General features: G+C 38.4%; 1 protein-coding gene across 1 annotated transcript; it reads right to left on the reverse strand.

Annotated features, from left to right (window-relative positions):
* Positions 1–249: 249 nt before the first annotated feature.
* SLC22A9 (solute carrier family 22 member 9) lies at positions 250–34,536 on the reverse strand. Its single transcript, XM_067748657.1, has 10 exons — positions 33,949–34,536; positions 33,189–33,292; positions 17,967–18,121; positions 17,696–17,864; positions 16,579–16,702; positions 5,591–5,706; positions 4,714–4,928; positions 2,976–3,084; positions 2,305–2,508; positions 250–1,405 (listed from the first exon to the last, which is right to left on the reverse strand). The coding sequence occupies exons 1-10, from the start codon at positions 34,348–34,350 to the stop codon at positions 1,345–1,347; spliced, it is 1,659 nt and encodes a 552-aa protein (XP_067604758.1). The 5' UTR covers positions 34,351–34,536; the 3' UTR covers positions 250–1,344.
* Between the last annotated feature and the right edge of the window lie 17,941 nt (positions 34,537–52,477).

Raw genomic sequence — 52,477 nt, forward strand, 5'->3', positions numbered from 1 at the left:
AAAATTATATGCTCTTGCTTTTGACCATCTAATATTGAATTATGTATTCTTTTCATGAATATTTATTAGAATCCTACATATTAATATATAATAATTTTGAAAATTGTTAATTTGTCTTTTGCAGTTTATTTTTGATAGTATCTTGTAATATTTTAGAATGTTGCATTATCCTTTTAAAACTTAGAGTACAGAAACTTACAAAGAAGCAAGTAAAATCTCATAAAGGTACACCACTGGCTTCCCTGGTGGCGTAGTGGTTGAGAGTCCGCCTGCCGATGCAGGGGACGCGGGTTCGTGCCCCGGTCCGGGAAGATCCCACATGCCGCGGAGCGGCTGGGCCCGTGAGCCATGGCCGCTGAGCCTGCGCGTCCGGAGCCTGTGCTACGCAACGGGAGAGGCCACAACAGTGAGAGGCCCGCGTACCACAAAAAAAAAAAAAAAAAAAAGGTACACCACTAAAAGTTAACAGCTTTTATCATTTTGGTGAATATTTTTTCTAGACTTCTCCCATAAGTTTTTCGAGTTTTGTCCAACAGAGGTTTTAAATGAGTATTTAGTCAAACCTACCTATATTTAAATCGTTGGCATTTGCTTTACTTATCAGAACATTTTCTTAATCCCAAGACTTTGTATCCATGTTTTCTATTGAATAACATGGCTTAATTGTTCCATTTGTCATTTTAACCATATGGAATATATATTTTTTTGGTTTAGAGAATGAAATCAAATTATTAGTCATTTATTTCTAAAGTTAGTTAATGATATTTATTACATAATCATTTTTTCTACCAGTGATTTATGATGCCCAAATTATCAAATTTTAAGTGTTCTCCACACCACCGTCTCATTCTGGACTTCTTTTGATTTGTAAATACATCTGCATTTCATTTCAGCGTATGCGGCCCCAAATACTTGCACCACTTTCCCTCCATAAACTTCATTTTTCTGGATCCTGTCTATAATTAATTTGTAGATATATTTGGAACTTTTTCAAATTGTCCCCTAAGTAATTATTACATCAATTACTCTGTCATTAATTAGAGCAGAATCAATGTTTTAAATACTATTCTATCTTTCTTTCCAGAAACATGCTAGGGTGCTACAATTATACACATATTTTATTATGGTCCCTTTAAAAGTATTATGACTTTCCTCAAACTTCTTCTTATGATTAGTCATAGGCATTTTATATATAGTTATTTAGAACTGCAATTGTAAATGGGGTCCATTTTTCCTTTATATCTTTTTATTTATTTGTTTTCCAAATTTTGCCAATATCTGGGAATGATCCTAATTTTTCTTGTTTATCTTGCTCTTTGATTAGCAGTTAGTTCCTGGAATCCTTTAAAACTGGGTCACTTTCATGGAAGTATCTTCCTGCTTTGCTTTTCTTGAGCCTTTTCTCCTAGAACAAATACAATGAAAACAACAAACGAACAAAATTTTAAAAACATGGAAAAACATCTATGTCCTGCATTCTTTAGAGCAAGCTGATTCTTGGTCCACGAGTTTTGATAAAAACCATGACACCTGCCCTGAGAATTTGAGTAAATTTTGTGAAGAAAAAAGCCAAGCTCTCGGGGCAGAACCTGGAGAGGCAGCTTTGATAGTTTCAGCGCTCACCCTTGGACACCATGGTATTGGCTAACGGGGTCTTTGGAAGAGGCAAGGGAAGTATATTAAAGTTTTTAAACCCTTTCAAATTCTTGATCACTTAAAAATACCAATAACTACCACCCTTTTCCTCTCTTTTCTTAACACTTTCATTCCCAGTGAAAACCAGATGGTCTGAATCTTACGGGCAGCACAGTAGGACTCCTTCCCCTGAGATATATTGTCATCTGTGGAAGGGGATCTTGTCCTCTCCCTGATCTCCCTCAGATCTTCAGCGACCAGGGCAGGTCACAGACCTACAGACACCAGCAATCTCAGGGAGGTTACTGCCCTCACTGGGCTGAGGGCTGCCAGGATCTGAGGGATGAGAATCTGGTGTCTGGATCTGTGCATGTTTGTGAAACACTTTCAAGGGTATGTATGTCACACTAGGGCATTAATTTTGGCTTCTTCATCACTAAACCTACTGGTGCCTACTGGTGTTGGTCTGTGTGATCTAGGGAGGCTCGGGGGAGTCTGAGGTCACTGTGAGGAGGGATGAGGCTGTAGCTATACCAAACGCACTGACCACCTGGGGTAGTCTAGGTGTAAGCCTTCTCCTGGGGACAATGACCCTGCATGGTGCCTTGCCCTCCTAGCGCGAACCTGTATCACACAGCAACCCGAAGGGAGAGCCAGCGGTTTACTCACTGCTTTTCCACATCCTGGATGGAGTCAGGCAGAGGCTTATTCCTGGTTTCAGGAAGGAGTGGAACAACAAGGCCAGCGAGGATGGAGCAGACTCCATAGATGATCCAGGGTAGGTGGGGAGAATATACTGTTAGGATCATCAAGAGGGGAGCCAGGGCTGCCCCAATATTAGAAGCAATTCCCATGAATCCTGAGGCTGTTACCCTTGGAGTGCAAACAACAATACAAAAATAATCTGGTATAAATCCATACAAGTAATTTGTGATTTATTATTTTGCTTTGATTATGGGAGACACCTCAGCAATATTTAGACACATGAAGGCTGATGACCTACTCTTAACGTTTAAAATATGCTCTTATTTGCTCACAAATTTTTCAAGTGCACAAGTGCATTAAGATATGTTTTCATTATTGAAAAAATACTCTTACCAACAGCACCTACCCTTTAACGGTTCAGCAGATTATGGGAGATGATACATTAAAGGGCTTAACTCATGCCTGACAAAAGTGAGATTTTAACAAAAATTTTGGCTATAATTTTTGTTATTATTAATACTATTATAATCAATGCTTTTGATAATGAATCAGATTAGTTTTCTTTCCACTATAAGTCTTGATTAGCTGGGAAAGGTCTGTTTTGACCCTGATAGAGCTTCCATGAGATTGTGTACCTGACAATGGTGGGGACTAGTTCATTTCCATGGGCAAAAGAACACATGAGAGCCATAGAAGAAACTGCTATTCCCAAAGTTGACAAAGCCACACGCAAGGTCTGTATTTCTGGAGAAGAAGACAAGTGAGACTCAGGAAATCTGAGCTGAAGAAATCACCATCCACCAAATTATAAATGAAAAAGACACAGTTGGGGGACATCCCTGGTGGTCCAGTGGCTAAGATTCCACGATCCCAAGGCAGGGGTCCTGGGTTCGACCCCTGGTCAGGGAACTAGATCCCACATGCCGCAACTGAAGATCCTGCACATGGCAATGAAGGTCCCGCGTGCTGCAACTAAGACGCGGTGCAGCCAAATAATTAAGTAAATAAATAAATATTTAAAAGGAAAAAAGAGACAGTTGGAGACACTTGCATGTGTTAAATACCTGGTAGAGAAAGCACAGGGGCAGAGAACGTGCACAGCCTAATAGCTGAGCAATATTACAACTTAAACAAGAAATTAAAAACCTGAGTTATGGCATCAACTCTTCCTACATATCAGAGATTTCAGAAATTTGCCAAAGATGGAGAGGGGAACAAAAACCCAGCGAGAGTTTGCTTTCATTTACTCTGTCCAGTGTCTCTTCTGCCTTTCATGTATAACATAGGACTATGACATGAGCAATTACTGATGGATGTAAGGCTCACCGATATCCTCCAGGAGTTCAAAACCTGGGTGTTTACACAATGTTGACATGGGGCTAGTAATGCAGTAGAGAGTAATAGAAGAATGGGGCTCGGGCTTCCCTGGTGGCGCAGTGGTTGAGAGTCCGCCTGCCGATGCAGGGGACACGGGTTCGTGCCCCGGTCCGGGAAGATCCCACATGCCGCGGAGCGGCTGAGCCCGTGAGCCATGGCCGCTGAGCCTGTGCTCCGCAACGGGAGAGGCCACAGCAGTGAGAGGCCCGCGTACCGCAAAACAAACAAAAAATCAAGAAAGCGTGACAACGTGGGAGTGAGCTCTGTTGTAAGGCAGCAAATTTGCGTTGATGCTGATATTCAAGATGGGATCCTGTCAAGTGCATCACTGCGCTGGGAGCTAGCTGAAGCATGGTGACCACCTGGGTTCCCCCGTGAATTACATATGGTCATTTAATTTAGTAAAATTGATTTTAATAGAGGCTGTTAACAGCTTAACGCCTTTTTCCTACTCTCTGTACCTTCTATGCTTGAAGACAAAGGATTAAAAATACCTTAGAGTCAAGATGACACCCTGGGACCAGGGTTGCAGTTATGGCGACCTAATTCCAGACACAAGAGTGGATACATAGAATCAGGGAGTAAAGTTTCACTGAAACTGTAGTAATAAGAAAGAGACCAGATCAAGGAAGTGACAGTTGTGTCCTCACATGAGATATAATTATATATAGTGACATAGTACTGTCATTTACAGTTACAAGTGTGATTGGCCAAAGAGAAAGTGATCAATTGCTCTCCCAGGGAAACTGTCAGCAATAAATGGCACAAATTACCAAACACATCTCTGATATGATGAAGACAACCACATGTCTGAACTGACTTTTACTGACCTTTGCCTATTTCTCAGCCACTTGATGACAGAATCTATCCTAAATCCTCAGATTGGTTTTGGAAAATCCTTAGAACCCTAGTCTTCACTTCCTTCTGCCTTCAGATCCTGTCTTCAAATCTCTGAGGTAAGACATTTTCTTATTTCAACCTGTGCTCTCTTCTCACCTTGAGGCACAAATGTGACGGCCAGAATGGAGACTCCAAGGAGAAACATGAAGAGCGTCTGGCTTACTTGACGGCCCAGGTGATTCAGTGCCAAAAATGCAACATAATTGGCTGGGAGGTTGACTGCACCGAAAAGAACCTGGAACAGGAAAACATTGCTCCCTATGTCCTGGAGGTGGAGAATCAGGCCAAAAAAGGACATGAAGTTTGCAAATCTGTGGTGAACAAAAATGAAAGACACTTATCATAAGGTGTAGAGCCTTTGTCTTACAAATGATGATAATAAATATTAGCCAGGCAGCCAATGGTTGGTTTTAAGGTATAAAAACATGGTATATTTTATGGAATAATTCCTCGCAAGGTGATGAGTTTAAAATTCTAAAATTGGAGCTCCTAATTATTGTTAAGTTTTGGGGGAGGGTTTGGAGTGTTTTTTGCGGAGGATGCATGATGGAGCCTTCTAGAGTTTTAGAGCTTTTTTCTATATCTTCATCTGGGTGATGGTTGCATATGGAAATATTCATTGAGCTGTATATTTTTGTGCACTTTACTGCTTGTAATTTTACCTCCATTAAAATGGAAACAAACAAGTGAAGAAAGTTAAAGCCAGTGTCTGTACCATGACTGAAGTTCTCAGTCTCGGTTTCCAGTGATGAGATTGGTAGGGTGATATGATAAACAAAACTCGCCGTTGTATAAATAGCTCTGGGTCAGTATTTTTCATAACCCTTTGACTACTCTAAACACAGCAATTATCATTATGGCTTCCTCTGTATTTTATCTCAAATCTGTTCCCACAACATGTTGTATCCTTTGATATGGGATAGATTCATGTCTCCACTATTTTAGCGTCCCTCATGCACTCTGAGAAGCCCACCTCACAAAGGACAGGAGACAGACGTTCTTACGCAGGTTGGGTGTGCGGAACAAGTCAAACACAGAAGGTTTGGTCTGTGCGGCCTCCAGCTCTTCCTGCAGGATGGATCTCACGACCTTCAACAACAATAACAACAGACTGTTCAGTTGTCACACAACGGGAGGCACTGTGAGGCCCTCAACAGATGACAAGATAGATGATGTCCCTGTCCGTCTACTGGAAAATATAGCCACTGAGGATGTAATGACAGGAGTAAAAGTGGTATGAGTAGAGAATTACAGAGTTAAAGGGGACTGAAGGAAATGATGTAGCAACAAAAATATTCAAACACAAGATTCGAGAGGACTACAGGGCATCAGAAAGGGAGTGTACCTTAGATACTCAGATTAGAAAGGGAATCAAATGCAGAGTTGCTTGGATTTTGTTCCAAAGCTCCATGTGTGCCAGATGGGCATGAAAGACCTGAGAACTAAGCTTGGTTATCAGCTGGCTGTCCTGTGCAGAGAAACTGTTTATCTCAGGAAAAAGAACATTTCCTGAGAATCTTTATTTTGGTTCTTTTCTCAGTCACTTTGGGGGAAATCCTGGCATGTTGTGCCTCCGTGAATGAGATGCCTAGAATTAAAACTGAGGATGAAATTAGGAGAGCTCTTGGTATAGAATGATTTAAACCCAGAGTTGGTTATAATCTGGAGTTACTTAATAGCCCTGCAACATGCTAGGTATATACCTTGAGGAAGGTAATTAAATATTTCTAAAACTCAATTTACTTGTCATTAAAAAGAAGAATAGGTAGAAGAATCAGAGTAGGAGCAGAAGAGGTGGAGAAAAATAATGGCATTTCCCTCACAAGGATTTCCTGGTCCATACATGAGGCTAAAAATATGCATAAGGAATTATATCCAGCATACCTCAGATACTTACTTATTAGTTATTCAAACAATATAGTCTTCATTCTTATCCCACCTCTACAAATGAAAACGTACCATGAAGTCCATTGGAATAATTCCATGAGGAATTCAGAGAAATGAAAGGCCACCCTAACTGAGGACCTACACATGCAAGAATGTCCTTTCATTTAAAGAACAAGCCCAAATAGTGAAATCTTGGACTTAACACTTTTAGAAGAGAGGAGTCAGGATCGCATCTAACACCAGAATCCCATGACCACAGGCCATTGTCATGGACGATAATGTAAGAATGTGCTCAAATAATACTTTAAACTTGGGCCAGATGAGGGATGCAACGCCTGCAAGACTAGCCTTAAATTACATCCAATATCAAAGTTAAAGTTTGGGATATGGTGTGGTTATTTTACACTGGCCGTTCATTTTTGGTGAGCAAGCAGAGACGTGAATAGTGTTGGCAGATGTATTTGGGGGGCGATGCCAGATCACTTACAGGAGCTCAAGGAGCTCCTCCTACCTGGTAAAATCCTTATTCAGGGGAAAAGAGGCCCGTATTCAAATGGGAACCTGCTGTATCTTCACTTTTTAAAAGGTACTTTTCTCTCTGATCTTCACTATTTTCTTGCTTAAAAAATGCTTTGTACCACTCATAACACTATCCTGGGGTAAAAAGCATGAAACAGCCCTCGTCTGAACCCTTGCCCAGTGGCGTTCTGGAATCAGTGTGTACAAATTCACAAAAGCCCTTTGTTCAATTTTTAGATGGTTTGTAAAGCAGTTGCCGTCTTGTTGGTGGCATGAAACTCACTGAGGTGGTGATAGTCGCACCACGGAAAGTGATAATTGCCACAAATCTGAGATCTATGCTTCTCTTCCTCTTGTAATGTTAAGTGTTAAACATTTACCAGCACACCCTGGTTTGACCCCTCTGTAAGTCATTTGGACTGCTCTCAACTGCAAATTTAATCATCTCTCTGCCTGGTTTAAACCTGGATAGTTCTACCTTAACCTGTAAGATCCATGTCATATATAGCTACTTCCAAGATGCATTCATTGCCCACATATCTGCAGTTCAGATTTTATGTCCCTCCTTGACAGTCACATTCCACCCTTGCTTTAATTCAAAGAGACTTTATCAAGCCCATTTTACTTGTTGAGTGTGATCTTTCTGAAGATAGAAAGTGTAGACTTTTCCCCTCTGCGACTGTCACAGGATCTGTCATCAAGTAGTCCTGAAATAAATTTGGAAGGGAAAGAGGAAGACAAAAAGAAAGAGGGAAGACAGGGAGGGTGGAAGAAACTGGCTGAAGGTGGAATGCATTTAGAAGCTGAAAGACTTGAAATTCAAGAACCAATATAGGTATAAAACATGGATTGGGAGAGCTTTGAGAAGATGTTTGTCAATGAGATCAGAAATGGAGAAAATGGACATTTATTTCTTCAAAATTACAATTTATGATATTTAGAAAGAAACATCTCTTAATGTAGAATAGTTGGGAAAACTCTGAAGTTTTATGGATGTAAGAGAAACCTGCGGAGGATTCAGGGGAGAAGTTTGTGTTGGTCTCTCATAGTTGCCATGTCACTTACCATCACATAAGTGTGCCATCATTGAGTTTGTGAGAATCGAGTTTCAAGTGAATACTTTTTAATGGTTTCATTGGACAGTGCGCCTTGGGATCCTTTAAGAAAGTGTATTTCTTATACAGCCTGAAGTGTATTTCAGGCTGGGCTACTGTGGAGCATGAGTTCTTGTGTTTCTACTGGGTCTGAAACAATTAGGACAATAGAAAAGGAGACTGAAAAAGACGGTAGATGTCACACAGGAATAGGAGGAGGAAATTGGACAGAGCAGAGGTGAGAGGAGAGTATCAGAATTTGGAGTGTACAGAGTTTAGAGCAGGAAGGAAGGTAGATAAGACCACAATTGCATTGAAATACCAGAACCAGTAGAATGAAATGAGCAGGGGAGGAGGACAATTTATTAAAAGATAAAGAAGGAAAAGATGGAAAAATGAATCTGCCAAAGGATGACTGAAATAAGAACTGACCAAAAAGAAGTTGCCTGAGAAACACTGGTGGCTTAGGGTAGGGGCACTTTCTTCATAATCTTCATGTTTCCAAGAAGAAAGACTTTGAAAGAATAATACTACAGACCACTTTATACCTACCCTCACTGCCCCTTGGAGGACTGAGGTATTTGACTGGTAAATTAGGAAAATGCAATGGATATGCTTCAGTGACCCAGAATGCCTTTAGAATGAAAATTCATTCAGATTTGCTGCCTGGGTCACACCTTATATTTAGCAATGCAAGCTCTGCATCTGTGGAAAAACCTGGCACTTGTGAATAAGTTCAGTTATGGGCTGAAGTGTTAGCAAACTTATTGTTGCTTGAAATTTAGACACTTCCTCTATTTCAGTTTTCACTGTAGTGAAAAACATCAGTTTTTATTGTCATCTTTCTGAGCACATTATCCCTCAGTTGGGTGTGATTTAGGCAGAGGAAACGTTTAGCATTTACTGGACTCCAAGACAGCCCAAACTGGATTAATCAATGGATTGTTATTGATATGAAGGGGAACAGCTTTAAGTAAGAAGGATTGTCTGGAGTGAATGTGTTTGGCAATCTGTCAGATGGAGGTTAAACATGACTAAGACCACAAATTTCTGAATAATCTTTACAAAATTAAAAAAAATGGAATTAAGGCGATCTTGGGTACTCATTCATGCATAGAATCCAGTTCCTAAACCGAATTTCATTTGTTCCCCTTGTACAATGTTGTCTTTCTTCTTCTTGCCACTGAGGTGGTTGTCATTTGCCATTTACCCTGATAATGCATTGTTCCTTTCTTTCTTCCAGATCGTAACACTTATTTTTGTTATTTACCTGGTAAATAATTTTCCTGTAAGATTTAAGCTTTAATTCTTTGGATTGGGCCAACCTGGTAGACAAAATACTAGGTGCGGGCTTGGAACTAAAGATACTTCCAAGATGTTAGTTGGCACAAAATAATTTCCTATAAGTCAGGTATATATTGACACAGTCTCAGAGTGCCATAGAGCTCCACCTAAATTTCAAAATTTCTTTAAAAAAAGGACTATACTGGGGCTTCCCTGGTGGCGCAGTGGTTGAGAATCCACCTGCCAATGCAGGGGACACGGGTTCGAGCCCTGGTCTGGGAGGATCCCACATGCCGCGGAGCAACTGGGCCCGTGAGCCACAACTACTGAGCCTGCGCCTCTGGAGCCTGTGCTCTGCAACAAGAGAGGCCGCGATAGTGAGAGGCCCGTGCACCACAATGAAGAGTGGCCCCCGCTTGCCGCAACTAGAGAAAGCCCTCCCACAGAAATGAAGACCCAACACAGCCAAAAATAAATAAATATTTACCAAAAAAAAAAAAAAAAAGGACTATGCCAATGGCACTTTATCATCTCAGCGCCTCTCAGGGCCACTGCATCTGTGTAATAACCCCAGGCACCACGCCAACATGTCTGCCTGTGGATCCCATCACCAGACCTGCCTTTGGCCCATGACCAGCAGCAGGTCCATCCAGGGACCCTGAAATGAAACTACCAACAACAGGACCTGTGGACTCTGGCATCTAGCCTGTCCACAGACAATGGCACCAGGCCTGTCCACAGACCCCAGAACAAGTTCTGCCTCTCCATGGACGCTAGCAGTGGGCCCTCCCACCTGCAGACCCTGGCTGAAGGCACAGCTGTATGTGGACCGAGGCAGTAGGACCACTATTGAACCCTGCTAACTGGCCCACCTGTAGTCTCTGCCAAGTGGCCTGCCCAGAATTTCCAGGGACTGGTGAAGAGCTTCCCTGCCAAAGCCAGACTGTAAAGACTGGAAGAAATAACTGCTTCTTCATATGCACAAACACCAATACAAGGCTGCAAGGATCACAAAGAATCAGGAAAACATGACATCACCAAAAGAACAAAATAAAGCACTGGTAACCAGTTCTTAAGAGGTGTAGATCTACAGACTGCCTACAAATATTTGACAATAATCATAAAGAAGCTAGTGAGCTGCAAGAGAACCCAGAAAGACAACAAAATGAAACAAGGAAAACAACACATAAAGAATATAAGGAGTTCAACAAAGAGGCAGAAACCATAAAAAAGAACCAAACAGAAATTCTGGAGCTGAAGCATATAATAAATGAACTAAAAAATTCAATTAAGAGCTTCAACAGCATATCTGATCAAACAAAATAAAGGACCTATGAACTCAAAGACAAGCCATTTGAAATTACATAGTCAGAAGAACAGAAAGAAAACAGAATGGAAAAGAGTGAAGACAGCCTAAGGAACTTATGGCACAATATAAAAAAAAATCAATATACACATAATAGGAATCACATAAGGAGAAGAGAGAGAGAAAGGACCAGAAAACTCATTTAAAGAAATGATGGATGAAAACTTCCCTTCTCTGGGGAGAGTGGTGGATATTCAGATTCATGAAGCACAAAGGACTCCCAGTAGGTAGACCCTAAAGAGGTCTACATGGAAACATATTATAACTAAATACTCAAAAGTGAAATATAAAGAGAGAATTTTGAAAGCAGCAAGAGAAAAGTGACTCACCACACTCAACAAAACTCCTATAAGACCATCAGTGGATTTCTCAGCAGAAATTCTGTAGGAAAGGAAAGAGTGGAATAATATATTCAAAGTACTGAGAGAAAAACCTGCCAACCAAGAATGGAGCACCCAGCAAAAATGTCCTTTAAAAATGAGGAAGATAAAAACTTTCCCAGAGAAAAACTGAGGGAATTTGTCACTAAGAGACGTGCGTTACAGGAAGGGCTAAAGGAAGTTGAAATGAAAAAGATACTAAACAGCAACACGAAAGCATATGAAAGTAAAAATCTCTATGGTTAAAGTAAATATAAGACAAATACAGAATAATCTAATACCGTAATGGTGGCATGTAAATTTCTTTAACACTAGTATAAAAGTTAAAAGACAAAACTGTTAAGAATAACTAGAACCACAAAAATTATTAATAGATACATGATTTGAGAGAAGTGAATTCTGGCATTAATAACATCAAACGTGTTTAGGGAAAGTAAAAGTATAGTTTTTGCTCATAATAGAATTTAAGTTGTTATCAGCTTAAAATAGACTGTTATAACTATAAGAAGTTTTATGCAAGTCTCATGGAAACAACAAAGAGAAAACCTACAGTAGATATACAAAATAAAAACAGAAAAGAATCAAAGTATTGTACATCACTATAAAAAATCAAATCACAAGGGAAGATAGCAATAGAAGAGAGGAAAAAAGAACAATAAAACAGAGAGGAAACAGTTTATCAATTGTAAGTACTTACCTATCAATAATTACTTTAAATGTAAATGGATTAACTCATCCATCAGAAGATATAGGGTGCCTGAATGAATTTTAAAAAAAAGATCCAATTTTATGCTATCTGTAAGACAGTCACTTTAGATTTAAAAACACAGTAGACATAAAGTGAACAGATAAAAAAAGACATTCCATGCAAATAATAACCAAAACAGAGCAGGGATAGTCAACTTGTATACATAAAATAGACTTTAATCAAATACTGTCACAAGAGACAAAGAAGGTAATTTATAATGATAAAAGGATCACTGCAACACAAAGATATGACATATAACCCACAAAGATTGAATCAAGAAGAAACAGAAAGCCTCAATAGGCCAATAACTAATAAAGAGTATGTGGCAGTAATTTAAAAAATTCCAGAAACAAAAACCTAACACCATAGGTGAATTCTACCAAACATTTGAAGATTAATTAGTTAGATATTAATTAATTAATACCAATCCTCTCAAACTCTTCCAAAAAATAGAAGACAGGGACAGTTCTAAACTCATTTTGTCAGACCAATATGATCCTGATACCAAAGTGAGACAAAGATACCATAAGAAAAGAAAAGAAAAGAAAAATGCAGGCCAATATTCCAGAAGAACATAGTTGAAAAAATCATCAAGATATTAGCAAACCAAATTCAACAGCATATTGAAAGGATCGTGCACCATTACCCAGTGGGCTTTATTCCTGGGATGTAAGGATAGTTCAGTATAAGCAAATCAATGCGATACACCAAATTAACAGAATGAAGGCTAAAGATCGTGTGATTACCTCAATAAATGCAGAAAACACATTTGACAAAATTCAATGCACTTCTATGGTAAAAATTCTCAACAAATTAGGTATTGAAGGAACTTACATGAAAGGCCATGCATGTAAAGCCCACAGCTAACATCATACTCTATGGTGAAAAACTGAAAGCTTTTCCCTTAAGATCTGGAACAAGACAAGGATCACACTTCAATGTAGGACTGGAAGTCCTGGCCAGAGCAATTCGGTAAGAAAAAAAATAATAAAAGGCATTCAAATCAGAAAGGAAGAAGTAAAATTGTCTGTTTGAACGCAACGTGATCTAATTTGTAGAAAACCCTAATACATATCCAAAAAATTGTTAGAACTAATAAATGAATTCAGTAAAGTTACAGGATACAAAATTAACATATAAAATCAGTTATATTTCTATACACCAGCCACAAACTCTCTAAAAATAAAATTAAGAAAACAATCCTGTTTGCAGTAGCATCAAAATAATAAAGTATTTAGGGATAAACTTAACCAAGGAGGTGAAAGACTTGTATACTGAAAACTATAATCCCTGAAGAAAGAAATTAAGGCAGATACTAGAAAATTGAGAGACATCATGTTCATGGATTAAACAAATAAATTAATACTGTTAAGATGTCCATACAACGCAGAGCAATATGCAGATTCAATAAATCCCTGTCAAAATCCCAATGGCATTCTTTACAGAAATAGAAAAAACAATCCTAAAATTCATATGGAAACATAGACGGTCCCCACAGTCAAAGCATTTTTGAACAGAAACAAAGCTGGAAGCATCACATATTCTGATTTCAAAATATATTACGAAGCCACAGTAACCAAGAGTGTGATACTGGCAAAAAAAACAGACATATAGACCAATGGAACAGAATAGAGAGCCCAGCCATAAACTCATGCACATACAGACAATTGATTTCTGACAGCTGTGCCAAGAATTCACAATGGGGACAGGATATTGTCAATAAATGGTGCTGGGAAAACTGGATATCCACATGCAAAGGAATGAAACTGGAAACTTACACTATACACAAAATCAACACAAATGGATTACAGACTAAAATGTAAGATCTAAACTGTAAAATTCCTAAAGAAAACATAGGAGAAAAGTTTGTTGATATTGGTCTTAGCAATAATTTTTTGGATGTGACACCAAAAGCACAGGCCATGAGCAGAAATAGACAAATCGTACTAAATACATCAAACTGAAAAGCTTCTACACAGCTAGGAAATAACTGACGAAATGAAAAAGCACCTACAGAATGGGAGAAAATATTTGCAAGCCATATGTCTTATCGAGGGTTAATATCCAAAATACATAGGAAACTCGTACAACTCAATAGTAAAAAAGCCAAATAACTTAATTTAAAAATTGGCATACGAACTGAATACACATTTCTGCAAAGACAGCATACAAGTGGCCAAGAGGTACATGAAAAAGTGCTTAACACCACTAGTTGTTAGGGAAAGGCAAATCAAAATTACGAGTTATCACTTCACACCAGTTAGGATGGCAATTATAAAAAAAAGTAATTAGTGTTGGTGAAGATGTGGAGAAAAGGGTACCCTTGTACACTGCTGTTAGGAATGTGAAATGGTGTAGCCACTATGAAGACAGTATGGAGTTTCCTCAAAAAATTAAAAATAGAACTAGTATATTATCCTGTAATCCCTCTTCTGGGTATATATCCAAAGGAATTAAAATCAAGATCTTGAAGAGATAGCTGCACTCACATGTCCACTGGATCATTATTCACAATAGCTAAGATATGGAAACAACCTAAATGTCCATCCATGGATGAATAGAAAATATATATATATGTGTGTGTGTATACATATATATATGTAAAATGGCATATTATTCAGCAATAAAAAGGAAATTCCACCCTTTTCCACAGCATAATTAACCTAGAGGTCATTATGCTGAGTAAAATAATCCATGTGCAAAAGAACAAATACTACATGATACCACTTATACGAGGAATCTGAAAGAGTCAAACTCGAAGAAGCAGAGAGTAGAATGGTGTTTGCCAGGTGCTGGGGGATGTGAGAAATGGGGAAATATTTGTCATAGAGTACAAAGTTTCAGTTGTGCAAGATAAATCAATCCTAGGGATCTACTTTACAGTCTAGTGTCTAGGGTTATAATACTGTACCGTATACTTAAAAGTTGCTGTGAGGGTAGATCTTATGTTGAGTGTTATCACAAAAAAATAATGAATAAAGGGCAGAGAGAGTTTTAGGAGGTAATGGATATGTTTATTGTGTAAACTGTGGTGATGATATTTAGATGTATACTCATCTGCAAATACATCAAGTTGTGTACATTAAATATGTACAGCTCTTTGTATGTTAATCATACCTCAGTAAAGTGTTTTTTTAAAAATCTATGACACATGTAATTGAACTTATTTGCAGAAATGTTTTATTGCTTCTCTTTGGCTGTCTAGCTCCTAGCACTCTCTTTTTCCTGTTAAATGAGGGCAGATGATTTCTCCTTGTCTCTATTGGCATTCTTTTCATTCTCTTATCGTTGCAAACAAAAAAGTTAACAGCAGAAATACCATATGATCTGGCAATATCGATTATGGTTATATAGCCAAGAGAATTGTACACAGGATATTGAAGAGATATTTTCATACTCATATTCATTGCCACACTATTCACATATGGAAACAACCTAAGTGCCCATCAACGGATGAATGGATAAAGAAAATGTAGTATGTTCATACCATAGGATATTATTCAACCATAAAGATGGGGAAATCCTGCCATATGCTATATCATAGATGAATCCAGAAAATTTTGCTAAGTGAAGTAAGTCAGTCACAAAAGGATAAATAGTTCTCATAGAAGGACAAATACTGCAGGATTCCACTTATAGGAGGTATCTAAAATATTAAAATAATAGAACAATAAGTAGAATGGTGGTCATCAGGGACTGGGGACAAGGGAATTGAGAAATTGTTGTTTAATGGGTACAGAGTTTTAGTCATGCAAGATGAAGAAGTCCTAGAGCTCATTGTACTTATAGTTAACAATACTGTATTGTACAGTTAAAAATTGTAGATTTCATTCTCTGCATTTTGACCACAATAAAAGTTATTTTAAAATATATGTTAAAATTTCTCTTTTTAATATTAAAACGCTGTGAAAAATGGAATTCTGACTCATACAGCTATTCATGAGCAAGCACCGTGCCTACTACATGATAATTTTTCAATAAATAATTTATGCATTCATGACATGATGAATGGTCTACTTTATGACACACAGTAGCGTCTGCCTTCCATACCTGGGGAGGAAAATAAAAAAAGAGAAAGATCTCTCTGAAGCATTTCCACTCAGTCATGTTCTTGGAACTTGTAATAAGTACAATGTAAACTCCACGAAACAGGGGTTTGGACTATTGTGGTTATTACCATATTTCCTATATAGAACAGAATGCCCTTTCAGTAAATATACCATGAATGGAAGCATATATGATTGACTTGACAAATAAGCCTCCTTATGCTCTGTTCTGCATGGTCACTAAGCTGCCCTTCAACTTGCCTTACTATCCTGAAAAAAAAAAACATTGAAGTGTTAATTGGAAAGAAATGGATTAGTTTCGGTTACTTTCTCTAACACAAAGTGAGAACAATAACAACCTTTACAATCATAAATACTGTACCATTTTTCCTAGCTTCCACATATATGCGCTATCTGCCTCTGTTGAGTAAAATATCTCCATCCAGTCCTTTCGGCATGAGCATCCTAATGTTCACTCAAACCCTGTTGACAGCTATTGAAGACCAGGGCAATGAGGTAAGAAGATCCCAAATCACACCAGTGTTCCCACCCTTTATTCACTTTATGGACGCCGACTAGTGTATATGTCAGGTCATGTGTTTCCTATATTCCATAACCAACTCCCTCTCCTGTTCACCTCCATGGTTAGAGCGTCTCCAGCATTCTTCCTTCCATTCTTGTGAGCAGCTTTTCTGAGTTCCTTTAAGCCCTCCTCGGGTTTGTTGGTGATCATCAACCACCGAGCAGACTCTGCCAGCCACCTGATCAAAGAAGAGGACAGAGGTGCCATCAACTCTCATTTGCCCAATTTTTTTTTCACAGAGGCTTTTTCCTGAAATGCCTCTCCCCTCCCATCTAATACCTATCTCTTGTTTTGTTATACCAGGAAATATAAACTTAGGTTCTTTTGTACTATAACTAGGAAGCTGTGAAGATGACCTCTCCATGCAGTACACCTTCACTGACTGCCAGGAATATAGAGTTGGAGTCATAGTGCCCTCCCCCCATTATTCAGGGGGATATTATCAGTTTTAGCAAATAAAACACTGTGTTTGGGCTTCCCTGGTGGCGCAGTGGTTGGGAATCCGCCTGCCAATGCAGGGGACACACGTCCGAACCCTGGTCCGGGAGGATTCCACATGCCGCGGAGCAACTAAGCCCGTGCGCCACAGCTACTGAGCCTGCGCTCTAGAGCCCGCGAGCCACAGCTGCTGAGCCTGTGTGCCACAACTACTGAAGCCCGTGCTCCTTGGAACCCGTGCTCTGCAACAACAGGGGCCACTGTGATGAGAGGCCCGCGCACCGCAGCGAGAGGTAGCCCCCACTTGCCACAACTGGAGAGAGCCCGCGCGCAGCAAGAAGACCCAAGGCGGCCAAAAATAAATAAATAAATAAATAAATAAAACCCCAAACAACAAGAAAACCCACTGTGTTTAGTTAAATTTGAATTCAGATGAACAGTGAATATGGGTAATTCTTGGTGTATGGGTAATTTTTAGTGTAACTATGCTCCGTACAATATTTGGCGTACTGTACAAAAAGTTTGTTGGTTTATCTAAAATTCAAGTTTAACTGAATGCCCTGGGTATTATCTGGCAGCCCTACCCGTTCTGCTTCTTTAATTGTACATAGGGCACAGATTAGTAGAGCATGTGCTCAAGTGTTGACTAAGACCACCCAGAATTCTTGCATCCTAATTTCAGGTACCTTGCATCTAGGATCCTCTAAGACAAAGGATGTAAGAAAGCTTATACCTTGAGGAAAGAAAGAAGACAAATAATGGTACAGAAAACACCAGCTGAAGGGTGTGCCAGTCTCGAATGGCAAAAGCTATTCCTCCTAGGGCGATCTGTCCCATGCAAGCAGCACAGATTGACATGGTCATTCCCATGACTTGGAATTGGGGCCCTGTCCATTCTACAACTGAAAGAAAACACAAACAGGATTTTGACTTCAAACAAAGTTAGAGTTTCAAAGTCAAAGTTAAGGCTTGGAAAATGTCAAAGACCCAAAGTATTGACTTACTAAGCACAGAAATATTTGTCAGGATGCTCATGGTAGAAAACCCAGCCAAGAAGCGTAGGGAGCAGTAAATGAGGAAGGTGGGAGCAAAGGCTGCACAGGTGTCAGTAATGGCGAGCTGGAGCAAACACCATCTGAGCATTAACCTCCTCCCAAACCTGAGAAATGGAAACAGGTTAGATATAGTAATAGTAACAACCTGTTGTAGAAATGAACAAAAAGAAGACACACTTTGAAATTTAAGGGATGTTTTGTTATTTTTATTTTATTTTAAAATTTTTTCTGTTTTCCTTTTTCCCCCCCGTTTTATTGAGATATAATTGACATACAGCACTGGACAAGTTTAAGGTGTACAGCATAATGATTTGTCTTACATACATCATGAAATGATTATCACAGTGTTTAGTGAACATTCATCATCTCATATAGATACAAAATTAAAGAAATAGAAAAAAATTTTCCTTGTGATGAGAACTCTTAGGATTTACCATACTAACAGCTTTCATATATAACACACAGCAGTGTTAATTATATTTATCATGTTATACATTACATCACTAGTACTTATTATCTTATAACTGGAAATTTCTACCTTTTGACTGCCTTCATCCAGTTGCCCTTCCCCTCATGCCCGACTCTGGTAACCACAAAACTGATCTCTTTTTCTATGAATTTGTTTTTGGAGTATAATTGACCTACAACACTGTGTTAGTTCCTGTTACACAACATAGTAATTCCATATTTCTATACATTTCAAAATGATCACCACGATAAATCGTCTGTCACCATACAAAGATATTACATTGTTATTGACTCTATTCCCCACACTGTACATTTCATACCCTTGACTCATTTATTTTGCACCTGGAAGTTTATACCTCTTAATCTCCCTCACCTATTTCTTTCCCCACACACCTGTCCCCTCTGGTAACTACCTGTTTGTTTGTTCTCTGTATCTATAACTGCTTCTGTTTTGTTATGTTTGTTCACTGTTTTCTTTTTTAGATTCCACATTTAAGTGAAATCAGTATTTGTCTTTCTCTGCCTGAATTATTTCACTTAGCATAATACCCACTAGGTCCATCCATGTTGTTGAAAATGGCAAGATTTCATTCTTTCATATGTTTCATATATATATATATATATATATATATATATATATATATATATATATATATATATATATATATATACATATCTTCTTTATCCATTAATCTATTGATGGACACTTAGGTTGCTTCTATATCTTGGCTATTGTAAGTAATGCTGCAATGAACTTAGGGGTGCATATATTTTTTTGAATCATTGCTTTTTTTTTCTTCAGATAAATACCTAGGAGTGGAATTTGTGGGTCATACGGTAGTTCTATTTTTAATTTTTGAGGAATCTCCATACTGTTTTCCATAGTGGCTGTACCAATTTACATTCCCACCAACAGTACATAAGTGTTCCCTTGTCTCCACATCCTCATCAATTTATTATCTTTTTGATAATAGCCATTCTGACAGATGTGAGGCGGTTTCTCATTGTGGTTTTGACTTGCATTTCTCTGATGATTACTGATGCTGAGCATCTTTTCATGTGTCTGTTGGCCATCTGTATGTCTTCCTTGGAAAAATGTTTATTCAGATCCTCTGCCCACTTTTTAATTAGGTTGTTTGCTTTTTTGATGTTGAATTCTATGAATTCCAGTATATTTTGGATATTATACCCTTATTGTATGTATCTTCTCCCATTAAGTAGTAGCCTTTCATTTTGTTGATAGATTCCTTCCCTGTGTAAAAGCTTTTTAGTTTGATGTAGTCCCATTTGTTTATTTTTACTTTTGTTTCCCTTGCCTGAGGAGACATACACCCCGCCCCTCAAAATTACTAAGACCCATGTCAAAGAGTGTGCTGCTTATGTTTTCTTCTAGAAGTTTGATGGTTTCAGGTCTTACATATAAGTCTTCAATTCATTTTAAATTTATTTTTGTGCTTGGTGTGAGAGAGTGGTCTAGTTTGATTCTTTTGTGTGTAGCTGTCCAGTTTTCTCAACACCATTTATTGAAGAGGCTGTCTTTTTCCATTGTATATTCTTGCCTCCTTTGATGAGACTAATTGCCCATATAAATGTGGGTTTATTTCTGGGTTTTCTCTTGTGTTCCATTGATCTATGTGTCTGTTTTTGAGCCAGTATCATACTGTTTTGATTACTGTAGCTTTGTAGTATAGTTTGAAACCAGAGAGCATGATACTCCAGCTTTGTTCTTTTATCTCAGGATTGTTTTGGCTGTTTAGGGTCTTTCATGTTTCCATACAAATTTTAGAATTATTTTTACTAGTTCTATGAGAAATACCGTTGGTATTTTGATAGGGAGTGCATTGAATTTGGAGATTGCCTTGGGCAGTATGGTCATTTTAACAATATTTATTCTTCTAATCCTTGAGGACGGTTTATCTTTCCATTTGTTTTGTTGTCTTCAGTTTCTTTTATCAGTGCCTTATAATTTTCCAAGTACAGGCCTTTTACTCCCTCAGTTGGACTTATCCTTAGGAATTTTATTCTTTTTGTTGCAATTGTAAATGGGATTGTTTTCTTAATTTTTCTTTCTGATAGATTCTTGGTTAGTGTATAGAAATGCAACAGATTTCTGTATACGGTAAGTTCCCTACATATGAATGGGTTCCATTCTGAGAGCACATTCGTAAGTCCAATTTGTTCGTAAGTCCAACAAAGTTAGCTTAGGTACCCAACTAACACAATCAGCTGTACAGTACAGTACTGTACTGTAATAGGTTTATAATACTTTTCAAACAAATAATGCATAAAAAACAAACACAAAAATAAAGAAAACGTTTTTAATCTTATAGTACAGTACCTTGAAAAGTACAGTAGTACAGTACAACAGCTGGCATACAGGAGCTGGCATCAAGTGAACAGGCAAGAAGAGTTACTGACTGGAGGAGGGAGGGGAGGTGGGAGATGGTAGAGCTGAAAATCGTCAGCAATAGGAGATGGAGGGCGAGCTGCAGTTACACTCATGGGTGTGGTTGACGGCACAGCTTCTGGTTCCTTGCTAGATTCAATTCTATCTACCCTCTTGAAAAAACAATCCAGTGATGTCTTTGTAGTAGATTTTTTTTTTTTCTCATCATAGATGACACAGTAGCACTGGATTCCGTTCTGAATGGCTGCTGCAAACTTCATGTACTGTTCTACATTTTGGTCCTGTGTCTCAAAAACTAACAGTGCCTCCTCAAAGAAAGAAAATCCCCTTGCCATTTCCTGCATCATGAATCTCTTTGGTTCTTCAGTTACTTTTTCTTCCTCTTCTCTCTCTTCGCCCTTACTCTGGGCACATTCGCATCTTTGAAAGTTTGCAACTTACTGTATTAATTTTATATCCTGCAACTTTTGCCAAGTTCATTGATGAGTTCTAGTAGTTTTTTGGTAGCATCTTTAGGATTTTCTGTGTATAGTATCTTGGCATTTACAAACAGTGACTGTTTTACTTCTTCGTTTCCAATTTGGATTACTTTTTTTTTTTTCTTTTTTTTTGCGGTACGCGGGCCTCTCACTGCTGCAGCCCTTCCTGTTGCGGAGCACAGGCTCCGGACGCGCAGGCTCAGCGGCCACGGCTCATGGGCCCAGCCGCTCCGCGGCATGTGGGATCCTCCCAGACCGGGGCACGAACCCGCGTCCCCTGCATCGGCAGGCAGACTCCCAACCACTGTGCCACCAGGGAAGCCCTGGATTACTTTTATTTCTTTTTTCAACTGGTTGTTGTGACTAGGACTTCCAAATCTATGTAAATAAAAGTGAATAAAATTGGTGAGAGTGGGCATCCTTGTCTTCATCCTGATATTACTAGAAATGCTTTCAATTTTTCACCATTGAGTATGATGCTACTTAGCTATGGGCTTGTCACATATGGCCTTTATTGTGTTGTTGTCACATATGGCCTTTATTGTGTTGAGGTATGTTCCCTCTTTGTTGAGAGGTTTCTTTTTTATCATAAATGGATGTTGAACTTGTCAAAGTTTTTCTGCATCTATTGAGATGATCATATGATTTTTATTCTTCAGTTTGTTAATGTGGTATATCACATTGATTGACTTACAGATATTGAACCATTCTTGCATCCCTGGGATAAGTCCCATTTGATCGTGGTTTGTGATACTTTTAATGTATTATTGATTTCTGCTCTGATATTTATGATTTTTTTCTTTCTATTAACTTTGGGTTTTGTTTGTTCTTCTTTTTCTCGTTCCTTTAGGTGTAAGTTTAGGTTGTTTATTTGAGATTTTTCTTGTTTTCTGAGGTAAGCTTGTATAAAACTCCCTCTTAGCACTGTTTTTGTTGTATCCCATAGATTTCAGATTGTTGTGTTTTCATTTTCATTTGTCTCTAGGTATTTTTAAATTTCTTCTTTGATTTATTTAGTGAACCATTGGTTATTTAGTAGCATTTGTTTAACCTCCACATTCTTGTGGTTTTTGCAGTTTTTTTCTCGTATTGGATTTCTAGTCTCACAGCATTGTGGTCAGAAAAGATGCTTGATATGATTTCAATTTTCTTAAATTTACTGAGACTTGTTTTGTGCCCTATCATATGACTTATCCTGGGAAATGTTCCATGAGTACTTGAAAAGAATGTGTATTCTGCTGCTTTTTGATGGGATAGTCTATATATATCTATTAACTCCTTCTGATTTAATGTGTCATTTAAAGCCCTTATTGATTTTCTGTCTGGAAGATGTCTCCATTGGTGTGATTGAGGTGTTGAAGTCCCCTAGTATTATTGTGCCATGTTGATTTCTCCCTTTATGTCTGTAAATATTTCCTTTATGTATTTAGGTGCTCCTATGTTATATATATATATATATACACACACATACATACATATATATTTGTGTATGTATATATATATATATATAATTTTTATATCTTCTTCCTGAATTGAGCCCTTGATCATTATGAAATGGCCCTCTTTGCCTCTTGTTACAGTCTTTGTTTTAAAGTCTCTTTTGTCTAATATAAGTATTGCTATTCTGGCTTTCTTTTGATTTCCATTTGTATGGAATAACTTTCTCCATTCCCTCATTTTCAGCCTGTATGTGTCTCTAGATATGAAGTAAGTCTCTTGTAGGCAGCATATATAGGGGTCTGTTTTTAGGTGTGTGTATCCATTCAGCAACACTATGTCTTTCAATTGGAGCATTTAGTCTATTTACATTTTTAATACTTATTGTTAGGTATGTACTAATTGTCATTTTGTTAATTGTTTTTATAGTTCTTTTTTGTTCCTTTCTTCTCTTTTGTTCTCTTCCCTTGTGATTTGATTTTACCTGTGATAGGTTTTACTATCTTTATTGTTATCTTTGGATTCATTTCTCTTTTTTGGGGAGGTGGGGAGTGCATCTATTGTAGGTTTTTGGTTTCTGGTTACCATGAGGTATATATATATATCAGTCTCTCTATATGTGTGATTATTTTAAGCTGCTGATCTCTTAACTTAAATGCATTTTAACAACCCTGCATTATTACTCCCCTCCCCCAACAATTATGGTTTTTGATGTCATATTTTACATCTTTTTTTTTTTTTGGCAATACGTGGGCCTCTCACTGTTGTGGCCTCTCCTGTTGTGGAGCACAGGCTCTGGAGGTGCAGGCTCAGCGGCCATGGCTCACGGGCCTAGCTGCTCTGCAGCATGTGGGGTCTTCCCGGACCAGGGCACGAACCCACGTCGCCTGCATTGGCAGGTGGACTCTCAACCACTGCGCCACCAGGGAACCCCTCTTTTTGTTTTTGGAATCCTTTAAATACTTATTGCACATAGAGATGATTTAACTAATTTTCTTTTAACCTTTAGCTTTATACCTGGTTCATTTACTACCTTTACTGTATATATGCCTTAACCAATGAGATTTTTCCTTTCACAATTTTCTTGTTTCTTATTTTTTGAGTTTTGTACTCTTTGTACTTCCTGGACCAGGCTGTCTCTTTTCTTTCCCAGGTTAGGAAAGTTTTCAGCTATTATGTCTTCACATATGTTCTCTGCCCCTTTCTCTCTCTCTTCTCCTTTTGAGATCCTTATAATGTGAATGTTAGCCCACTTGATGTTGTCCCAGAGGTCTCTTAAACTGTACTTATTTCTTTTTATTGTTTTTTCTTTTTCTTTTGTTCAGCTTTAGTGATTTCCACTACTCTGTCTTCCAGTTTGCTGATTTTTTCCTCTTTATCACTTACTCTACTGATTCCTTCTAGTGTATTTTTCATTTCAGTTATTGAATTCTTCATCTCTGTTTGGTTCTTCTTTATATTTTCTAACTCTTTGTTAAAAGCTTCTTACTTTTCATTCTGTTCATCCAATCTTCTCTCAATTTCTTTGATCATCATTATGATCATTACTTTGAATTCTTTATTGGGTAGATTGGCTATCTCCACTTCATTTAGTTCTTCTGGGGTCTATCTTGTTCCTTCATTTGGAATGTCTTTCCTCTGTTTCCTCATTTTGCCTAATTTGCTGGTTTTTTTTTTAACATCTTTATTGGAGTATAATTGCTTTACAATTGTGTGTTAGTTTCTGCTGTATAACAAAGTGAATCAGCTATATGTATACATATATCCCCATATCTCCTCCCTCTTGCATGTCCCTCCCACCCTCCCTATCCCACCCCTCTAGGTGGTCACAAAGCACTGAGCTGATCTCCCTGTGCTATGCGGCTGCTTCCCACTAGCTGTCTATTTTACATTTGGTAGTGAATATATGTCCATGCCACTCTCTCACTTCATCCCAGCTTCTCCCTCCCCATGTCCTGAAGTCCATTCTCTTTGTCTGCATCTTTATTCCTGTCCTGTCCCTAGGTTCTTCAGAACATTTATTTTTTTTAGATTCCATATATATGTGCTAGCTCTCTTTATAATTTGCTGTTTTTATTTCTATGTATTTGGTAGGTTGGTTATGTTTCCTGACCTGAAGAAGTGGCCTTTTGTAGGAGTTGTCCTATCCATGCCAGTGGTGCAACTCCCTTTGGTCACCAGAGCTATATGCTCTAGAGGTGCCCCCTATGTGGGCTGCATGGGTCCTTCTGTTGTTGTGGATGCCTACTGTGCACAGTCTCATAGGAGTTGCTGGTCCCCAGTCCAGTTGGTTGCCAGGCCCTGCCTTGTGCAGAGGCTGCTGGCTACTGGTTGGCTGGGCTCTGTTGTAAGGAGGCTGATGCAGAGTCCTGCATTGTCCCAGGGCTAGTGCTGACCCTCTGGTGGGTGTGTTCTGGGGTGGCTGCTTTTTTGACCAGTGTTCCAGATCTAGTGTTGACTTGCTCGTCGTTTGGGTCAGTTCCTGACATACCTGGCTGTGAGGTCTGGGTTATTCTAAAGCTGTTTCTGGCCTGTTGGTGAGTGGGGCTGGATCCTGGGGCAGCTGGCTGAGGGGTCCAAGGTGTCTTGGAGCTGGCGTTAGCCTGCTGGTGAATGGGCTGGGTCCTGACATGGTGAGCAGTGGAGCTGCCATGGTCCTGGGGCTGGAGTTTGCCTGCTGGTGGGCAGGGCTGGGGCCCAGTGGGTCCTGGAGTTGATGCCTGTCCACTGCCATGTGTGTGGCTGGCCCAGGGCTAGTGCTGGCCATCTGGTGGGTGAAGCTGGCCATCTGGTGGGTTCCAGATTCTCTGGTTGCAGGGCCCTGGGTGTCCTGTGTCTAGTGATGGCACACTGGTGTGTGTTGCTGGGTCCTGGGTCCTCTGGTGGAAATGGATATGTGCTGGGGTGGCTGTGGCCTCAGGGGATCTTAAGGCTGCTCTCTTGCTGGTGGGTGGGGCTGTGTCCCTACATGGCTAGTTGCTTGGCCTGAGGCATCTCAGTACTGGTGTTGACAAGCTGGTGAGCAGGGCCAGGTTCTGGGAAAGGGAGGATTCCAAAATGGCACTGGCCAGCAGCAGTGTCCACATTGTAGAATGAGCTCCCTAGATGGCTGATGCCAGTGTCTATGTCCCCAGGGTGAGTTCCAGTTACTACCTGCGTCTCTGGGAGGCTCCCCAAGATCAGCAAGTGGGTCTGACCCAGGCTCCTTTCAAATTTCTCTTTCTGCACTGCATCGCAGAGCATGTGAGATTTTGTGTGAGCCCTTTAATAGTGGAGTCTCTATTTCCCACAACCCTCTGGCTCCCCTGAAATTAAGCTCTGCTTGCCTTCAGAGCCAAACCTTCTGGGGGCTCATCTTCCTGATGCAGGACCCCAAGGCTGGGGAGATCAATGTAAAGTTTGGGCTCCTGGCTTCTTGGGGAGAACCTCAGCAATTGTAATTATCCTCCCTGTTTGTGGGTCACCCACCTGGGGGTATAGGTATTGACTATACTGAATCTCTGCCCTTCCTCCCTGTCTTTTTGTGGTTGGTTCCTTCTTTATATCTTTAGTTGTAAAAGATTTTTTTCCTGCTAGATTCTGGTCTTTCTTATCAATAGTTGCTATGTAAATAGTTGTAATTTTGGTGTGCCCAAGGGAGGAAGTGAACTCAGGGTCTTCCTACTCCAATTATCTTGGCCACCTCCCTCAGAACAGCAGTCTTGACTTTCTCCTCTATATGTGCCTCATTCCCTTCATCTCACTAAATGGTATCAGCATTCATCCATTTCCTCAGCCTGGACACATAGATATCTTCCTTGACCCTCTGCCACACCATCACCTCCTTAAAAATCTGAAAGCATCAGGAAGTTCTACCACATTGTCCTCAAATTATGACCCAAATCCAGCTATTTGTTACCATTTCTGCGGACATCTTCCTAATTCAAATTCCCACCATCTTTCCTAAGGCCTATTTTGACAGACTTTTAAAATGTCTTCCCTAACATGATTCTGGCTCTCTCAGTTAATTATCAATGGAGATTCAAGAATTAGGTTTAAAATATTCTATTATAATACTCCTCTTAAAAGCCTCTGATGCATACATTTCTGGTTCCAGGAATAAAGGCCTTAAACCCTACTATTTGCCCTCCATTCCCTCAGAAAAGAAATATAATGCAGGTACATACACAAAAAGGAGCTACTGGAACATAGGTGAGAGTGAACAAAAGCAGATAGACTGTAATGGGAAGTGTATACTCTCTCAGATAAGAGCAGAGGGAGAACAATATAAAGAACATCCTGTTTCCATGGCTCTTAGCCCGGAATAAGGTGCAGTCCTTACAGTAAAGTGAATGAGGTGCATGAAAAAAACCTGCCATCCTGCAATCTGGAGAATCAGGGCACAGATGGTGGGAAACTGGGAACAATGAGAAAAGTGGGGGTTCCAGCAAGGGAAAGTGGTAAAGAGGGGATCCCAAAATTGTGTCTACCACACATCCCCCAGATGGCCCCTGAAACATACACTTGCAGAATAAGTTCAACTAAGGACAAAGATCTAAACTGAGGTCAGAGCTGCTGCATAAGAAACAGTTTTTAGTTTAATTTCAGGCATGAAAATTACTTGCTAAAATGAAGGAATCAGTATTACTGATGAATAATAATGGAAAATAGAATCTTCACAACTTAATATTTATAATATTCAAGATATAATTCAAAATATCTTGATATGTGAAGAACCAAGAAAATGGAACTCATTCCCAAGAGAATGGAAATCTTTCAAATCTTCTCCTGAGATGAGACAAATTTTGGAACTAACCAACAAGGATTTTAAATATCAAAGATCCATTTGATAACGATTGATGAACCTACAATTATACGTCATTATCCCCCAATGTTCATAGTTTACATTATGTTACACTCTTGGTGTTGTACATTTTATGGGTTTTGACAAACGTATAATGACATGTGCCCACCATTACAGTATCATAAAGAGTAGTTTCACTGTCCTAAAATACCTCTGTACACTGCTTATTCATTTATTTCCCCCCCACCAACTACTTATCCTTTTACTGTTTCCATAGTTTTGACTTTTCCAGAACGTTATATAGTTAGAATCACACAATATGTAGCCTTTTCAGATTAGCTTTTTTCACTTTGTGATACATATCTAAGGTTCCTCCATGTCTTTTCATGGCTTGATAGCTCATTTACTTTTAGCATTGAGTAAGATTCTGTGGTTTGATGTAACACAATTTATTTATGCGTTCATCTACTAAAGGACATGTTGGTTGCTTCCAAGTTTTGGCAATTATGAATAAAGCTACTATGAACAACTACAGGTAGGTTTTTGTGTGGACATAACTTTTCAAGTCCTTTGAGAAAGTACCAAGGAACTTGATTGTTAGATTATTTGCCAAGAGTGTGCTTAATTTTATAAGAAACTGACAAAATGTCTTCAAACGTGGCTGTAACATTTTGCATTCCCATCAGCAACGAATGAGAGAGAGTTCCTGTTGCTCCTCATCTCTGTCAGCATTTGGTGTTGTCAGTGTTTCGCTTTTTGCCATTCTAATAGGCGTGCAGTAGTATATCATTGTTTTAGTTTGCATTTCCCTAATGACATATGTTGTGGAGCATCTTTTCATATGCTTATTCACCATCTGTATAATTTCTTTGGTGGGGTGCCTTTCAAGTTTTCTGACCATTTTTAAATTGGAATGTACATTTTCCTTCTGTTAAGCGTTCTTTGTATATTTTGGATAGCGATTCTTTTTCAGGTGTCTTTTGCAAGTATTTTTTCCAAGTCTGTGGTTTGTCTTCTCATGCTCTTGATTAAGTTTCTTTTTAATTTCAGTATAATATATAAAATATGATTTGCTATTTTAACCACTTTTGACTGTATAGATCCCTCACTGGTATTAATTACAGTTACAATGTTGTGCAACCATCGTCACTAGCTACTGCCAAAATTTTTCAAAATCCTCAACAGAAACTTTGTACCCATTAAGCAATAACTCTCCATTCCTCTTTCTCCCCATCTTCTGGTATCTATATTCTACATTATTCTGTATGAATTTTCCTATTCTACATATTTTATATAAGTGGAATCATAAATATTTGTCTTGTCTTTTCTTATTTTACTTTACATGTTTTCATGGTTTTAGTATGATTCAGAACTTTATTTCCTTTATGGCTGAACAATTTCCATTGTATGTACATATGGCATTTTATCCATCTGTTGATGGATACTTGGGTTGTTTTCATTTTCTGGCTATTGTGAATAAGGCTGCAATGACGTTGTTGTATAAGCTATCTGTTTGAGTTCCTGTTTTCAGTTCTTTCTGTTTTATACCTAGCAGTGGAATGCTGGGTCGTGTGGTTTCCCTAAATTTAGCTTTTGAAGAACTCCCAAAGTATTTGTCATAGTGGTGGCACCATTTTACCTCCCCATCAGTAATGTACAAGATTCTAATTTCTCTATATCTTTGTGAATACATGTTATTTTCCTTTTTTTTTTTTTTGAATTATAGCCATCCTAGTAGGTGTGAAGTGGCATTTTATTGTGGGTTTTTTTTTTTTTTTGCAGTACGCGGGCCTCTCACTGTTGTGGCCTCTCCCGTTGCGGAGCACAGGCTCCGGACGCGCAGGCTCAGTGGCCATGGCTCACGGGCCCAGCTGCTCCGTGGCATGTGGGATCTTCCCAGACCGGGGCACGAACCCGTGTCCCCTGCATCGGCAGGCGGACTCTCAACCACTGCGCCACCAGGGAAGCCCATTTATTGTGGTTTTTGACTTGCATTTTTTTAAATGACATCATGTTGAGCATCTTTTTATGTACTTATGCACTACTTGTATAACTTCATAAAATAAATGTATATTCAAGTCCTTTGCCCATTTAAAAATTGAGTATTTTGTCTTTTTGTTGTTGAGTTGGAGTTCTTTGTATAGTCTAGATATTAAACCCTATTCCATTGGTCTATTTGCTTATCTATTCTTTATATATGATTCACAAATATTTTCTCCCATCAGATAGGTTATCTTTTCACTTTCTTGATAATGTCCTTTGATGTGCAAAAGTTTTTAATTTTGATGAAGTCCTATCTCTATATATTTTCTTTTGTTACTCAGGCTTTTGATATTATATCTAAGAATACATTGCCAAACCCAAAGTCATGTAGATTTCCACCTGTTTTTTCCTGAGTTTTATAGTTTTAGATCTTATATTTAAGTTGCTAATCCATTTTGTGTTAAAATTTATTATGGTTTTAGGTTTATTCACATTCTTTTGCATGTGGATATCCAATTGTCACAGCACCATTTGTTAAATGGGCCATATTTTACGCATTGAATGGTCTTGGAAGCTTTTTCAAAAATCAATCAGCATAGATATATTGTTTTATTTTTATTTCTGCAAGATGAGTAGTTCTGTGTTATAGAACTGTTAGAAATGAACATTCTGACTCTGAAAACTTTTATAAGGTACCTTTTATAAGGTCATAAATTCAGAATTCACAGTTTTCACCTGAGATAACAGATGGCATTATGCTAGTAGTGGTAAGGGGCACCTTAATTCCCCATACCCTTTAGAGGAGACAGGCTTGGGTGGTGGCAAAGGCTGGCTGTCTAATTCAGAAGTGGTATGGTCAGGCACAGGGTATTCCAATTTCTAATACCACAAATGGTGACAGAAGTTGTCATTAGATTAATTCCCTACATGGTTGAAAAATTTACCTTTAAATTAATGTTTCAGCAAAAATAAAAATCAAGATCTTTGGAATACACCACCAAGACACTTTGCTATGTATAACACAGGTTTCTTAGGAATGTCTACCCATCACACTTGAGAAACAGGGACATGATGACCATGGTCTGAAAATCCACAAGCTTTCAGATAAGAGGGACTGAACACGACCCCCTGGCTAAGGCGTGCACCACTGTTTTCCATATTGTATCATTGAGCAGGTTGAATCTCATGATGTGAAACATCTTCCTCTCTGTTCCCATAGGTACCTCTTTCTCGTCTTTATAAGCCACATGTTGTGGCACCTCTGTTCTAAACCTCATCCTAAAATGCTCCCATGTCTGATGGAGGTGTTGTTTCTGTATCCCATACACAGTGCTCACAGCTGATAAAATAGCCCTCACCACATGGACTGTAATTCTCCATTTGTTTGTGTTTCTAGATCCCTGGGGAGCAAGGAAGCCCCAGGGCAGTGTAATTTGCCATAAGTGTTTTTTTTTAACATTTTTATTGGAGTACAATTGCTTTACAATGGTGTGTTAGTTTCTGCTTTATAACAAAGTGAATCAGTTATACCTATACATATGTTCCCATATATCTTCCCTCTTGCATCTCCCTCCCTCCCACCCTCCCTATCCCACCCCTCTAGGTGGTCACAAAGCACCAAGCTGATCTCCCTGTGCTATGCGGCTGCTTCCCACTAGCTATCTATTTTACATTTGGTAGTGTATATATGTCCATGCCACCCTCTCACTTTGTCCCAGCTTACCCTTCCCCCTCCCTGTATCCTCAAGTCCATTCTCTAGTAAGTCTGTGTCTTTATTCCCGTCTTACCCCTAGGTTCTTCATGACCTTTTTTTTTCTTAGATTCCATATATATGTGTTAGCATACGGTATTTGTTTTTCTCTTTCTGACTTACTTCACTCTGTATGACAGACTCTAGGTCCATCCACCTCACTACAAATAACTCAATTTCGTTTCTTTTTATGCCTGAGTAATATTCCATTGTATATATGTGCCACATCTTCTTTATCCATTCATCCGATGATGGACACTTAGGTTGCTTCCATGTCCTGGCTATTGTAAATGGAGCTGCAATGAACATTTTGGTACATGACTCTTTTTGAACTATGGTTTTCTCAGGGTATATGCCCAGTAGTGGGATTGCTGGGTCGTATGGTAGTTCTATTTTTAGTTTTTTAAGGAACCTCCATACTGTTCTCCATAGTGGGGGTATCAATTTACATTCCCACCAACAGTGCAAGAGGGTTCCCTTTTCTCCACACCCTTTCCAGCATTTATTGTTTCTAGAATTTTTGATGATGGCCATTCTGACTGGTGTGAGATGATGTGTCATTGTAGTTTTGACTTGCATTTCTCTAATGATTAATGATGTTGAGCATCCTTTCATGTGTTTGTTCGCAGTCTGTATATCTTCTTTGGAGAAATGTCTATTTAGGTCTTCTGCCCATTTTTGGTTTGGATTGTTTGTTTTTTTGATATTGAGCTGCATGAGCTGCTTGTAAAATTTGGAGATTAATTCTTTGTCAGTTGCTTCATTTGCAAATATTTTCTCCCATTCTGAGGGTTGCCTTTTCATCTTGTTTATGGTTTACTTTGCTGTGCAAAAGCTTTGAAGTTTCATTAGGTCCCATTTGTTTATTTTTGTTTTTATTTCCATTTCTCTAGGAGGTGGGTCAGAAAGGATCTTGCTGTGATTTATGTCATAGAGTGTTCTGCCTATGTTTTCCTCCAAGAGTTTGATAGTGTCTGGCCTTACATTTAGGGCTTTAATCCATTTTGAGTTTATTTTTGTATTTGGTGTTAGGGAGTGTTCTAATTTCATACTTTTACAGTATGTAAAAGTCCAGTTTTCCCAGCACCACTTATTGAAGAGGCTGCCTTTTCTCCACTGTATATTCTTGTCTCCTTTATCAAAGATAAGGTGACCATAGGTGTGTTGGTTTATCTCTGGGCTTTCTATCCTGTTCCATTTATCTATATTTCTGTTTTTTGTGCCAGTATCATACTGATATGATACTATACATAGAGAATCCTAAAGATGCTACCAGAAAACTACTGGAGCTAATCAATGAATTTGGTAAAGGAGCAGGATACAAAATTAATGCACAGAAATCTCTGGCATTCCTATACACTAATGATGAAAAATCTGAAAGTGAAATTAAGAAAACACTCCCACTTACCATTGCAACAAAAAGAATAAAATACCTAGGAATAAACCTACCTAAGGAGACAAAAGACCTGTATGCAGAAAATTATAAGACACTGATGAAAGAAATTAAAGATGATACAAATAAATGGAGAGATATACCATGTTCTTGGATTGGAAAAATCAACATTGTGAAAATGACTCTACTACCCAAAGCAATCTACAGATTCAATGCAATCCCTATCAAACTACCACTGGCATTTTTCACAGAACTAGAACAAAAAATTTCACAATTCCTATGGAAACACAAAAGACCCCAAATAGCCAAGGCAATCTTGAGAACGAAAAATGGAGCTGGAGGAATCAGGCTCCCTGACTTCAGACTATACTACAAAGCTACAGTAATCATAAGTGTTGCTTAATTGAAGAATGATTTATGAGTTCATGAAAATACATGAGTAAAGAGAGCTGTGATCCAGAGACACTCACCTGTCTGAGAAATGGCCATATATGATGCTTCCCACCAGCATTCCAGCCATGAATAAGAATTTGGCCATTGATTTTAGTGACTGAGATTCACATACCAGGTCCCACTGGAAGAGAAGGAAACCAACAAAGGAGAGCTCCACAACTTATGACCCCTCAGTGGAAACCTGATTGAAACAGTTTAAATGATTTACACGTTTCTTTGTTTCAGCCCTTTTTTCCTCTCCAGCTTCCTTTTTTACTTTAGTTGACTTTTATCATTCAGGTATCAGCTTAAACCTGTTGGTTATATTTATGCCTTTTTTAATTCCATAATAAGTGATCCTCAAACATGGCCACAGAGTGCAATCATTTGAGGAGATTTAAAAATTTACTGATGCCAGAATTTCATTACAGATCTTCTCATATGGTTGCTCTGGGGTACAGCGCTTGGAGGTTTTGATCAATATCCCTGATATTTCTAATTTTCAAGCCAGGCTGAGCATTACTGACCTTGTAAACACATCGCATAAATTACTTGCTTAACCTTTGGTCTTTTAAATAATAAAAGCCATATAATAGCAAGGTCACATCTATTTTTGAGTTCATTAGACTCATGAAATATATAGGTGTCTGGCATTCAGTAAAGAAGTAATTAATATTTGCTGAAAGAATGAAGAATGAGCACCTAATAGTGACTAAAAATTCTAGAAGCTTGTTCATTACTCTGTTACCCTTAAACACCCAGACCATGCACTCATAAGATGTAAATGGGGCCTCTTACCTCAGTCACGACAGTGGAGGAGAAGGAGCTTTTGTCATACACCCAGCCATCCACACAGGGTTCTGTGTCCAGATCACTCATGTTGGGGAAGGTCCCGTTCAGGTGAAGGAGCTGCCACTGGGGGAGGAGGAAGCGACGACACTTCTCTGGCCTCAGGTTTGAGTCCAGTGGAATGGAGATTCTCAGGAGGGTGTCCTGGCTGAGGGTCCCAGTGCCATTAGCAGAGTCAGTGTCATTGTCAAGGATGTGAACCCAGCAGCGATGACCAGGAACAGCTGCAGTGAAGTTCTCCAATAGAATATGAGGGTACACTATGAGGCTGGAGATACAAAGGAAAACCATCTGAAGGATCTGGAATCTTCCCAGGCCTCCAACTTGATCCAGGAGGTCCTGAAAGGCCATTGAGCTGAGCAGTGAGCCCCAAGGGGAGGCAAAATGACTATTTAGAGAAGTTCAAAGGGAGAAAAAGTTTCCTTTCACTATGTCACACACTAAGTGTGTATTGATCCTGATCTCAGTATTAGCTCAATGGGCCCTGTCTCACCTTCACAGCAAGGCCATGGAAGCTATTTCTCCAGCTTGTTTGGGGATCAGGTCGGTAACTGTCTTCTTTAAAGTCACAGAGAAATATTTTGCTGAGATGCTTCCAGCAATTGACAAAACTGTTTAAAGGTCTACTTTGTGAAAATTCTTTTTATCAGCAGTGTCCCAAAGTGACACTGGACTTTGAGCTACACATCTGTAAATAAAATAAAATAAACCTGCTACATGGTTTGCAGTCCTTTTCAGAACATGTCATTTATCAGACTCGAAAGTGAAACGTGTTTTGTTTTTCTGTGAAAAGTACTGAAAGTAAGTGCTTTGCTTTTTAGTACTGACTTTTGATTAAAAGAGTTAATGAAAACAGTCCTGAGTTCATTTAAAGCAAGTGAAATATGATACAATATTTTTCTTTTGGTAAATGACATTATTCTGCTGAAAGTCAAATCAAACCATGATTTCACATTGAAAATAAATGACTCAAAATGGGGTCAGGGTGGGTAGTGATGGAGGGCAGAGGGCTAAGTCAGTGCATAGAGAAGTTTATCTTTTACAGGCTTATAGATTCATTCGGATAACATTTGTGAGGACCTGCTCTGTTCTAGGAATACAGCATTGTGTTAGGCAAGGTCTTTAAGTGTAAGGCTATGGTGAGTAAGGGAGAGGTATGTAAATAATACAATCTGATATTATAAAACATATGTATGGCAAATGCACAATGTGCTATGGAAGAACTGAAGAGCAATATAGGAAAACTGTCACCTTTGTTAGCACTAAATTTTCCATTAAAATTTTTTTGAAGCCTTATTGTGGTATAATTCATATAACACGTAATTCTCTTTAAAATATACACTTACATGGATTTTATTTGTTCACAGTTGTGCATCCATGACTACGCTCTCATTACAGAACATTTTTGTCACCACAAAAGAAACCTGTACCCACGAGGAGTCACACCCCATTCCCCACTTTACCCCTAACTCTTAGCAACCACTAATCTACATCTGTCGCTATGGAATTGCCTAATTTATGTATTTCATAGAAATCACGTTATAAAATATGTGGGCCTTTGTATCTGGCTTCTTTCTGTTTTTTTTTTCACTTAACATAATGTTTTCAAGTTTCATCTATGTTGTAACATATGCCATGCTTTCATTCCTTTTTATGACTAATTAATTCTATTTTTGGCAATTAATTTGACTTTATTATTTTTCTACATATATATTTAATTTTTACTTTATATTGGAGTATAGTGGATTAACAATGTTGTGTTAGTTTCAGGTGTACAGTAAAGTGATTCAGTTATACATATACACGTATCTATCCTTTTTCAAATTCTTTTCCCATTTAGGTTATTACAGAATACTGGGCAAAGTTCCCTGTGCTATTCAGTAGGTCCTTGTTGGTTATCTATTTTAAATATAGCAGTCCGTAAATGTCAATCCCAAATTCCCAATTTATCCCTCCCCCCACCTTTCCTGTGAAACTGTTTCTGTTTTGTAAATAAGTTCATTTGTATCATTTTTTTTAAAAGATTCTGCATATAAGAGATATATTTGTCTTTCTCTTTCTGACTTAGTATGATAATCTCCAGGTACATCCATGTTGCTGCAAATGGCATTATTTCATTCTTTCTTACAGCTGAGTAATATTCCACTGTATATATGTACTACATCTTCTTTTTTTTTTTTTTTTTTTTCTTTGCGTTATGCGGGCCTCTCACTGTTGTGGCCTCTCCCATTGCGGAGCACAGGCTCCGGACGCGCAGGCTCAGCGGCCATGGCTCACAGGCCTAGCCGCTCCGCGGCATGTGGGATCCTCCCGGACCGGAGCACGAACACGTGTCCCCTGCATCAGCAGGCGTACTCTCAACCACTGCGCCACCAGGGAAGCCCTGTACTACATCTTCTTTATCCATTCCTCTGTTGATGGACATTTAGGTTGCTTCCATGTCCTGGCTATTGTAAATCTCATTGTAGTTTGCATTTATCTAATAATTAGTGATGTTGTATATCTTTTCATGTGTTTTTGGCCATCTGTATGTCTTCTTTGGAGAAATGTCTATTTAGATCTTTTGCCAACTTTTTGATTGGGTTGTTTGCTTTTTTTTTTTTTTTTTGCTGTACACGGGCCTCTCACTGTTGTGGCCTCTCCCATTGCGGAGTACAGGCTCCGGACGCACAGGCTCAGCGGCCATGGCTCACGGGCCCAGTCACTCCGCAGCATGGGGGATCTTCCCGGACCGGAGCACGAAACCGTGTCCCCTGCATCGGCAGGCGGACTCTCAACCACTGCGCCACCAGGGAAGCCCTGTTTGCTTTTTTGATATTGAGCCACATGAGCTGTTTGTATATTTTGGAGATTAATCCCTTGTTGGTTGCTTCATTTGCAAATATTTTCTTCCATTCTGTGAGTTGTCTTTTCGGGTTTTTTTGTTTGTTTGTTTTTATGGTTTCCTTCGCTGTGCAAAAGCTTTTCAGTTTAATTAGATCCCATTTGTTTATTTTTGTTTTTATTTTCATTACTCTAGGAGGTGGCTCCAAAAAATATTGCTGTGATTTATGTCAAAGAGTGTTCTATGTTTTCTTCTAGGAGTTTTATTGTATCTGATCTTACATTTAGGACTTTAATCCATTTTGAGTTTATTTTTGTGTAAGGTGTTAGAGAACGTTCTAATTTCATTTTTTTACATGGAGCTGTCCAGTTTTCCAAGCACCACTTATTGAAGAGACTATCTTTTCTTCATTGTATATTCTTGATTCCTTTGTCATAGATTTATTGACTATAGGTGCGTAGGTTTACTTCTGGGCTTTCTATCCTGTTCCCTTGATCTCTATTTCTGTTTTTGTGCCAGTACCATACTGTTTTGATTATTGTACATTTGTAGTGTAGTCTGAAGTCTGGGAACCTGATTCTTCCAGCTCCGTTTTTCTTTCTCAAGATTGCTTTGGCTATTGGTGGTCTTTCGTGTATCCATACAAATTTTAAGATTTTTTTGTTCTAGTTCTGTGAAAAATACTATTGGTAATTTGACAGGGATTGCATTGAGTCTGTAGATTGCCTTGGGTAGTATAGTCATTTTGACAATATTCATTCTTCCAGTACAAGAACTTTCATATATCTTTCCATCTGTTTATGTCATCTTCAATTTCTTTCATCAGCGACTTACAGTTTTCAGAGTACAGGTATTTTGCCTCCTTAATTAGGTTTATTTCTAGGTATTTTATTCTTTTTGATGCAATGGTAAATGGGATTGTTTCCTTCATTTCTCTTTCTGATCTTTCATTGTTAGTGTATACGAATGCAAGAGATTTCTCTGTATTAATTTTGTATCCTGCAAATTTACTGAATTCATTGATGACCTCTAGTAGTTTTCTGGTAGCACCTTTAGGATGTTCTATGTATAGTTTCATGTCATCTGTAAACACTGACAATTTTAATTCTTTCTTTCCAATGTGGATTCCTTTTATTTCTTTTTCTTCTCTGATTGCTGTGGCATTTGCCTTATATATTGACTTGCTCCTATGTTGGGTGCATATATATTTACAATTGTCATAACTTATTCTTGGACTGATGCCTTGATCATTATGTACTGTCCTTCTTTGTCTCTTGTAACAGTCTTTTTTTTTAAACAACTTTATTGGAGTATAATTGCTTTACAATGGTGTGTTAGTTTCTGCTGTATAACAAAGTGAATCAGCTTTATGTATACATATATCCACAAATCTCCTCCTTCTTGCCTCTCCCTCCCACCATCCTTATCTCACCCGTCTAGGTGGTCACAAAGCACTGAGCTGATCTCCCTGTGCATTGCAGCTGCTTCCCACTAGCTATCTATTTTACATTTGGTAAGGTACATATGTCCATGCCACTCTCTCACATTGTCCCAGCTTACCCTTCCCTCTCCTCATGTCCTCAAGTCCATTCTCTATGTCTGCGTCTTCATTCCTTTTCTTCCCTTATATTCTTTTTTTTAAAAACATCTTTATTGGAATATAACTGCTTTACAATGGTGTGTTGGTTTCTGCTTTATAACAAAATCAGTTATACATATACAAGTGTCCCCATATCTCTTCCCTCTTGCATCTCCCTCCCTCCCACCCTCCCTATCCCACCCCTCAAGGTGGTCACAAAGCACCAAGCTGATCTCCCTGTGCTATGTGGCTGCTTCCCACTAGCTACTTATTTTACATTTGGTAGTGTATATATGTCTATACCACTCTCTCACTTTGTTCCATCTTACCTTCCCCTCCCTGTATCCTCAAGTCCATTCTCTAGTAGGTCTGTGTCTTTATTCCCATCTTGCCCCTAGGTTCTTCTGACCTTTTTTTTCTTTTTCTTTTTCTACATTCCATATATATGTGTTAGCATACAGTATTTGTTTTTCTCTTTCTGACTTAGTGCACACTGTATGACAGACTCTAGGTCCAACCACCTCACTACAAATAACTCAATTTCGTTTCCTTTTATGGCTGAGTAATATTTCATTGTATATATGTGCCACACCTTCTTTATCCATTCATCTGTTGATGGACACTTTGGTTGCTTCTATGTCCTGTCTACTGTAAATAGAGCTGCAATGAACATTGTGGTAATTGAGTCTTTTTGAATCATTGTTTTCTCAGGGTATATGCCCAGTAGGGTGGTTACTGGGTCGTATGCTAGTTCTATTTTTAGCTTTTTAAGGAACCTCCATACTGTTGTATATAGTGGGGGTATCAATTTACATTCCCACTAACAGTGCAAGAGGGTTCCCTTTTCTCCACACCCTCTCCAGCATTTATTGTTTGTAGATTTTTTGATGATGGCCATTTTCACCAGTGTGAGGTGATATGTCATTGTAGTTTTGATTTGCATTTCTCTAATGATTAATGATGTTGAGCATTCTTTCATGTGTTTCTGGGCCATCTGTATATCTCCTTTGGAGAAATGTGTATGTAGGTATTCTGCCCATTTTTGGATTGGGTTTTTGTTTTTTTGATATTGAACTGCATGAGCTGCTTGTAAATTCTGGAGATTAATCCTTTGTCAGTTGCTTCATTTGCAAATATTTTCTCCCATTCTGACGGTTGCCTTTTCCTCTTGTTTATATTTTCCTTTGCTGTCCAAAAGCTTTTAAGTATCATTCGGTCACATTTGTTTTTGTTTGTTTGTTTGTTTTTATTTCTATTTCTCTAAGAAGTGGGTCAAAAAGGATCTTGTGTGATTTATGTCATAGAGTGTGCTGCCTATGTTTTCCTCTAAGAGTTTCATAGTGTCTGGCCTTACATTTAGGTCTTTAATCCATTTTGAATTTATTTTTGTGTATGGTGTTAGGGAATGTTCTAATTTCATTCTTTTACATGTAGCTGTCCAGTTTTCCCAGCACCACTTATTGAAGAGGCTGTCTTTTCTCCATTGTATATTCTTTCCTCCTTTATTAAAAATAAGGTGACCATATGTGCATGAGTTTATCTCTGGGTTCTCTATCCTGTTCCAATGATCTATATTTCTGTTTTTGTGCCAGTACCACACTTTCTTGATTTCTGTAGCTTTGTAGTATAGTCTGAAGTCAGGGAGTCTGATTCCTCCAGCTCCGTTATTCTTTCTTAAGATTGCTTTGGCTATTCAGGGTCTTTTGTGTTTCCATACAAATTGTGAAATTTTTTATTCTAGTTCTGTGAAAAATGCCATTGGTAGTTTGATAGGGATTGCATTGAATCTGTAGATTGCTTTGGGTAGCAGAGTCATTTTCACAATGTTGATTCCTCCAATCCAAGCACATGGTATATCTCTCCATCTGTTTGTATCATCTTTAATTTTTTTCATCAGCATCTTGTAGTTTTCTGCATACAGGTCTTTTGTCTCCTTAAGTTGGTTTATTCCTAGGTATTTTATTCTTTTTGTTGCAATGGTAAATGGGAGTGTTTCCTTAATTTCTTTTTCAGATTTTCCATAATTAGTGTATAGGAATGCAAGAGATTTCTGTGCATTCATTTTGTTTCCTGCAACTTTACCAAATTCATTGATTAGCTCTAGTAGTTTTCTGCTAGCATCTTTAGGATTCTCTATGTATAGTGTCATGTCATCTGCAAACAATGACAGCTTTACTTCTTCTTTTCCGATTTGGGTTCCTTTTATTTCTTTGTCATCTCTGATTGCTGTGGCTAAAACTTCCGAAACTATGTTGAATAATAGTGGTGAGAGTGGGCAACCTTGTCTTGTTCCTGACCTTAGTGGAAATGGTTTCAGTTTTTCACCATTGAGAATGATGTTGGCTGTGGATTTGTCATATATGGCCTTTATTATGTTGAGGTAAGTTCCCTCTATGCCTACTTTCTGGAGGGTTTTTATCATAAGTTGGTGTTGAATTTTGTTGAAAACTTTTCCTGCCTCTACTGAGATGATCATATGCTGTTTATCCTTCAGTTTTTTAATATGATGTATCACATTGATTGATTTGTGTATAATGAAGAATCCTTGCATTCCTGGGATAAATCCCACTTGATCATGGTGTATGATCCTTTTAATGTGCTGTTGGATTCTGTTTGCTAGTATTTTGTTGAAGATTTTTGCATCTATGTTCATCAGTGATATTGGCCTATAGTTTTCTTTCTTTGTGCCATCTTTGTCTGGTTTTGGTATCAGGGTGATGGTGGTCTCATAGAATGAGTTTCGTAGTGTTCCTCCCTCTGCTATATTTTGGAAGAGTTTGAGAAGGATAGGTGTTAGCTCTTCTCTAAATGTTTGGTAGAATTCGCCTGTGAAGCCATCTGGTCCTGGGCTTTTGTTTGTTGGAAGATATTTAATCACAATCTCAATTTCAGTGCTTGTGATTGGTCTGTTTATATTTTCTATTTCTTCCTGGTTCAGTGTTGAAGATTGTGCTTTTCTAAGAATTTGTCCATTTCTTCCAGGTTGTCCATTTTATCGGCAAATAGTTGCTTGCAGTAATCTCTCATGATCCTTTGTATTTCTGCTGTTTCAGTTGTTACTTCTCCTTTTTCCTTTCTAATTCTGTTGATTTCAGTCTTCTTTTTTTTCTTGATGAGTCTGGCTAATGGTTTATCAATTTTGTTTATCTTCTCAAAGAACCAGCTTTTAGTTTTATTGATCATTGCTATCGTTTCCTTCATTTCTTTTTCATTTATTTCTGATCTGATCTTTATGATTTCTTTTCTTCTGCTAACTTTGGGGTTTATTTATTCTTCTTTCTTTAATTGCTTAGATGTAAAGTTAGGTTGTTTATCTGAGATGTTTCTGTTTCTTAAGGTAGGATTGTGTTGCTATAAACTTCCCGCTTAGAACTGCTTTTGCTGCATCCCATAGGTTTTGGCTCATCGTGTTTTATTGTCATTTGTTTCTAGGTATTTTTTGATTTCCTCTTTGATTTCTTCAGTGATCTCTTGGTTATTAAGTAGTGTATTGTTTAGCCTCCATGTGTTTGTATTTTTTACAGATTTTTTCCTGTAATTGATATCTAGTCTCATAGCGTTGTGGTCAGAAAAGATACTTGATATGATTTCAATTTTCTTAAATTTACCATGCCTGATTTTGTGACCCAAGATATGATTTATCCTGGAGAATGTTCCATGTGCACTTGAGAAGAATGTGTATTCTGTTGGTTTTGGATGGAATGTCCTATAAATATGAATTAAGTCCATCTTGTTTAATGTACCATTTAAAGCTTGTGTTTCTTTATTTATTTTCATTTTGGATGATCTGTCCATTGTTGAAAGTGGGGTGTTAAAGTCCCCTACTATCATGGTGTTACTGTCGATTTCCCCTTTTCTGGCTGCTAGTATTTGTCTTAGGTATTGAGGTGCTTCTATGTTGGGTGCATAAATATTTACAATTGTTATATCTTCTTCTTGGTTTGATCCCTTGATCATTATGTAGTGTCCTTTGTCACGTGTAGTAGTCTTTGTTTTCAAGTCTATTTTGTCTGATATGAGAATTGCTGCTCCAGCTTTCTTTTGATTTCCATTTGCATGGAATATCTTTTTCCCTCCCCTCGCTTTCAGTCTGTATGTGTCCCTAGGTCTGAAGTGGGTCTCTTGTAGACAGCGTATATACAGGTCTTGTTTTTGTATTCATTCAGCCAGTCTATGTCTTTTGGTTGGAGCATTTAATCCTTTTACATTTAAGCTAATTATCGATGTGTATGTTCTTATTACCATTTTCTTATTTGTTTTGGGTTTGTTATTGTAGGTCTTTTCTTTCTCTGTGTTTCCTGCCTAGAGAAGTTCCTTTAGCATTTTTTGTAAAGCTGGTTCGGTGGTGCTGAGTTCTCTTAGCTTTTGCTTGTTTCTAAAGGTTTTAATTTCTCTGTCAAATCTGAATGAGATCCTTGCTGGGTAGAGTAATCTTGGCTGTAGGTTTTTCTCCTTCATCACTTTAAATATGTCCTGCCACTCCTTTCTGGCTTGCAGAGTTTCTGCTGAAAGATCAGCTGTTAAGCTTATGGGGATTCCCTAGTGTGTTATTTGTTATTTTTCTCTTGCTGCTTTAAATATTTTTTCTTTGTATATAATTTTTGATAGTTTGATTAATATGTGTCTTGGCGTGTTTCTCCTTGGATTTATCCTGTATGGGACTCTCTGTGCTCCTGGACTTGATTAACTATTTCCTATTAGGGAAGTTTTCAACTATAATCTCTTCAAATATTTTCTGAGTCCCTTTCTTTTTCTCTTCTTCTTCTGGGACCCCTATAATTTGAATATTGGTGCATTTAATGCTGCTGTAATATTGACTGTTAACTTCCTTCTACTAACTTTGGGCTTAGTTTGTTCTTTTTTCTACTTCTTTGAGGTATAAAGTTAGATTGTTTATTTAAGATCTTTTTTCTTTCTAACATAGACATTTGTTAATATAAAATTCACTTTTACTAGTATCTTGCCACATCTCAGAAATTATGGTGTGCTGTGATTTTGTTTTTGTTTGTCTCAGATATTTTTAAAACCCTCTTTCAGTTTCCTCTTCAGTGGAATGTTTGTTCAAGAGTGTGTTGTTAATGTCTACATATTTGTGATAAAAATATAAGTGCCCAATTAACTGGGTATAGAAGGAACGTACCTGAACATAATAAAGATGATATACAACAGGTCTTCAGGTAACATCACACACAGTAGTGACACTTTGAAATATTTCCCTCTATGTTCAGGGGAAAAAAGTGTGCCCACTCACACCTCTCCTATCAACATAACCCTGGAATTCCTACTCAGAGCTACCAGGAAAGAAAAAGAAGTAAAATGTATCCATACTGGAAAGGAGGAATTATATTCTCTATGGTTGAAGATGATATGAACTTGTACATAGAAAATCTGTCAACTCAACCAAAAAAATTTGTCAGAACTAATCTACAAATTCAGTAACTTTGTAGGATACAAAATCAACATATAGAGATCAAATGCATTTCTACATGCTAACAAAGAAATATCTGATTCCTCCAGCTCCGTTTTTCTTTCTCAAGATTGCTTTGGCTATTCAGGGTCTTTTGTGTTTCCATACAAATTGTGAAATTTTTGTTCTAGTTCTGTGAAAAATGCCAGTGGTAGTTTAATAGTGGTTGCATTGAATCTGTAGATTGCTTTGGGTAGTAGAGTCATTTTCACAATGTTGATTCTTCCAATCCAGGAACATGGTATATCTCTCCATCTATTTGTATCATCTTTAATTTCTTTTATCAGTGTCTTGTAATTTTCTGCATACAAGTCTTTTGTCTCCTTAGGTAGGTTTATTCATAGATATTTTATTCTTTTTGTTGCAGTGGTAAATGAGAGTGTTTTCTTAATTTCACTTTCAGATTTTTCATCATTGGTGTATAGGAATGCAAGAGATGTCTGTGCATTCATTTTGTATCCTGCTACTTTAACAAATTCATCAATTAGCTCTAGTAGTTTTCTGGTAGCATCTTTAGGATTCTTTTTGTATAATATCATGTCATCTGCAAACAGTGACAGCTTTACTTCTTTTCCAATTTGTATTCCTTTTCTTTCTTTTTCTTCTCTGATTGCTGTGGCTAAAATTTCCAAAACTATGTTGAATAATAGTGGTGAGAGTGGGCAACCTGGTCTTGTTCCTGATCTTAGTGGAAATGGTTTCAGTTTTTCACCATTGAGGACGATGTTGGCTGTGGGTTTGTCATATATGGCCTTTATTATGTTGAGGAAAGTTCCCTCTAAGCCTACTTTCTGGAGGGTTTTTACCATAAATCGATGTTGAATTTTGTCAAAAGCTTTCTCTGCATCTATTGAGATGATCATATGGTTTTTCTCCTTCAGTTTGTTAATATGGTGTATCACATTGATTGATTTGCGTATATTGAAGAATCCTTGGATTCCTGGGATAAACCCCACTTGATCATAGTGTACGATCCTTTTATGTGCTGTTGGATTCTGTTTGCTAGCATTTTGTTGAGGAATTTTGCATCTATGTTCATCAGTGATATTGGCCTGTAGTTTTTGTTCTTTGTGACATCTTTGTCTGGTTTTGGTATCAGAGTGATGGTCCCTGACTTCTGACTATACTACAAAGCTACAGTAATCAAGACAGTATGGTACTGGCACAAAAACAGAAATATAGATCAATGGAACAGGATAGAAAACCCAGAGATAAACCCACGCACATATGGTCACCTTACCTTTGATAAAGGAGGCAAGAATATACAGTGGAGAAAATACAGCCTCTTCAGTAAGTCGTTCTGGGAAAACTGGACAGCTACATGTAAAAGAATGAAATTAGAACACTCCCTAACACCATACACAAAAATAAACTCAAAATGGATTAAAGACCTAAATATAAGGCCATACACCATCAAATTCTTGGAGGAAAACATAGGCAGAACACTCTATGACATAAATCACAGCAAGATCCTTTTTGGCCCACCTCCTAGAGAAATGGAAATAAAAACAAAAATAAACAAATGGGACCTAATCAAACTTAGAAGCTTTTACACAACAAAGGAAACCATAAACAAGATGAAAAGGCAACCCTCAGAATGGGAGAAAATATTTGCAAATGAAGCAACTGACAAAGGATTAATCTCCAAATTTTACAAGCAGCTCATGCAGCTCAATATCAAAAAAACAAACAACCCAATCCAAAAATGGGCAGAAGACCTAAATAGACATTTCTCCAAAGAAGATATACAGATTGCCAACAGACACATGAAAGAATGCTCAACATCATTAATCATTAGAGAAATGCAAATCAAAACTACAATGAGATATCATCTCACACCAGTCAGAATGGCCATCATCAAAAAATCTAGAAACAATAAATGCTGGAGAGGGTGTGGAGAAAAGGGAACCCTCTTGCACTGTTGGTGGGAATGTAAATTGATACACCCACTATGGAGAACAGTATGGACGTTCCTTAGAAAACTAAAAATAGAACTACCATGCCACCCAGCAATCCCACTACTGAGCATATACCCTGAGATAACCACAATTCAAAAAGAGTCATGTACCAAAACGTTCATTGCAGCTCTATTTACAATAGCCAGGACATGGAAGCAACCAAAGTTTTCATCAACAGATGAATGGATAAACAAGATGTGGCACATATATACAATGGAATATTACTCAAAAGGAATGAAACTAAGTTATTTGTAGTAAGGTGGATGGACCTAGAGACTGTCATACAGAGTGAAGTAAGTCAGAACGAGAGAAAAAAATACCATATGTTAACACATATATGGAGTCTAAAAAAAAAACAATGGTCATGAAGAACCTAGGGGCAAGATGGGAATAAAGATGCAGACCTACTAGAGAATGGACTTGAGGATATGGGGAGGGGGAAAGGTAAGCTGTGACAAAGTGAGAGGGTGGCATGGACATATATACACTACCAAATGTAAAATAGATAGCTAGTGGGAAGCAGCCACATAGCACAGGGAGATCAGCTTGGTGCTTTGTGACCACCTAGAGGGGTGGGATAGGGAGGGTGGGAGGGAGGGAGATGAAAGAGGGAGGAGATATGGGGACATATGTATATGTATAACTGATTCACTTTGTTATAAAGCAGAAACTAACACACCATTGTAAAGCAATTATACCCCAATGAAGATGTTAAAAAAAAAAAAAAAAAGAAGTTCTGAAAAAGCTGATAAAACAACAGTCCCCACAGACCTAGTAGAGAAACAACTTGAGGATACAGGGAGGGGGACGGGTAAGCTGGGACTAAGTGAGTGAGTGGCAAGGACATATATACACTACCAAACCTAAAATAGATAGCTAGTGGGAAACGGCCGCATAGCACAGGGAGATCAGCTTGGTGCTTTGTGACCACCTAGAGGGGTGGGAGAGGGAGGGTGGGAGGGAGGGATACGAAAGATGGAGGAGATATGGGGACATGTATATGTATAACTGATTCACTTTGTTATAAAGCAGAAACTAACACACCATTGTAAAGCAATTTTACTCCAGTAAAGATGTTAGAAAAAAAAAAAGAAAGGAACAGTCCCATTTACTATAGCATCAAAAAGAATAAAATAATTAAGTATAATTTTGTCCAAGGAGATGAAAGATCTGGACACTGAAAACAAGACTTTGATGAAAGAACGTAAGACACAAATAAATGGAAAGATGACCCAAGTTCATATTAGAAAAATTAGTATTTTTACAATGTCCATAGTATGCAAAGCCATCTATAGATTCAGTGCAATCTCTCAAAATTCTAATGACATTTTTCACAGAAATAGAAAAGCTATCCTAAAATTTATGTGAAATCACCAATGACCCTAAATAGTCAAAGCAATCCTCACAAAGAAGATCCAAGCTAGAAGCATCACACTTTTGATTTCAAATTATACTACAAAGCTATAGTAATAAAACAGAATGGTACTGGCATTAAAATAGACCATAAACCAATAGAAAAGATTTATGATCCCAGAAATTAAGTCTTCAGATACCATATGTGGTAAAGAAGCCAATAACAGTGTCTTCAGTAATGGTATTGAAAAAACTGTATAATCACATAGAGAAGAATGAAGTTTGACCCCTATATACACAATTGAAAAAATTCACTCAAAATGGATTAGACTTACACAATACCCTGAAACAGTAAAATTCCTGGAAAGAAAGATAAGGACAAAGCCCCTTGACATTGGTCTTAAAAACAATGTTTTGGATATATTAGCCTTCTGAACTGGCATAAGGGTACATCTCATTGTTTTCATTTGTAATTCTCTAATGATTAGAGATATTATGCATCTTTTCATATACCTGTTCACTATTTCTATGTGATCTTTGGAGAAATACCTATTGATTTCCTTTGCCCATTTAAAAAGTCAGGTTATTTGTGGATTTTTGCCATTGGTTGTAGTAGTTCCCTGTAAATTTTGGATAGTAACTCTTTATCAGCTCTATGACTTTCAAATATTTTCTCTCATTCTGTAGGTTTCCTTTTCATTGTGTTGATCATTTCCTTTGGTTTGCGAAGTTTTTTAGTTTGACATAATCCCACTTTGTTTTTCCTTTTCATGATGGTGTTCAGAAGCTTTTTAGTTTAAAATCTTTAGCTTCGCTATAAGGCTCCCTCTTCTTTCCTTAAGTTTCCACACTCATCACCTGTCATAACCCACTTCCACACACAGTCACACATATCTATCACCCTATGCCCATATAAAGAGATCAATCAGCATTTTACTGTGAATCATCATAAAGGGTTCAGTTGGAAGACTGGCCAATATGAGCACTCTGACCCTGAAATCTTTTATGAATTACACTGAGGTGATACATTCAGAGTCCACAATTTTCAGCTGTAGGATTAAATGATGTTAGGCTTACAGACAACAAGGGATACTTTAAGCCTTTCACCTCCCCTACAGGAGACTTGCATGTATGGCTGCCATGGTTGTCCTCTTACTTTCAAATGATTACTGCCAGGCACAGAATAACCCAAACCTCTCACACACAAGTTATAACACCAGGGGTCTACAGATTAATTACCTTACACGTTTGCAAGTATTACCTCTAACGAGGCTTTTTTTTTTTTTACAGAATCAAACATCCAGATTATAGCCACGACATGTCTTAATTCAACTTCAGTACCAAATAACAAAGCACCAGGTTTCATAGAATGAATACTAATTCCAGTGGGGTAACCACAGCATGATGACTGATGTAGGAAGCCACAACATTTAGCTCGCTGAATCTGTAAGGTACTTAATATAGAAGCTATGGCAAAGGCCTGCATTCCTTTTACTTCCCATTGGCAACTCCTTCTCATCTTTATAAATGAAGTTTAGGGCAACTTGCCTCTAAATGCTGTTCTGAAATGTTCCCAGATCTCATAAAGAGGTCATTTCTGTCTCCAGTACAGAGAGCTCTGTGGCAACAAAATGGCATTTATCACAATGAGTCTAATTCTGCATTTCCATCTATAGCTGCCTGGGAACCAAGGCAACCCACAACAGTTTAAATTGTGTACTGGGGGAGCTCAATAAAGACTTCTTTATGAAACAGTTAATCATAAACTGTGAAAACACCACAGAGGAAGGGCAGCAGTGCGCTAGAGACACTCATCCATCTGAGAGATGGCCATATATGAGGCCCCACACCAGCATTCCAGCCATGAATCGGGATTGAACCACTGGTTTCTGTGACTGATGATCACATACGAGGTCCCACCGGAAGAGAAGGAAACCAGCACAGAGGAGCTTCACATCATCTTGTATCCCTTGATGTGCACTGACTCCAATAGCCCTCAGTGAACACACCCTCTGGCTTCCTTTACTACATCTACTCATCTGAATCATTCATGTCTCAGCTTAAGCATATATTTTCTAGAATTCCTCAGCTAACTCTCCTAGGTTATCTTGGGGCCAATCTTTACATTCACTTAGCACTGCATACCTCAGTAGACCTCAATATTTGCACACATTGAAAACACTGAAGTTTTTTTTTTTTGAAGATGTTGGGGGTAGGAGTTTATTAATTAATTAATTTATTTTTGCTGTGTTGCATCTTCGTTTCTGTGCGAGGGCTTTCTCTAGTTGTGGCAAGCGCGGGCCACTCTTCATCGCGGTGCGTGGGCCTCTTACTATCGCGGCCTCTTTTGTTGCGGAGCACAGGCTCCAGACGCTCAGGCTCAGTAGTTGTGGCTCACGGGCCTAGTTGCTCCACGGCATATGGTATCCTCCCAGACCAGGGCTCGAACCCGTGTCCCCTGCATTAGCAGGCAGATTCTCAACCACTGCACCACCAGGGAAGCCCCACTGAAGTTTTTTTTCGACACTGATTCCCAGATTTCACACCCAGAGTGAAATGCACTCCGATCTGTTTCTCAGACAAGTAGCAGGACATGGAATTTTTTAAAAAACTAACAAATAGTTGCAATTTGCAACTAGGTTGAGAGCAAATGACCAAGAATAATTTTCCACAATTTATATCAAGTACTTATCCAACCATCAATCTTCACATTAAATTTAAAGCTTTGTGATAGTAAAATTCATGTCTAGTTTGTTGATTTCACTGTCATCAATTGTGCTGTAAGTGCTTGGCAATTAAATAGATAAGCAATCACTTTTCCTAAAAGAATGAAGGAGAGGTGGCTACATTATCCACTCAGCAACTGAACAGTTGAACTGTGTTTATTTTATGCTATTGTAAACACCCACAACATGAACTCACGAGAGGTAAATGGGGACTTTACCTCAGTCACGATGGTGGAGGAGAAGGAGCTTCGGTCATACACCCAGCCGCCCATGCAGGGCTCCGTGTCCAGGTCAGTCATGTTAGGGAAGGTCCCATTCAGGTGAAGGAGATGCCACTGGGGAAGGAGGAAATGATGGCATTTCTCTGGTTTCAAGCTAGCATCTAACGGGATGGAGATTCTCAGGAGGACATCAGGGCTGAGGGTCCCAGTGTCATTATCAGAGACAGTGCCATTATCAAGGATGTGGACCCAGCAGCGATGACCAGGAATGGTTATGATTTTCCGGTGGAAAGAACAGAAAACAAGTGTTTTTATTGTTTACACTGAATTTAGATTAAAATAATTAACAAAATACAATCATTTTTTTTTCAGTTTTAGGATCAGCTTTATTCTGCATTTTATCTTCACCAGGGAGAAGAAGGCAAAGAAGCTGGAGAACAGACCAGCCTGCACCACACAGTCACAGATCTCACATCTCTGAAGAGGAGACATGGTGGAAATTAAGGGCCTAAAGCAGGTCAGCAGTGAAGCACAAAGATCAACCACCAGGATCCCAAACATCTCATCTCGTCTTTCCTTATTGGCTGTTTGGAATCAGTCATTTATATTTCATTTAGTTTCCTTTTCTAAAGCACAACCAACATTCCAACAAATAATCGTTTTCTGTTCTTTTTTGGGGATGCAGAGACAAAATTACCCAGTTTTTGATTTTTTCAACATCACCAACTTGTTCTCCACAACCATGGTGATGGTGATCCACACAGTCCACAAAATTCAGTTTATTTTGAGGTTCAGGTGAGAGGTTGACACTCTGAAAGATGGATGGAGGCATCCTGGGCTGTTACACACCCTGGGCTGGGTGAATTTTTGCCCCAAAGGAGCTGAACTAGGTTTCTGTGGTCTCCCCTGATAACCACATTATTCCTACAGCTGAGACCCTCTTTTTTTTTTTTTTAACATCTTTATTGGAGTATAATTGCTTTACAATGGTGTGTTAGTTTCTGATGTATAACAAAGTGAATCAGCTATATGTATACATATGTCCCCATATCTCCTCCCTCTTGCATCTCACTCCCACCCTCCCTATCCCACCCCTCTAAGTGGACACAAAGTACCGAGCTGATCTCCCTGTGCCATGTAGCTGCTTCCCACTAGCTGTCTATTTTACATTTGGTATTGTATATATGTCCATGCCACTCTCTCACTTTGTCCCAGCTTACCCATCCCCCTACCCGTGTCCTCAAGTCCATTCTCTATGTCTGCGTTTTTATTGCTGCCCTGCCCCAAGGTTCTTCAAAACCATTTTCATTTTTTTTAGATTCTATACACATGTGTTAGCATACGGTATTTGTTTTTCTCTTTCTGACTTACTTCACTCTGTATGACAGTCTCTAGGTCCGTCCACCTCACTACAAATAACTGAATGTCATTACTTTTTATGGTTGGGTAATATTCCATTGTATATATGCGCCACATCTTCTTTATCATCTATCGATGGACACTTAGGTTGCTTCCATGTCCTGGGAATTGTAAATGGTGCTGCATTGAACAGTGGGCTATATGATTCTTTTTTTTTTTTTTTTTTTACGGTATGCGGGCCTCTCACTGTTGTGGCCTCTCCCGTTGTGGAGCACAGGCTCCAGATGCGCAGGCTCAGCGGCCATGGCCCATGGGCCCAGCTGCTCCGCGGCATGTGGGATCTTCCCAGACCAGGGCACGAACCCGTGTCCCCTGCATCGGCAAGTGGACTCCCAACCACTGTGCCACCAGGGAAGCCCCTGTTTGTGGATTTTTTGCTGATGGCCATTCTGACCAGAGTGATGTGATACCTCATTGTAGTTTTGATTTCCATTTCTCTAATGATTAGTGATTTTGAGCATGCTTTCATGTGTTTGTAGGCAATCTGTATATCTTCTTTGGAGAAATGTCTACTTAGGTCTTCTGCCCATTTTTGGATTGGGTTGTTTGTTTTTTTGATATTGAGCTGCTTGTGAATTTTGGAGATTAATTCTTTGTCACTTGCTTCATTTACAAATATTTTCTCCCATTCTGAGCATTGTTTTTTCATGTTGTTTATGTTTTCCTTTGCTGTGCAAAAGCTTTTAAGTTTCTTTAGGGCCCATTTGTTAATTTATGTTGTTATTTCCATTTCTCTAGGAGATGGGTCAAAGAGGATCATGCTGTGATTTACATCATAGAGTGTTCTTCCTATGTTTTCCTCTAAGAGTTTTATAGTGTCTGGCCTTATATTTAGGTCTTTAAACCATTTTGAGTTTATTTTTGTGTATAGTGTTAGGGAGTGTTCTAATTTTACTCTTTTACATGTAGCTGTCCAGTTTTCCCAGCACCC

The sequence above is a fragment of the Pseudorca crassidens genome, chromosome 9 (assembly GCF_039906515.1).
Source record: "Pseudorca crassidens isolate mPseCra1 chromosome 9, mPseCra1.hap1, whole genome shotgun sequence".
In the NCBI taxonomy this organism is placed as follows: domain Eukaryota; kingdom Metazoa; phylum Chordata; class Mammalia; order Artiodactyla; family Delphinidae; genus Pseudorca; species Pseudorca crassidens.

Excerpts from the sequence above, each read along its gene's own strand:
- SLC22A9 (XM_067748657.1), bottom strand. The coding sequence starts at position 34,350 with ATGGCCTTTCAGGACCTCCTGGATCAAGTTGGAGGCCTGGGAAGATTC. Across the intron at positions 16,703-17,695 it reads GTCTTCTTTCTTTCCTCAAG|GTGGCTGGCAGAGTCTGCTC; the intron begins GTATAAGCTTTC and ends TTCTTTGATCAG. Across the intron at positions 1,406-2,304 it reads ATCCAGGATGTGGAAAAGCA|GAGAAAAGGCTCAAGAAAAG; the intron begins GTGAGTAAACCG and ends TATTTGTTCTAG.